This window comes from Sciurus carolinensis, chromosome 4 (assembly GCF_902686445.1).
Source record: "Sciurus carolinensis chromosome 4, mSciCar1.2, whole genome shotgun sequence".
Classification (NCBI taxonomy): Eukaryota; Metazoa; Chordata; class Mammalia; order Rodentia; family Sciuridae; genus Sciurus; species Sciurus carolinensis.
The window spans coordinates 170,785,100-170,849,218 of NC_062216.1; the positions used below are offsets into that span (position 1 = coordinate 170,785,100).

The window sequence follows — 64,119 nt, forward strand, 5'->3', positions numbered from 1 at the left end:
GTCAGCAGGAGGGTCTCAGTCCAAGGTCGAGGCTGACAGAGCTTCCGCGCAGGCCGAGCCGGGTCGGCGTGAACTCCTGGTTGTGCCTGTGGGATGGCACACTGGGATGTTTGGGGTGTCGAGCCTCAGGCTGCCGCTGGACCTCAGCAGGCCCTGGGGTTGGGTGGGGTTCCTCGTACTGTGTGAGACTGTTTGAAGCACAGAAGGTTTTGCGGAGAAGAGCGGGACTCCCAGCCCTCCTGGAACCAGCATGTGATCAATTGTTGGGTCTAATGACACGTTGACAGACTCAGGCCGACTCCTTACTTCCTGGTGAGTGAGCAGGATCAAGGCCTCAAAGGCGGTTTCAATAGTTAATGATGATAAACTGGACCACCGTCAGGGATGGGTTAACAACAGTTCCGCCATCGTGATCAGCTCGGCTTGCCATATAGTCCAGTGGGACTCTGGCCTGCGTGAACCCCCCTGCCTTGCTGACCTTTAAGCTGATTGGCTCTCGCCTAGCTCCCACCCTACATAAAAGCTGTGTGACCTCCTCAATAAACCAGTTCCTGCTGTGACGGGTCTCCCTGACGCGTCTGATTGTCCTCCGCCAGGAGGGCTGGGAGCGGGCGGTCAGTCGACCTTACCTATCCCGGTCTGACCTTGTTGGGGAGTGTCCCCTTCCCTTGTCACTGGTCGAGAAGGGCAAGGGGGCTTAAGACCCCGACAATCAATGACCCGGCAGCTCCCCGAACCCCGTCCTTTTGGGTTGTGTGGAGGTGTTCTGCAAACCCGCCGGAGACAGCGGACATGGGCGTGTCTGGCAGACCGGGATGACCTATGCGGGTCCAGGGGAGAGGGCAGCGGCTCCTTGGCAGCAGAGGGTCTGTGATCCCCAGGCCTGCCCAACGTCCCCCGCCCTCCACCCTGGGCTTGTCTCTGTGGCTTTAAGCTGCTCCCGGGCGAGACAGGCCTGGCTGAGCTGGGCCAGCTTCCCCTACAGGACACGGAAGGCACGGAGGTTGTGTGGTCTATGGGCAAGGGCTGGAGAGGGCTTGCAGGGGACCAAGGGTTTGGGGGTGTCCCAGGGGCTACAAGGGGGCAGGAAAAAAGAACCTGGGCTCAGTCAGGTGCGGTGGTGTACGCCTGAAATTCCAGAATTCAGGAGATTGAGGCAAGAGGGTCACAAGTTTAAGGTCAGCCTCAGCAATGTATCAAAATAAAATTTAAAAACAGGTTGGGGATGTAGCTCAGTGGTAGAGTGCTTGCCTAGTACATGGGAGGCCCTGCGTTCAATTCCCAGTACTGGGCGGAGGGGGGGGAAGAGAGAGAGAAGAAGAAAAGAAAAAGAACATACAATCAAAGGGGTCAAACTTTACCACCTGCCTACTGTGTGACTTTGGGCAAGTCATTTGACCTCTCTGAGCCTTGTTTGCTGAACTGGAAAGATTTATACTTTGACCAAATGTGTTGATTATGGGAGAAACAGCATGTGATTATTTTGGTGGATGCAAAGGAGGTATTTGTATTTAATAAAACTTAACAATCATTCCTAATTTTAAAAAAGACTTCATAAACTAAGAGTAAATTTGGAATTGGGGACATATCTTAGCTATAGAGTGCTTGCCTAACATGCAGAAGATCCTGGGTCCATCCCCAGCAATGGAAAAAAAAAAAAAAAAGTAGCTAAAATAGGAATACATTTTGTTTTAATGTGGTAAAAATATAAACATGAGCCAGGCATGGTGGCACATGCCTATCATCCTAGCAACTCAGGAGGAATCACAAGTTTGAGCCCAGTCTCAGCAACCTAGTGAGAGGCTGTCTCAGAATCAAGAATAAAAAGACTGGGGAGGTATCTCAGAGACAGAGCACGCTGGGTTCGATCCCAGGGCCACAGTATAGACACAGGTGTGTCTATAGACATAGATGGAGAGAGACGTGCGACACCAGAACCCGGCATCACACACCACGGGAGATGCCAGAGGTGTTTGCACCAAATGCAGGACCACGGCAGGACTCCCCCGTCATGGCTGCTGCTGCTGGCTGGGCTGGGGACACCCCATGCCACTAGGCAGGACAGTTAAACCCGAGGGGCAAGTGTTGGACACGCACCCACAAAACTCCACCGTTAGATTATTACCTGGAAAAGTTAAGAGAGATGATTAGAAAAACTTTAAGGAGACTAGGAAAATAATATTCGAAAGTCAGTTGCTTATATGTAGGCATAGATACACAGCAACTGGTTAGAATATGTCTGTGGGGAAGAGGTCTCGGGCTGGCGATAAAGCTCAGCTGGTAGAGTGCTTGCTAAGCACTAAGGCCCTGGGTTCAATCCCCGGCACCGCAAAACAGGCTCGTTCATAATAGCATTTTTTTGGAGGGGGGACCGGGAATTGAACCCAGGGGCACTCGACCACTGAGCCACACCCCCAGCCCTATTTTGTATTTTACTCAGAGACAGGGTCTCACTGAGTTGCCCAGCACCTCACCAATGCTGAGGCTGGCTTTGAACTGGAGATCCTCGGGCCTCAGCCTCCAGAGTCGCCAGGGTTCCAGGCGCACAACACCTCGCCTGGCAATAGCATTCTAAAAAATATTAAATGTCAGGAAATTAGCAAAGCCCACATAAGTTATTTCTTCTTCCTTTTCTTTTTATGCACCGCTGGGGTTGGAACCCAGGGAGGGCCTCGTGCATGCTAGGCAAGCGCTCTGCCTCCGAGTATACCCCAGCCCAGATTGTGAGAATTCTATGTGAAGAATAGGGGCTTAAAGGAAAACGGGAATTTAAAAACAACAACAACAACAACAAAAACGGTTTTCATTCTTATATCAGAAACTCTATATCCTAAAACATTCATTTTTTTCTAAAGTAGGTATGCATTAATAATATCCCAATGGTATATTTAAGGTGAATCATTTAAGGTGAGGACAGTGGGTCTCCCGAGCGGGAGAGTCCCGAGTGCAGGCTGACTCCATCAGCTGGACTTCCCACCCCCGCCGCCACCCGAGGTGGCTGTGCACCTAACGTGCTCCAGGTTCTGTCTGGACTTTATAAGAACCAAGTCACTTGATCTTAAATCAACGCCTGAAGTAGTAGACACCAGCGTCCGAGGGGCTTTCGATACATGCGCCCTTCTCCCCATCCAAGTTCAAAGCCCTAGAGGAGGACAGACCAAAGCGGGAGGTGGGGACCGGTGCGCCTTCCGCATTGCTGATGGAGCTGGGCAGAGGGGAGCCTCTCAAACCGGGCAGACAGTCACAGACTGGAAGAGAACGCTTGTGCAGCACACACCGGGGAAGGACCTGCGTCCACAATATACAAAGAACTCCGAAAACGCAACGAGAAAACAACTCAGTTAAAAAACAGACAAGGGCTGGGGCTGGGGCCCAGTGGGAGAGCACTTGCCTGGCATGTGGGAGGCCCTGGGTTCGATTCTCAGCACGGCATACAAACAAATAAACTAATTAAATAAAGGTCCATTGACAAATAAAAAAAAAAGAAAGAAAGAAAAATGACAAGGCATGGTGGTGTGTGCCTGAAATCCTCGAGAGGCTGAGGCCCGAGGGTCACAAGTTCAAGGCCCGCCTCAGCAACTTAGTGAGGCCCCATCTCAGAAGAAAAAATAAAAAGGGCTAGAGATGTGGCTCAGCGGTTCAGTGCCCCTGGGTTCAATCCCCAGGATCAAAAAAAAAAAAAAAAAAAGCAGCAGCAGCTCTGAAGAGAAACCCCACCAAAGAAGATATGCACATGGCAGAACTTCACACACGAGGGAGCTGCAAAAAACAAGGAACACCCTTATACACCTGTTAAAATGGCTAAAAGGAAAAAGAACTGGCACTATCAAAGCCGCTGAAGATGCGGAGCAGTGGAAGCTCTTATCTGTTGCTGGTCCGGAGGCAAACAGGACGCTTTCTAACAAAGTGAAGCACAGTTGCACCGTATGACCCAGCAACCCCACCCCCAAACTGCACATGTTGATGTTTACAGCAGTTTCTTTAAAAAAATATTTTTTTAGTCGTAGATGGACACAATACCTTTAGTTATTTATTTTTATGTGGTGCTGAGATTCAAACCCAGGGTCTCATGCATGCTAGGTGAGCCCTCTGCCACTGAGCCACAACCCCAGCCCCTACAGCAGTTTTATTAATATAATTGCCCTAAACCAAAAGCCACCAAGATGTCCTTCAATAGGTGAATGGACAATGAAATACCCATTTGTATGATGGGATATTATTCAATGCTAAAAAGAAATGTGCTGTCAAGCTCGGCACACCTGTAATCCTAGCTACGCGGGAGGCTTAGGCAGGGGGCTGGAAAGTTCAAGGCCAGCCTGAGCAACTTAGCCAGACCCTGTCACAAAAAATAAAAATTTAAAAAAGGGCTGGGGATGTAGCTCAGTTGTGGGAACTTGCCTAGAGACCCGGGTGCAATTCCCATACTGCAATTGTGGCGATTTTTTTTTTTTTTTTTTTTTTTTTGGTACTGAGGATTGAACCCAGGGGTGCTTAACCCTGAACCACAACCCCAGCTCCTTTTTATATTTTATTTTTAGAGACAGGGTCTTGCTGAGTTGCTAAGTGCCTCCCTAACTTGCTGAGACTGGCTTTGAACTCGTGATCCTCCGGCCTCAGCCTCCGGAGTTGCTGGGATTATAGGCATGCGCCACTGTGCCCAGCAATACTGCAACTGTAACAACAACAAAAAAGTAACAAACAAACAGGGGCTGGGGACATAGCTCAGCTGGTAGAGTGCTTGCCTCCCATGCCCAAAGCACCACCCAGCACCACCAAAAACAAGACAAAACAAAACAAAAACCAAATCCCTAGAGATGGGCTGGCCTTCCGCATTCTGCCACAAGCAGCCTTCCTGGGAAGGAGTTAGAATACACCATCCTGTCGTACTATTTAAAAAAATTTTTTTGTAGTTGTACAGAATGCCTCTGTTCTACCTATTTACTTATATGTGGTGCTAAGGATCGAATCTGGTGCCTCACATGTGGTAGGCAAGTGCTCTGCCACTGAACTCCAGCTCCAGCCCTGTTGTATTGACTAAGTTAAAGGTGCTTGAAAAACAGCATAAAGTAATAATAATAAATAGCTCAGATCTCCAGGCTGCTTCTTAGAAGCGGAAGCTGAAATTCCCATGTGTTTTAGTCAGCTTTTTCACTGCTATGACTAAAAGACGTGACAAAGAACAATTTTAGGGGGAGGAAAAGTTTATTTGGGGACTCACAGTTTCAGAGGTCTCAATCCATAGACAGCAGGCTCCATTCCCTGGGGCTCGAGGTGAGGCTGGAGATCATGGCAGAAGAGTGTGGCAGAGGGAAGCAGCCCACGTGAGGATCAGGAAGCAGAGAGACTCTACTCCCCAGGTATCACCCCACAGCCGTGCCCCCAGTGCCCACCTCCCCCAGCCCCACCTCCCCACTTCCACTCCCACTCCCATTCACTGACTGGGTCAAGGCGCCATAACCAATCCTTGCTCCTCTAAACCTTGCATTGCCTCACACCTGAGCTGTGAGGACACCTCACATCCAAACCACAACACCATGTGAACAGAATAAACCTTGCTGTCCCCAAAGACAAGAAACCAAGACTGAGAGAAGCCTCTGTGGGCCTTGCTGAGGCAGCCCTCATTGTCCAAGCTCCCGCACCCTCTGGTCGCTTCCTGCTGGCCCCTCTCCTGTCCACCCGGCACACGGCTGTCGCCGCTGCTCCTGCAGGCCCGGAAAAACTTGCATTAAGTGAATGTCTGCCTTTCTCCTGTTCCCGGGCTGACAGCTTCACTCCCTGGCCTAGGGGCGATCCTGCCAGGATGGAGGTAGAGTTCTGCTGCCCCTGCACAAGTCGCCAGCTCCCCAGGTAGCAGTGATAGGTAGGGGACAGGCCCGGGGTCCTGTCTCTCCTTCTGGCTCACCAAAGGGGTGAGATGCTCCCCTCCCTCTGGGGCTCAAGGCCTAAGTGTGGAGGAAAATCCCTTCCAGGAAACAGGAGTGGGAGGAGGGAGGAGGAGCCTCCAAACTGAAAGTCATGGGTGTGGGGGCGAGTTCTGGTGTTAACCCCATGAGTAGAAAATCAGTTCTGTCCAGGGCAGAATGGGCTCCCACAGAATGCCAGATCACAGAAACAGACCAGTGTCATTTCAAATCAGGGAAGGGGGGAGACTAATGACAGCCCCCAAGCCTGTCACTTCACCTGAAAGTCCACCATCAGAGTCATTTGCTTTGGGTCAACCTGTGTCACACAAGTTCACTGTCACCCCCATTCGCACAGCTGTGCTTGTCTACACCATCTTCTGCCACCAGGGCCTGGCAGCTGGAGGCCTGGTTTGGAAGGTGAGCACAAGCTGGGGATCCCAGGGAGCCAGGGATACTACTTAGAAGGACCCAGTGCTGTTGACCTGCGTTGCCAAGGGAAGGGAAGGCCAAGGGCCTGGGGACATGGCACCTTGGGGGCCTACCCACGGGTCTGATGATGAATCAGGTGAGGTGAGCTGAGGAGCAACGCAGGTCCCCACACAGAGAGAGCGCAGCGCCAGGGATACGGAGTGTGCGCGCATGCGCGTCCAAGTTTGCGCGTGTGTGATGGGCGTGTGTGATGGGCGTGTGTCCTGTGCAAGCACCCTGTAGTGCAAATTTGCTCACCGGGTGCGTGTGTCTGCCAGCGGTGGGGAGAGGAGGAGTTTGGGATACACAGCCGCTGTGGGCAGCGATTTGGACACCCTCCGGCTCTCTCCCTTTGTCCCTGGTACTTGGGGTGGAGGCCCACAGTCTTCAGAGACCCCCACTCGGGTCTTCCCAGGCCGCGATGACTCTGGGGAGAGGGTGGAAGGGGACAGAGCAGAGGTGCCCCTGCCTTGGGATCCTGGGAGGCTTCCCAAACCTGGGGTCACTCGGAGGTGTGCGCGAGCACCCGAAGAAAGGCTCTGCCCTCCAGGGGGCGCCCCCGAGCCAGAAAGGGCTCCAGGTGCCTGGACGCGGGTACTGGGGTCGCTCCATCCAAAATCTCCGCGCCCGCCAGCGACCCGCAGCCCTGGGCCGGCGCTGCTGCCCCTCCCGGGCACAGTTCCGCTCCCTTCGCCCCTTCCGCGCGCCCAGCACCTGCCCGCCGTGGTCCCCGCGGGAAGGCGTCTGAGGGCTCAGCCTCCTGGCCACCAGTTCTGCTGCTGCGGGGGACGTTGGCGCCGCGTCCCCAGATGAGCCTTCGGTAGGCCGCGTGCGGGGTGCTGCGCCCTCGGTCCTGGGCTCCGGGCACCCGGGACAGCGGGCACTCGCCGCGGGCGCGGACTGTCGGGGAGACTGCGGGCCGGCGGGCGCCGGAGGACCCATCGCCCCATCCCAACCCACCGCTTTTCCCGGTTTATTTCCTACACGCTGGCGGATGGAGCCCTGGAGAAGGCGGGGCAGGCGCAGCAGGGCAGGGGAGGCCGCGGGCCTGGAGGGCCCGCCCTTGAGCGACCAGGGTGATCATAGTCCCCACCTGCTGGGGTCGATGAGGTCATGGGAGTGAGCGCCTGAGAAGAGGGCCTGGCACAAAGAAGGTGGCACACCCTAGACATTTCTAAGTCCTCCCCACCTCCCGCTTCGCCCCTGGCTGTGCTTCCTGGGTTGGACACCCGGACGACACGCCTCCGCTGGCTTCCCACCTGGCCTTGAGGGCCTCACTGGCTCCGCGGGGGATTTCCTACTTTATGAGAAAGTTCCGGCTCCTTAGCTCGTCACGCCGGGAGGAGCTGCCCGTTTCAGGCACAGTGCCAGGCCCTGCAAGCCGCAGAGAGCCAGTCTGCCCTGGGAGCCGCCAGAGGGGTTGGGCGGGGCCACAGCAGCGCTGACAGGTGTGCCCGGGGGCAGGGTGTTCCTGAGCACAAGCCGGTGGCGCCCACATTTCCCTGAGGACCTCCTGCAGCGCCTGCGCAGGGGAGACCTGAGCCGGTGAGATCCACGCAGACCCTGCCCGAGAAGCACAACTGCTGGCGGTCTGCGTGTTCTCATGCAGACTGCCCTGCACAGCAGGGACCCGGGCCTCTTCTGTCACAGGCCCACTTGTGCCTCTGAAGTACCACCTCAGGAGTGCAGAATTCCCAAGAGGGAGCTGTTACTGAAGGTGGAGTTGGGCCCAGGCCTGGGCTTTGCTTTGATGCTGGTGGCATTGACTTCCAGCGGGTTCCTTAACTCCCCAACCTCAATTTGCTTGTCTGTAAAGTGGGAATAATTGTACCTATTGTGTCCCCAGCAACCTTTTCAATGACTCCATTTTCACATCTGGAGAATGGGATTCATCATACTCTTTTGTCTTCCTTACAATTCGGTAATTAAGTCCCCTCATCCATTCATAGAAGGATAAAGGATGTGAGTGCTTAATATTTGCCTGGCTCCCTGTACATGCCTTACTCATCCATTCTCCTGTCCACTCTGCGGGGTAGAAGTCTGTATTACTCCCATTTCACAGAATGAAAAACAGAGGCCAGTGGACACCCAACTGGACATGATCCAGACCTGGGCATTCTGGTTTTACCAGTTGCCTCTCCATGCCAGAGATGGGTGCATGGTGGTCTTTGACTAAGGGAAGTAAAACCCAGCCAAATGGAGAAAAGCAGAGGGGATCTCTGGGTCAGATCTGCTGACCCGGTCTGGGTGTAGTGGCAGGAGCTAGAGCAGCAACTTTGAACCATGAGATGAAGACTGAATGTCAAGGGACAGAGAAGGGTTGCAGGACCAAGGTGTTGGGATGACTTTGGGCAACAGATCAACCCTCAAGCCCTGCCTTCCTGCCTTCTGGCCTCTTCCTGGAACTATGGTGACTTATGGAGCGTCTCGAGATGGGAGAATGTTAGCCAGTAGACACAGGCTCGCTCCTGGTCCTGAAATTCTGTGGCCGCAGGATGGGGAGAGACTGCGTTGGGCGGAGGGCACCCAGCAGTTTCTGAGCTCCGGGCTGGATGAGATGTTTTCTTTCCTTTCTTTCTTCCTGTGAACGCTTTCCCTCCACTTCGTTTCTGTTCTTCTGGAATCAACCTGGGGCTACATTTAAAACCCAAATGGAAAGAAGCAGTGGCTGTGGATGAATTTTTCTTTCCGTCTCTGGGAAGTTGGGAGAGTTGAGGACGATTTTGCAATGGCCAGACATCTAGTTTGCGAAATACGGTTCTTTTCCTCCTCTGCCAAAATACAATCATTTAGGAGATTTTTTTATTGACTGATTTTTTTTTTTTTTTTTTTTTGTTTTTCCCAGTCACCATGGCTAGGATGCAGCTTTTCCTGGCAAGGAAATATTTAGTTTTCTCTGACTTCTCTCAGGTCTGTCAGGCAGCTGGGGACTTTCCTGGGATAGGGGGTTGTGTGACAGAAAAGCAGAATGGAGGCAGGGTCAGGGCTGGGGGTCAGGGCTGGAGGCCAGGCCCTGGAGAAGCTCAAGCCAAGGCAGAAATGGAGGAGGAGGGCTCCAGGCCGGCACTGGCCCAGCACGGAGGCCTGAGTGCAGGCAAGCTTGCGGCTGGTTCAGGGGCACATCCCCGCGCCTGAGCCTCTCCTGGAGGGGCTTCCTGTCCAGGGGGCCCCGCGTACCTCCACAGAGGAGGCAGATTGCCCAACAGCAAAGAAGTCGACACTGAGGAAGTGAAGCCTCTCCACTTAGAAGGCGCCTGATGACCTTGTAAAATACGCCGGGCACAGTGGCGCAGGCCCGTAATGCCAGCTACTCGGGAGGCTGAGGCAGGAGGATCCCACGTTTGAAGCTAGCCTCAGCAACTCAGGCCCTCAGCAACTTGGTGAGACCCTGTCTCAAAATTTAAAAAATACAAAAGGTCAGGGATGTGGCTCAGTGGTTAAGCGCCCCTGGGTTCAGTCCCTGGTAAGAACAATAGCAAAAAAAGACCTTGTAAAACCGAGTCGGTAGAGGCCCTTCCTCGAGGGGAGCGTGAAGGGCGTGCTCAGTGCCTGGCTGAGCGAGGGCTCGAGAGCTGCCAGTCGGTGCTGCTGCCACCACTGTCCAGGTCACACACCATGCCAGTGTGATCTGTGGCTTGGAAGTCCCCCCGGGTTGGCACGTTGAAACACGATCTGCCGTGCCATCCAAGGGGGGGATCTGGGGAGATGGCGAGTCCCACAGCTCACACCCTCACGAATGGTGTTAGCGCCCTTGTGAGAGGGGCCCAGGGAGCTCATCTGTCCCTCCACCAGTCAGGAGGCGCCATCTGTGAAGGAGACTGAGCCCTCAGCAGGTACCGGATCTGCTGGCGCCTTGACCTTGAGTGTCCCTGCCGCCAGCACTGTGAGCAGGCCCTTCTGTTGTTTATGAGTGACTCAGCCTCAGCACTCAGCCAGACGGACCAAGACATCATCATGCCGTCGTCTCGGCCCTGCCCTGTGGCCACCGGCTTCTCTTGACCAGGAAAGGTTTCGACATGAGAAAGTTTCACGCTGCTGTTATAATAGGGGATTGCTAAACGGGAAGAGAGAAGGCCCTGCAGTTTTCCCCACATTCGAGGAACTCCCAGTCTGGGTTTTCTGTCTTTTAAGCACAGTCAAAGGGACATGCGTCTTTTGGTGAGGCTTGAGCTTAGTCATCGACAGACCCCAACTTCCCGTGACCTCACCTCACACGTCTACAGTTATTCTTTACTAGTGGCAAAATACACATAACCTAAAATGTACCCTCTCTTGACCAGCTTGGACTGTACCCGGGGCCCGCTCGCTGGGCAGATGCCCCAACTGCACCCCAGCCCCCACCATTCAGTAATGTTCACCCCGAGGTGGGACGCGCTCCCTTTTACCTTGAATATGATCTTGCAGGATCATGGAGAGGCGAGGCTGTGTCTCTCTAAGCCTTGCCTGTCACCAATCCCTGTCGCCTCCTCCCCACTCCATGGCATGAGCCTCCTCTTTCCACTTCAGCCTCGCGGGAGATTGCACCCCGGGGCTCCAGACCAGGCTGCAGCTAGATCTGCTCCCCTCCAGCCCCCGAGAACAACTGTGTGGCCATCACAACCCAGTGGGGCTGGGGGTTCCCCAAGGCAAGAGTGGCCTTTAGAAACTCTTGTCTCTAAGATGCCCGCTGACCCGGGAACAGAATGCTGGCAACACCCACTGACCTCAGCTGCGACCCCCTGGGTTCCGGTTTCTGGGGTACAGAGAGGGCCCCGCATGGGAGCTCAGCGTCACCCACAGCAGAACCTTGGCGGGGACTGAGACCCCTCAGCCACCCGCGGACTGCCGTTTCCTGTTCCTGAACCTCGATGTTCTGCGGGCTTGGAGGTGTCAGTCCAAGAGCGGGAGAAAGTTTCTACCAGGGACCAAACATCGGTTCCACTTCGCCAGGGACTGAGACCGCCACTGGCCAGGTGGGGCTCCCTGTCCTTGGCGCCGAGAAAAGGAAACAAAAGAAAGCACGTATGCACTCACGCACACGCGTGTGTGTGTTCTAGATAACCACTTATGGAGACGAACTTCACACGCCAGAACCTCTGCCCTGTGGTTTAGTATATTTGCCACTTCTGCCGCACAGCATGCTGATTTTGTGACTTTATATATATATACATATGTTGTCAATGGATCTTTTATTTCATTTTAATATGCGGTGCTGAGGTTCGAACCCAGGGCCTTGCACTTTCCAGGCCAGTGCTCACCACTGAGCCCCAGCCCTTTATGAGGTTTTTGTCACTCGGGAAAGAAGCCCCGTGCCCACCGGCAGGCACTCCACTCCCTCCCCCGGCCCGCGGGTCTGCTTGCTGCCTCTGTGGTTTTGCCGCTGCAGACTGTTTCCTGTAAATGGAATCACATGGCATATTTGGCCTCTTGCGTTTAGTACAGTTTCCAAGGGTCACTGTGTTGCAGGGCGTGTCAGCACAGGCTTCATTGTTATTGCTCAATAATGGTCAGGCGCAGTGGCATGAGCCTGTAGTTCCAGCTACCCCAGAGGCTGAGGCAGGAGGGTCCCTTGAGCCCAAGAGGTGGAGGTCAGCATGGGTCACATCATGAGTCCCCATATTGCTGAATAAGTCCATCGAGTGGATAAGCCCATTTATATTAGGGTCCCCCAGAGAGGCAGAACAGATAGGGTATGTGTACAGATGTGAGGGGATTAGTTAGGGGAATCGGCTCACGTGATCACAGAGGCCGAGATGTCCCCCGACAGGCTCTGTCAGCTGGGGACTCTGGGATCTTGGCTGTGGAGCTCAGTCCACCTCCAAAGGCCTCAGATGACCTCAGAATGAGGGCAGTCGATGGTTTGATTCTAAGTCTGAAGCCAAAAGTCTGAAAACGCAGGCAATGCTGTTTCAGGTCCCAGAGGCTGGAGGCCACAGAGCCCAGAATTTCAGTGTCCAAGGCAACAGAAAAAGCGTCCATCCTCGCTCTCCGAGGAGGAGACCAGCCACCTTCTGTACTTGTTCCCTCTGGGCCCAGCAGCCCAGAAGGTGCCCGCCACATGAGGACGTCTTCCCGCCTGGTCCTCCCGGACTCACCTGCTCACTCCTCCTCCTTAACACCCTGAAAGACACAACCCCAGTTAGCCACACTGGGGTATTCACCAGGCCGAGTCTCAGGTCAGTTCTGCCCGTGGCCATTACAAAACATACTGCCCAAACACCCACGGACGCGGTTTTGTGTGGATGTGTTTAATTTCTCTGTCTATATACCTAAGGGAGGAAGTACTAGTCATATGGTGACTCTCTTCAACTTTTGGAGGAACTGCCAAAGTGTTTTCCAAAGTAATTACCCCATTTTACCTCTCCCCAGCAATGCACTGAGTTCCAGTTTCTTCATATCCTCGGGGACACTTGTCATTGCCTGGCTTTCTGCTAATAGCCATCCCAGAGTGTGTGGAATGGCACCACACATGGCTTTGAGTCACATCTCCTTATTGATTAATGATGCCAAACATCTTTCCAGCTTGGCTTGGTTGCACATGCCTGTAATCACAACTATTTGGGAGGCTGAGGAAGGAGAATTACAAAGTTGAGGCCAGCCTCAGAAACTTAGCAAGGTGCTAAGCAACTTAGCAAGACCCTGTCTCAAAATATAAAATGAAAAGTTCTGGGGATGTGGCTCAGTGGCTAAGTCCCTCTAGGTTCAATCACCGGTATCAAAAAAAAAAAAAAAAAAAAAAAAACTTTCCACGTACTTGTTACACATTTGCATATCATCTTTGAAGAAAAGCTTTTCAAATCCATTTCCCATTTTTAAATCAGGTCTTATTTATTTATTTATTTAGTTATTGTGCTGGGGGATTGAACCCGGGGGCACTTAACCACTGAGCTACATCCCCAACCCTCTTTATTTTTTAAATTTTGAGACAGGGTCTTGCTAAGTTGCCTAGGCTGGCCTTGAACTTGTGATTCTCCTTCCTCAGCCTCCCGAGTAGCTGGGATTACAGGTATGCGCCACCAAGCCCAGTTTCCATTTTTGCCTCTGATGTCATCACCAAATCCCAAACCGTGAAGATTAAGCCCTGTGTTTTCCTCTAAGACTTTCGTAGTTTTAGTTCTCACATTGAGACCCTTGATCCATTTGGAGTTAATTTGGGGACCTGGTGTGAAGAGGGAGTCCGACTCGTTCCTTGCAGGTGGCTGCAGCTTCCCAGCACCTCTGGTGGAACAAGTCTCTTTCCCCGTCGGATTGTCTTGGCACTTTGTAGAAACTCAGCTGACCATAAGCGGAAGGGCTTCTCTGCGGGGGTGTGTCCTCACTGCCCTGGTCAGTTCTGAAACCAGGAGGTGAGTCCTGCCTCCTGTTCCTCAGTCCTCGAGACCTTTGTCTGTTTTGGGTCCTGCACCTCCACTTAACTTTCAGGTCAATTGTGGGCTTGTCTGGATGGACTTTCTGACCAGCAGTGGCAGTGCCGGTGGCCTGCGAAACACCATCTTGAGGTTGCAGAACCCGGGGGAGGATCCGATCCCCGCTCAGAGACGGGTACGGTGATCGCTGGGACTCTGCTTCTCCTCTTGTGAAGCAGAGCAGGAGAGGGCAGCTGCTGCTGGAGGAAGGGCCACCTGTCCACATGGGGGGCTGCTGGAGAGCTGCCGGGGTGGGCTGTGCTAGTGACCATGCCATTGTCCCCCAGCGCCAAGGCCACCTGCTGGAGCTGGGGGCTCTGCAAACCACATTGCTCCTTTGCCCATGGCAACCTGTCCCGTTCCGCTGATAGCACATTCTAGAAGGGGACTGGGGCTGGAGGAGGGATGGAGGGCTCATCTGCTGGGGTCCTGCCACAGCTATCTAGCGGGCAGTGGCACTTAGTCCGTCTCAAATTCTTCTCCGCCTCGCAGGTGCCAGCTGTGTCGCGTCCCTTCAGAGACCTCTGAGGCCCTTGCTGGCCTGGGTCCTTCCCTGGCTCCAGAGGTCAGCAGCCTGCTCCTCTGTGTAGCTTCCAGCTCTGGGCTGCCCCCTCCAAGCTGCTGCGTCCCAGTCGCTTCCCCTCTTCCCTCTGCCCCAGCTCGGGGGTGGCCAGGGCTCTGGGCCTCAGTCTTCCCTCGCAGGTGGGCTGGACTCACTCCCTGTGCGCCAGGTTCTCTGTGATGAAATGGCCGGGGGCTTGTTCCCCTGACTGGACCCGATTGGTGCCTGGAGATGTGCTTCCCTCCCTCCTTCACTCCCCGTTATTACACTGTCACCAGATTGTCCTCTGGGCCAGGTCCTGGGCAGGGGGTTGCTCCTGAACGGATCAGAGCTCACAGAGTGACAGGGAAGGCACCCAGAGTGAGCAGCAAGCGCAGTGGCCAGGTAAATCCTCTCCCCCTTCCCGCTCCCTGTCCAGCCCTGGGGGACCCAGGAGGGCTCTCCATGTGGTCCACCCTCCACCCCAGAGCAGATGCCCTCTGGGGAGGGGAGGAGTTTCTCTGGGGTCCACTGAGGCCGCCTGCTCCAGCCCGCTTCTGGGATCCGGATGACTGTGCTGCTCCAGTGCCTGCAGGGTCTGGGCTGAGGCCTGAGGAGCCACGGGCTGGCCGCGCGTCGGCCCAGCTGCCAGCAGGGGAAGAGCCAGGGCACCTCCATCCCACTCTTGAGAGTCGGTCTCTCGGCCGGGACACCTTGGCCTGTCTGCTGGGACGGCTGGTGTGTTTGCAGGTGGAGGGACGCTGGCCCTGTGCCCCTGCCTGCCTGCACCCCCAGCCCCACTGGTGAGATGGCCCACCTGGTGAGGGATGGGCAGCAGCACACCTGCCTGGCCTGGCCTCCTAGGGCTGTAACCCCCCAGGACGTGTGTTCTCCTCAGTAGGCGGAGACCCCACTGCCGTGAGCTCTCCTGCAGGCGAGGGCGGGGGAGAGCTTTGTGAAACCCCAAACCAGAGCTGTGGAGGGGGTTATTCTAGAGCCTGGCTTTGTCCTTGGGACTCTTACAGCCTGTGGGGGAGACAGCGCTCTGTGCAGGAAGGACCCTGGGCAGAGACCAGAAAAGGACTGTGGGTCAGGCTGGGAGCAGGGGTGTTTCTGGGCTCCAGAGGGTGCTGACCGGGCAGCAGGAGCAGCAGCACCTGGACGTGGCTGTGTGACTGGGACCCACTGCCCTCTCTGGCCACTCATTTTCTCTTTGGCAGATGACAATCGTGATACCCACCTCAGAGGGTTGGGTGAGTTGGCACAAGGCAGGCCCTTGCCCCTGGACGGTGCTTGCTGCATGGGGACCCCGTGTGGGCCTCTACTGCTTCTGGACTTTGAGCATGTCCAGGACATTTGAGGATGTCCTGTCGTGGAACCCAGGCTGCCTCTGGAACTTTCCTCCCAGGCACTGAAGCATGCTCCCCACAAGGCGGCTGGTCCCACTCAGGTCTCTGAAAAGTTTGTGGCTATGCTGGGCACGTGCCTTGTGTGTGCCTGTAATCCCTGCGGCTTAGGAGGCTGTCGCAAGTTCAAAGCCAGCCTCAGCAACTTAGTGAGACCCTATGTCAAAATAAAACATAAAATGGGCTGCGGATGTAGCTCAGTGATTAACCGCCCCTGGTTTCAATTCCTGGTACCAAAAAAATAAAAAGGTCTGTGTTCACCTTCCAGCACTTGCCCCTGAAGCCTCCAAAGTCACTGAAGAGCCTCGTCCACTTAGGGACCTCAGGGCCAGAGACCGCCTGGTTCCCTGCTCCCCCTTTGTAGATGAAGCAGCTGAGACTCGTATTAGATGTAACTTGTTCAAGTCTCACTGGGAGTTTGTGGCCAGGCCTCTGGGCCCTACAGGACTGTTCTCCTGTGTCACTGCAGGGCCGCCTTCCTGGGGTCTCTCAGGAGTGGGGATTGCTCACACCCAACTAACTCGTGAGTATCTCAGGGAAGTTCTGAGGTGGATTTCCCAGAGGCCCTAAATTGCAAGGTCCACCTGACCCCTCTCGGCACTGTTGTTCTGGATTTCCTGTCCCCCTCCATCAGCCCGTGTTGGGGCAGCACACTGAGGCCTGGGGACAACATTAGACGGTCTTGAGAGGCCCAGAAGGCCTGCGGTTCGTGGGAAAGCAGGGCATGCAGGTCCCTGGGCCCCGGGGACTCGAGCTCATGATTCTCCTCTCGTCAGGCAACCACATCCCATCCGACCGTGGACTGGGCTGGGGCCAAGAGGGGACCCCACCCCAGGCTCTGCAAGGAGCGAAGTTCTGACGGCAGTTCTGATGGGGTCTTCTGTCCCTTGGGGACACTAAGGGAGGAAAAGAGCTCCCTGGCCCCAGAGAGCACAAAGGGCCAGAGCTGCCGCCAGGCCCTGCCCTGCCCACTGCAGGCGGCCCTGTGTCCACCCACGTCTCCTGGGCCCGCCCAGCCTCTGCTCGCCAAGTCTGCAGTCACTGCCGGTGCCCTCTAGGACCCTGCAAGCCCTCCCAGGTCCCTGCCAACCACTTCACCAGCTGCAGCTGTGACCTGTCGCTACTGCCAACCCAGGGCAGGAGTGGCTGGCACCGCAGACCTGGGGCTCTCAGGCTCCGCTTTTGACTCTACCCGAGCCCCTGCCATCGCTCCAGGGCTTCTCCATCCCACCCTGTGGCTTCTAGGCCTGCTGGCTCCCCGACTCTCCGTGCCTGCCGCAGCCCCCTGTCCAGGACCACCTCCCTGGGGCATGAAGCCCCCTAAAAGGGGCCCTCAGCCTGTCTCCTCATCCAACCAGGGCCTCTCTGAGGTATCACCTGACTGCAGTCTGGGCCCTGCCGGCCAAAGCTCCAGGGAGGCCCTGGTATTTAATCTCAGCTGATGTCCCATCTGCCCCTCCTCCCATCCCTCCAGGCCCTTGGTCAGGAGCCAGGCTGCCCCCAGCATCCCCATGTCCAGTCCTGGACCATGGCCCCTGCCTGCCGCCTCCCACCTCCCCACCTGCTTTGTTCCATGTACATTTTGTTTGTTTGTTTGCTATTTTTGCAGTACTGGGGATCGAACCCAGGGGCACTTTACCACTGAGCTACAGTCTTTTTATCTTTTATTTTGAGACAGGGTCTCATGTGGTTGCTGGGGATGGCCTTGAACTTGCCATCCTCCTGCCCCAGCCTCTTGAGTACCTGGAATGACAGGTGTGTGCCTCTGCACCAGCATCATGTACATGTTATTAAATATACAGACCGTGTGTGTGACAGCAGCGAGTTTCCACAGAGAAACACACGCACAGCAGCAGCACTGAAGAGTTATGGGAAATAATATTCCTACAAGACAGCTCCCCAGGAAAAGTGGAGGGACAGTGTGGCTCGGGAGGAGGAAGGGGAAATTAGCCAGACATTAAACCTCCCAGTGCGCCCTTTCCCAATAGCAATGGGCCCCAAGGGAAAAGGCAAGCTTCCATCCCTTCCTGGGCTCATCCCCAGCATCTCCACCAAAAGCAAACCTTCACCCCTCCCCACCCCAGTGGGCCCTGGACTGTCACCCTTCCCCATTCAGGTGGGTCCTGGAAGGAGAGAAGCAAATAGTGAAGCTCTAGGTAACAGTGGGCCCCAGAGGAAGAAGATAAGCAGGGAGCACCGAGCTGTGAGCTTTTCCCAGTGACTGTGAGGTTCAGACTTTTTACAACGGCCTTCCTGAGTTAAGTGCTAACCTGCACAACTAGGTCCCAAACTGTCGGAACGGCACGTCCCAGTCTCCAATGAAACTATAAAACCCAGACTCCTTCGGTAACCTGGGGGCCATCTCCATACCCAGAAAATGGGCCCTCCCATGCCTGATCGATTGACTTCACTGCAGAATAAAGGAAAGTTTGCTGATCCGAGGTTTGCTTCCCGTCACCTGCCTCCGTCATTTGTGGGCCATGAGCTTACAAGCACCAGGCCAAGAAATAACAAGCAGCTGGGTCTGGTGGCCCAGGCCTGTGATCCCAGCTACTAGGGAGGCTGAGGCAGGAGGATCATGAGGCCCTGTCTCAAAAGATAAAAAGGACTGGAGCTGCGGCTCAGGCAGAGTGCTTGCCCAGCATGTGTGAGGCCCTGGGCACCATCCCCAGTACCTGCTGCCAGTAGGAAGTTGGCAGAAGTGACGAGTAAAGCTTTCGGATTATCTTGCTAAAGACGTTTGTCTTGAAGCCAGGCGTAGTGGCCCAGGCCTGTCATCCCAGCTACTCAGAAGGTGGAGGAAGATCGCTCGAGCCCAGGAGTTTGAGAGCAGCCTGGGTACCATCGTGAGTCCATCTCAAAAAAAGACATTTGTCCATTAGCCTTGGACACTCTTCCTTCCTCCCCATTAGCTGGAAAATAGCAGCCACCAGAGCACTTTGCAAACCACATTTGGGGGCAGCTGAGGGCCCAGTGGCTTGGAGCATCACCCTGCGACTGTGTGAGGCAGAAGCCTACGTTATTGAAGCTACTTGATGGGGTCCCTGTGCTACACCTTAATCAACATACGTGGGACAAGGAGTTCCCATGTGATTTCCACCACTCCAAGTTGTTCGCAGCAGCTGGAGTTCTCCTGTCTGATCTTGGTTCTCTCCTGGGAAGCTGGTGGGGGCTGGGAGGGGCTGAACTGGGCAGGTGGGCCTGGACTGTGAGGAAGGATGTCTGGACAGTTTGCCTCTGCTCCACTCCTACCTCCTTGGCTTCCTCCTGCCGTGGCCCCCTCGAGGTGAGCATCATACCCTACCAGCCCCCTGCAGAAGCCCAGGTCACTGTTGAGTCAGGGCCCCAGCCTTGCCCCATCCTGACGTCCAACGTCACAGCAGAACTCCCAACATGCCTTGCATCGGGCTAGCCCAGGTTGGGACAGGCAGAGATTCAAGAACAAGCCAACCATGACACCAGACTTCCAGGGGCAGGGGCCCCGTTACTCACCCATTCTCAGTCCCTCTCAAGCACTCAAAGGGGGAACCTCCCAACTTAATATTTAATCAAGAAGTTGAATATTGATACTCCAGTAGGAGGAAATTATGTCCCCTAGCCTCGTACTGCTGGGAAACCAACTTGTTTGCCTCCCTCGGCTCAGTCAGCGTGGAAGGCTTATTAAATAATTGACGGCCTGCTGCTCGAGCCCTTCCAGGCCACTCAGGGGCCCCCAGTAGAGGGAAGGTCCTCATCTTCCTCCTCAGTCCTGGACAAAACCTCTGTAAACAGTCCCTGGAAACAAGCAGAGAAACCAAGGAGGCTCCAGTTCCATGTCCCCAGGGCTGGTTTCACTGAGCCTGCCCCTCCCTTCTCCTTTCCCAGAACTCAGTTGCAGAGCAAAGGTTCCAGCTCCTTCTCTGGGGGCGGTGCCTGAAGCTGTCAGGGCATCAGGCAACTGGGAGCTGGATGGGGCTGGGGGACGCACGGGGTCTCTCTGGAATCAGGCCCAGGCAGGGGCAGGGGCAGATCCCTGAGGCTGCCGTAGGGGCTCAGGGAGGGCAGCTCTGGGCCGTGGGACTTGGCGCGGGAGGCAGTGAGGAGTTCTACCCCCACCCAGGGCTGGCTCCGCACTCATCCCCCGCCAGCCTCCTTGCTGCCTGGAGCTTAGAAAGTCAAGGCCTGGGTTCGAATCCCAATGCTGCCCCTTAGTTGCTCAGTCTCAGTTTCCCCACCCGGTGGACGGGATGCGATGGGCCAAGCACAGTATGTTCCATGTCCGATGGCTCATTCGATTATCAAGACCCTGTTAGGAGGTGGGCACCACCCAGCTCCTCTGTGCCAAAGAGAAAACAGGCAGAGCCCTGGCCAAGGCTCATAGATCTCTGGGTCCCCGGCCCTCCTCTGGACAGCAGCCCAGATGAAGTGCAAGTATACAGCACCATGACCGCTGGGCGCCTCCCAGCCTCCCAGTGGCTCCCATTCCTCAGCCAGCCTCCTCCCTGCTCCGCTCAGGGCTGTTGTGATTTCTGGTCATCTGGGTCCCACCGGACCATGAGAGCAGCTGCACTGAGAGGCCTGGCAGGGGCAGGCTGGGCAAGCTGGGGCCCCACACCCAGGCTGCTGGATGGACTGGCCTCACCAGAACAGGGACGGAAAGAGCAGCCTCACACCTTCGCCTCCCTCCCCTGCCTCTGTGCTGCCCAGTTTCTCAGAGATGGCTGCCAGGAGCATCTGACAGTTCTCCCTCCCATTCTTGGACGGGGCCCTGCCTGGCAGGATGTGAGGAGGGTCTGGGGCCAAGGCTGCCTCCTGGCTCCTATTTCCTCTGGGCAGGCTGCGCACACTTGGCTGGCCTGCAGTCCTACGGACCAGGTTGTGGCCACCTGCTCTGGTCTGCCCTCTGGGTTAAGGGTCAGGCGGCCAAGGATCTCTTACTGGCACTCTCTGGGTAGAGATGGGCCAGGGCTGGTCTTCAGCTCTGCAGAGCTGGGGTCTTCAGCTCTGCAGAGACACATTGGGGGCCCCCATATAGCTACACAGATACCCTGCCCCCATAGCAGGATCCGGAGCCTAACTCCAGGAATGACCCTGTGAGGGATTTGGCAGACTCTCCCCTGTGGGGACAGGACAAGAATCCAACAATCATGGTCGATGCCTGGGAGCTGCGGGCTAGAGGAGGGGTAGTCAGGGGAGGCTTTCTGGAGGGGGCCTCAACACTACGGGGAGGAACAGGCATTTGTGGTGAAGATGGCTGGGGAGGCGGGCATCACAATGCACATGGCTCAAGCATAGAGTACCACACAATCCATGGGGGGCGGTGGCTAACCGGAATCAAGTTTAGTGTGGCTTGGGAGGGAGGCAGGGCCTGGTCAGGGGGACTTGGATGCCGGGCTCCAGAGATAGGTCTGCTCTGTAGCCAACAGGGAGCCATAGAAAGGCGGTGTAGGACGCTGAGATCATCTCACCTGTCACATGAGTGATTCGTACTATTGAAGTAAAACTGTTCATTCTAAAACGTTATTAAAAGATAGGTGAAATGATATTGTAGCTGGAGAAATTGGCTTAGAATCCATGGTCCTCATAAAATAGACATATACCACCTGCTCTTGAATCCCTGTGGCTCCGGCAGCTCGCCTCCTTACGGGCGGCACACGCTGGGCTGCAGGCGGAGTCCAGAGGCCCGAACCTCCCCCTCCACTGCTCAGGAGCTGCCCGCTGTGCCAGAGCTCCTGGCAGCATCCCTGGGCCTCCTGGGGAGGGCTTCTCCTGCCTGGAGGGGACGCCCAGCACTTAGAGGCCAAGGCCACAATGTGATCCAGCTGGGGCCTGGCCCTGCAGATTTTTCCTCTGGCTCAGACCTAGGGCCACCCAGCAGGACACTACGGGTGCCTCTCTGGATCTTGTCCAGGCCTCCATGGAGAGGCCCATGAGCCCTGCAGACCCTCAGATGTCCCTGGCTAGGCATGGTGGCAGGCTCCCTAGCGTCCTCATTTAGCTCCATTTAGGTTAAAACAGATTCAGGCTTATTATGGGGTGGGAACTGTGTGCCTAGAAAAAGTGAGGGGAAGACGGGCTCTCCCACCCCCTAGGAGGGTGACCACCCATCACCCAGGGAACGCTGTGAGCCAGCCAGTGGTCAGGCCGACCTGGAGGTCCACTGTAGGCGGCTGCATGACCGGCTGAGCTCGTGAAGGCACGTGGACCACCAGGTGCTGGACACGGTGAGTCACGTTTATTATAGTTGCTCTCCTGTGTTTATAAGGGGGGTCTTTAAAATGCTTCCCCTGAACCAAAAGAACTTCCACAGCCCTATGCCCATGGGAGTGGATGGCTGGCACAAGCCACCTGCGCAGCACCGCTGGGCGAGAAAGGGTGGGCTCCCCAGCCCCCTCCCGGCTCAGTCCTCCCAGGGCTGGATCTGCACCTGCACCTGTGCTCTCCACCGCAGCCGCCTCTGCTCTGCCTGGGAGCTCACCCCTCCTTCTTGTCCCTCTGCTCAGGGTTCCCGGAGCTCCCCTCAGGGCTGGGCCGCCCTGTGCCGCCCTCGAAGGTGCTTTGCGGTTCCAGGTTTGAGGCTGGTTCTTCGTGCCTCTCGTCTGGAAGGCCTGACACACTCACCAGGCACACTCCGGATGGTGCTGGACTCACTCGTGGGCCTCTGACTCAAGCCAGGGCACGCGCCTCGGGAGTTTCCGCCAGGCTTACCCTGGCCTGGAGGAGCAGATGCGGGGCCGTGGCGCATGCTCCCTAGCTTGGCCTCCGCCTGCCCCAAACCCGGCTATGGCTGCTCAGACCTCCCTCTCCTGCCCCGCCGCCCAGGAGCAGCAGAAGGGAGGACGTGGGAGGGGAGGCGGCCAGGTCGGCCCCTCACAAGTACATCTTCATGACCTTGTGTGTCGTGGGGCAGTAGCGGGCGTGGAGCTGGGCCAGCAGTGCCCTGGATGTGGCCTCAAAGTGCGTGCCCTGGCTCTTCTTGTTCCACACGTGGACAGCGTAGGTGGCATTGAGCAGCTGGGGCAGCTCCTCAGGCCTGACCTCCTCAAAGTACTTCTTCCAGTTCTGCCAGGCGATGGGGTAGAAGGCCTCGCGGGGCAGGGCGGTCACCCCCCGGCAGGTGTGGCTCTCCTGCAGGCTGCGGATGGAGCACCACTTCTTGAAGACTCGAGTGAGCAGCTGGGGGCCCTGGTGGCCCCATATCCAGCCGTTGTAGTGGGCCACGAAGTCATGCATGCAGAGCGCCAGGAACTCGTGCCGGGGCTCGAAGGCCAGGAAGGCACCGTTGAGGACGTAGCGGGACTGGGTGCCCAGCACGTTGGTCAGGTTCCTCAGGTTCTTGAGGACGATGAAGTCCGTGTCCAGGTAGATGCCCCCGAACTTCCATAGGAGCGCGATCCTGGCGGCGTCGGAGAGCACAGGCAGCAGGTAGGGCTCCCAGCGCCACCGCGAGGCCCTGTACCAGGCTGCCAGCGGCGTGTCCCTGAAGAGCCCCTCCAGGTCCAGCGGGAGCACCTGGACGTTGGGGAAGCAGCTCAAAAGCGAGAGGCCCAGGTGCCGGGGCAGGGGCGCGTGGCCACCGGGAAGCCCCTTCATCAGGACCGCCACCCGGGACTCCGGGTGGGTCCTGGCGGCCGACTCCACAGAGCACATGAACAGGAAGTTGGGGTTGGTCCGGTCTGAGGTCTCCAGGAAGAAGATGTGGCCTGGAGCGGGGGTGCTGGAGGACGGGGCTCGGGGGCCGAGTGGGGGACAGGGGACGTCCACAGGCAGATTATAGAGCTGCCCTCGGTCCTTGGGCTCTCCCACAATGTGCCAGTAGATCATGACGGACAGGAAAAATGTGAACTTGAAGCCGATGATGAAGAGGGTGCAGACCCGCTGCCTGGGCGTGGCCCGGAGCAGCCGCGGCAGGCAGTCGGGGGACTTGGACATGGTCTCCCCGATCACCCAAGGAGCCTCCCGTGGGAACTGGCCGGTCTGCAAGAGATGAGCACCATCACTCAGGCAGGCCACACGCATGCCCACCCACCCCGCTGGAAAACGCTTCCTGTGAACGGCGGCCGAGCACCGCCAGCCTCAAAGCCCAGCATCCCAAGGCCAGATCCCAGCCGGCCAGTTGCTCACCTGTGAAACGGGAGCAGGCGGTCACAGACATTTGCTTTCTGTGACAAACCCGTGAGCCCCGAGGATGGGCCAGGGTCGCCTATGGTGAGCAGCCAGGGTCTAGCCCACGCAAGGACTCTGGGAAGCAATGGCCTTGCTACATGGCGCAAGGAGTCTGCCTGGTGAGGCCCGTCCCCTGGGCCCGTTGGGGTCAGCAGCCTGGCCTTTGAGAGCCGGCTCACGCCTCCCTTGGCTTCATGACCAGGCATGGGGTTGTCCAGGGGCAGGTCGCCCAGGACCTTGAGGATGCTCAGCGTGAAGACGGGAGCTCAGGCTGGAGTCGGCGACCTTGACTAGTACTGCCTTTGGACCCCACTCTCTCCCGGTGACCTTCATATGGCCAGTTGCCAGAACATTCCTGAGTACCCTACAAGAGGCTGGGAGAACAAGACAGGCCTGAGCCCTGTTCCCTAGGGCAGGCCCCTGTGAGCAGCTTGAGCTGGCAGCGAGACCTGGGGCAAGTCAGTCTACCACCTGCAGGACAGGGACACTGAAACCCACCAGAGTCATATCCATTTATCCATTCAGTGAACACGGATTATCCCCTACAGGCCAAGCGATTTCTCCCATGTTCCACATATTAACGTGTAAAATCCTCACGCCACCCTGTGGGGGGCGATGCTCATCTCCGTCTTCCAGATGAGGAAAGCGAGGCACAAGGCTCTCCAAACCTCTCCCAGAGTCCCATGGCCACAAGTGGCGGGGCTGGGGACCACGATCTTACCACTGCACCACTGCCTGGGGAGGGCGTGGGAAGGTGCCCAGCATGTCGGAGGATCGTGGCCGCAGTGACCTGGACCATGTTCACTATTAACAGCACCCCACCTCCTTATTCCACACCGAGTTTGCAACCTGCTGGCCCCTGGCAAATCCCGGGGACACCTGCGTCATTTTTCTTTAGGGGCTAAGAAATGTGGGTGGAGAGAGGGCACAGGCGGGGTGCCACCGGAAGCTGGGAATCAACTCCCTTCCAGGACAACTGGAAACTTCAAGGGGCTGCCCCACCGCTTGAGGGTGGCGCTGGAGCCTAGGGCTTGAGAGATAGCTGGACTCCCTGGGGTTGAGGGCAGGGAACCCGGACATATACCTGGTTGCAACTGACCAGCCTGGGCAGGCCACTGTGGAGAGGTGGGGATCCGTGCGGTCTGCAGGCCTCCTGGAGACATGCCCTGCTCAGCAGCTGGCCTTCTCTGACAATGGGACCACGGCCTTTCCACACGCTCTTGGCGCCCGCAAGTCCATCTGCAAAAGATGGCAAGACGACAGAATGAGGCGGGCGGTGGGCTCTCTGCTCGTTCGCCCAGCACCGTAGGGGACACACTCGGGGTCAGGCCCTGTGCTGTGCCCAGGAGCGGGAAAGAATTAGACACAGGCTCCCCCGCGGGAGCTCTGGGCCTGGTGAGGGACATCTGGAAACAGATGAGGACAATACCATGGAAGACTGCCCAGGGGAAAAGACTCCTGGATGGAGCACCAGGAGGAGGAGGAGGCAGAGGCCGATCCACAGCTTCAAGAGAACCACGGAGCCCAAGGGGAGTGCGTGGCAGCTTCTCTCCCTATGCCCAGCAGGCAACAGCCACAGGGCACATGGGACTGAGTTCACTCTCTCATCTGCTAGCTCGCACCCAGCAGCCAGAGAGACGCTTAGAGATGCCAGTCGGAGCTGGGCGCACGGCTAAGCCAGGAGGATTCTTGAGCGCATGAGTTCAAGACCAGCCTGCGCAACGTGGCCAGAACTCAACTCAGAAAGCCAGGCCAGACCACAGCGTGCCTCCGCCGGACCAAGAGTGACGCGGGAGGCCCACCACCAGGCCCTGCGTGCGCTGCACACCCCTGACCTCAAGTCCCACTTCTCCCTCCACATAGTCCCACCTCTGCTCTAGCCACCTGGCCTCCCGGGTCTCACTCAGAAATCACGCTGCCACCACAGGGCCCTGGTACCTGCCAGTTCCCGGCTTGGAACGACCTCTCCACAGCTGCTCACCCGGCTCCTCTCACTTCCCTCAGAACACCCCCCAAGATCTCCCCACCGAGACGCACCCTAAAGTTCCAAGGCATCGCCTCAGAGCCCCGGGTGGCGGTGACTCTCCTGAGCACTTGTTCTGACCCCAGGCTCACGGCTCTCCCGGGTGTGTTTGGAACGGAATTCCGCGAGGGCAGGTGTGCTTTATGTTTTTGCGTGTTTGCAGCTAGAACTGCGCCTGGCTCTCAAGGTAGAGTCCACAGGTGCCCAGTGAGAAGGCAGGGGCGCAGCTGGGGGGCACAGGCCCTGGTTCCATCGAGGGCGAGTCAACGAACAGGGTGAACCAACTGGTGAGTGAGCAAGGGAGCCGGTGGGAACAGCTGGGGCCAGGGGCCTGGTGAGCCGCTGGGACCCCGCAGGGCCTGCGTGACAGGCCTGGGTGGTAAACCGAGACTTTGAGTCCCTGCCCCCTTCTTGCTCCTGCAGAGAGAGGCTATTTTGGTCCTGGGCATTTTTGATCCAATGTGAACCACACTGATAGATGGACAGACGGACAAGTAAGAAGGATAGCCAGGACACCTCAGAGCGAGTGCCTGGCTGGTTGGGACCCTAGTGCTAGAAGGATCTGACTCCACCGTGGTGGGGTGGGGGCTCGGTCTGCTGTGGGCACAGGATACGCTGCCCAAAGGCACGCCTGACCACAGCTAGGAGTGCCAGGCTCGGATGGCACCGTATATGGTGCTGGAGCCCAAGACCCAGGAATAGAAGCTATGTAAGGGCCAAGTTGGCCCCGGCCCAATACCCGTGTGACCTCAGGCTCAAAGCATGCTCCTGGTCCCCTAAATGGGCTCTGCAGCTGTGGCCCAAGTCCTGGTCCTTGTCAACCGAGCCTGGTATACCCCTGCTACCTCCTCCTGCCTCCAGGCTTCACGGCCTGTTGCCAGAGAGCAAGTCAACTCTCCTCACTCCCGGCTTTAGGCCCTTCCACGTTCCCTGTCCTAAGGACCCCCACCTCCCCTGACCCTTCTCAGGTAAGAGCTCAGGGTGAGCAGAAGCACAGGCTGGTGGACAGAGCTCGCACCCAGCTCTGCAGGACCCGCCTCAGGGAGCGTGGACACCCTTCCTGCCCCTTCAGGCCTCTGCTGGCTCCGTCTCTGCAGTCTTCATATGGCCTTCTCCTGCGTCCCCTCTGCCTTTTTCCACGCTCGCCACCAGACCCACGGCCCAGCTGGGCATGGGGCTGAGACTCAGCTCAGGACCCGAATCGCTCCTCCAAATCACCTTTCTTCCCCCAAGAGGTCACACTCCCGGGCTCTGGGGTCAGGACAGGCTCCCATCCTTTCCGAAGCCTCTGTTGCCCCCCACACTCCGCCAACATGTTTCTCTGCCCTGGAGTCTCAGAACCACCCTGGGAAGGGAGGAGTCTGTCCGCAAGTCACAGTGGAGAAATGGAGGCTTGGGCAGAGAGCGACTTACTCACGGCCACCAAGGGTCAGAAGCACAGTGAGGATTGGAACCCAGGGTCTGATGCTTCGGCCTCGGGGCTGCTGTCCCTCTCCAGGCGCAGATGTCCTGCCGTTGTGGCTTCACGGGTCTCCCTCCCCAAGGGCCTTCCCTGGCCACTTGTCCTGAGTGGCCACCCTCTGCCTCTTTACTCCTGGTCACTTCATGGGGTGGGAAGCAGACTGGGACCAGGAGATCCCTGAGTGTGGACTGCGGTGTGCTCTGGGCACTGTGAGGGCGAGGGCAGTGGGACAGGTCAGGGGGAGACCCTGGGCTGTGAGGGCCCCACAGGAGGACACAGCCCGGCCCTCCCTCGGGAGACAGCCGTGGTGGCCACAGCACTGGAGGCCTTTTCTCTGGCAGGATGACCAGGGTTTCCTTGTGCAGGATCCATCACGGGGCTGGGGAGGGAGGGCCTTCAGGGCAGGCTCACAGGTCAGGACGCACGGCCCTGTGGCCCCCTGCCCCCAAGGCCGGCAGCATGGCTGTGTGTGGCCAGGATGCAGCATGGTGCCTGGCCTGTCCCCCTTCCTCTTTATCATGATCCCCCAACGCTCAAGAGTGGACAGAACACATGGTCCCCACCCCAGGGTCACAGTGGCTTCTAGTGCAGCCTGGTCGGTCCCTCCCACCCACCTTTGCCCTCGCCTCCCAAAGTCCCCAGGCCACACGCTGTACAGCTTCCTTCCGGAGCAGGACTTGGTGTGGGCAGGCCTGGGGTCACCTGGGTTCCCTTCCTGGCCCTGTCAAAGCCAGCAGGAGAGTCACCTCTCTGAGCCTTGAGTTCTCATCTGCGGAATGGGTGCACCAGTGCCCAGGCCGCCGGCTGCTGTGGGGTTAAGTCTGGGGCAGGGTGGGGGCAAGGGAGGCAGAGGCGCCTCAAACCACCTTCTCCACCTCCTTGCTTCTGGGGCCCCACCACCCTTAGGCGCATGTGGCCTCTCACCACTGATGGGGCAGTGCCATGGGGAACACACCAAGGTGGGCTCCCTCCAAGCAGGAGAAAGGCTCACAAGTGACGGGCACCAGGGTGCTCCAGCAGAGACGGGGTGTCCGCCCTTCCCTGTTGACAGCACCCAGCTTCCTTGGGACCCACCCCTGACACTGACCTCACTGTGGGCTTCTAGGACGGGCACGCCATTCAGCTCTGGCTGGTGACTGCATTCCCTTGGCCACAGTGACAAGGTCAGGGAGGGACATAACCCAGGTCAGGCCAGGCAGAGGCACACGCTTTCCCCTGGGGTTACTGAGCTGTGAGCCAGGAGCAGGGAGCCTGCCAGCGTGAAGCTGGCCCCAAGTCAAGCGCTGCCAACAGGTGGAGAGAAAGAGCAGGTGGCTGCACCTTGGCACCTGAATCCCGCTGGACCTGAAGCCAGAACATCCTGGGCTCAGCTACGTCAATCGAAAGTTCTTTTTGGCTTAAGCCAATGTGAACTGTACTTCTTCTCTCACAATCCAGAGTAATTTTACACACACACACACACACACACACACACACACACACAAATAGCAAGGACAGGGTCTACATCGGGGCCACCTTCCGGGAACTGGACGCTTGGGTGGAAAGGGTGGTCAAGAACATGATTTCTTTTCGCCAAGAAGACGTATTTGTTTATTTTTCACAGAAAACAACCAGAACGTTTGAAAACATTATCTGTGAGGCAGCACAGCAGGCCCCAGGCTTGGACCCACCTGGTGTTTGAGTCCCCCAGGGCCAGCGGCCAGCTGACGCCGACGCCACACCTCTGCACCCGCGGACAAGCGCGGTGTCCTTGCAGAGCCAAGAAGGGATTTGTGAGTAGCCTGGTAAACAGCGCCCACTCGAGGTGTCAGTTCCCACGTGAGTCAGGTGACAACGCCAGGCGGCGGCTCCTTCAGAGCTTGGGGAGGGCCACAGCTGCGGGGACACGCAGGTGGCGGGGGAGACCCTGGGTTCATCAGACCCAAGGCAGAAGCTCTTGGGGGCTCGCCATATTTAGGAGCCGAGGCTATACCGAACTAGAAACGACCTGGTCTAACCTACCCCAGGGGTGTGGGGAAGGTGAGGCTGCGGCAGGGCCAGCGATACCCAGACCCCCACAGAGAACCGATGGCGGCAGGACTGGAACTCGGCTCAGGTGGCACTGCATGCCCAGCAGCCAGAGCTGCGCTCACCTGTGTCCAGCCGCCCACAGGACCAGCTCCGGGCGGTGGGGGCTGAACCATGTCTTCCATCTGCACCTGTGCAGGCAGAGGCCAGCACTGCCTGACCACTGTGTCCCCTTTACCTGCTGCCCCAGGGATGGGGATTGGAGGGCTGGGCCAAGGCCTGTGGGAGAGGGGGCCCTGGGTGGGCGAGACTCCGAGAGTGTCCTTCTCTGCATCCCGCCTAGCACACGAGCTCCAGGTATACACATGGGAGCTGGTGGGAGACAGCAGCAGATGGCCCCTCAGAACCTCCCCAACTCCAGGAAGAGGAGGCTCAGAAATAAATGACTGAGCTGGGCATGGTGGTGCTCGCCTGTGATGCCAGTGCCTCGGGAGGCTGAGGCAGGAGGATTGCAAGTTTGAGGTCAGCCTCAGCAACTTAGTGAGGCCCTAAGCAATTGAGTGAGACACTGCTTAAGAATGGCTCCCCGCCATTTTCACTCTTCACTCTCTCCTCCTCGCTTTCATGCTCTCTCCTCCTGGCTTTTCACTCTTGCACTCTCTCTCTCTCTCTCTCTCTTTCTCTCTCTCTCTCTCTCTCTCTCTCTTTCTCTCTCTCTCTCTCACTCTCTCTCTCTCTCTCTCTCTCGCTCTCTCTCTCTCTCTTTTCCTCTCTTACCCTCCAGGGAGACGCTCTGCCTGTTTGCTTAATAAACTCTCTTATTTGAGTTCCCGCTTCCGGAGGGGTTTCTGGGTTCTTACACTCTCTCAAAACAAACAAACAAACAAAAAACACCAAAATACAAAAAACAAAACATAAAAGGCTGGGAATGTGGCTCAATGGTTAAGTACCCCTGGTTTCAATCCCTGGAACAACAACAACAACAAAAAAAACCCAACTGTATACTATGTAATCAAATCTATAGGTTACAACTACAAGAATAAGAATCAGAAGAATATTTTGTATCCAAATACATGTAACAATTAAAACAGAAAGGATAAAGATAAATAAATGAAGTGCGGCCTAACAATTAGGAAAAGAATCACAAAATAAGCAGAATTAACATAGATTAAAGCAGAAATGAGCTGGGCATGGTGGTGCATGCCTATAATTTCAGTGACTCTGGAGGCTGAGTCAAGAGGATCACAAGTTTGAGGTCAGTTTGGGCAGTAAAGCAAGATCCCCATCTTAAAATAAAAAATAAAAAGGGGTGGGAAAACAGCTCAGTGGTGGAGCCCCCTGTGTTAAATCCCCAGTACTTCAACAAATAATAATGATAATAAGTGAAAACAGATAAGCAGTTGAAGAAAGAAAATAAAAAGCTGGCTCATTGGCAAAAATCCAATAAATGTACAAACCACCATCTAATCTAATCTCACGTGGGGAAAAGCATGGGGAGAAAGTCCCTGAAACAAATTAAGAAATGCCTAATGAGGTCTAGGGTTGTAGCTCAGGGGTAGAAGCTTGCCTTGAAAGTTTTTTAGGGGGTTGGGGAGATAGCTCAGTCGGTACAGTGCTTGCCTTGCAAGCACAAGGCCCTGGGTTCGATCCCCAGCACCAAAAAAAAAAAAAAAAAGTTTTTAAAAAAATAAATAAATAAAATAAAGATATTATGCTCATCTACAACTAAAAATATTTTTTAAAAAAAGAAATGCCAAATGAGAAAATAACCAAAGAGCAGAGAAATTTTTTTTAAAAAGTACTTTTTTTTTTTTTTTTTGCAGTGCTAGGGATCGAACCCAGGGCTTTGTGTTTGCAAGGCAAGCACTCTACCAGCTGAGCTATCTCCCCAGCCCCAGTACTTTCAAAATAGAATGTAAAATCTGAATAAAATAATTTATGGGCAAATAAAATGAATACATCAAAACTGACCTCCAAAGAAAGTCTACATAGGCTGAGTGCTATTTAAGAAATAAAATTGTTAAGTGAAAAAAAAAAAAAAAAAAAAGAATTGTGTAAGAGCCACCATTACTAAAGAAAAGCACCAGGAAGAAATACTTTTTAAAATTAACAAATTAATTTGTTTATTTTGGTACTGGGGATTGAACACAGGGGTGCTTAACTACTGAGCCACATCCCCAGGCCTTTTTATTTTTTATTTGAGACAGAGTCATGCTAAGTTGCTGAGGCAAGCCTCAAACTTGCAATCCTCCTACCTCAGCCTCCTGAGTCTTTAGGATTATAGGTGTGTACCATCATGCCAGCTGAGCAAAACATCTCTTAGAGGGAATTCTAGCAGACTCTTATATAAAAGATAAATTTTAAACTGCTTAAAGCAAAATATAGGAAGGAAATTTTTTTTAAAAAATTTTAAGTATAGTATAGATATCAAAATCTGACAAAGACTGACCAAAATACTCTATTTTTCAATTTTATTTATTAATATTATAAAAATCCTAAATAAAATATAAACAAATTGGGCTGGGGATGCAGTTCAGGAGTAGTATTTGCTAGCATGCACGAGACCCTTGGGTTCAATCCCCAGCACTGCAAATAAAGCAAAACAAACAAAAACAAAAATGAAGCAGGTAGAATTCAGCAGCACCTTAGAAGACTAAAACATCCAATCCAAGTGGGGTTTATTCCAGGATGGTTTGTTATTAGAAACTCATTAACATAATTCATCAAATTAATAGATCTAAGTAGAGAAATCATTGGGCCAGTCCCAGTAACACTAAAAATATTTTTAATAAAATTGACAACACTCATTTTTGTTAACTTAAAAATTAATGAACATTTTCTTAACAAAGTTACACAGATAACACAAAAATCAGAAGCCAGATTCACACTTGGGGGTAAGATCCAGGTTCATCCTTGGGATACTGCAGAAGGGCTAGGGTCAGGGAGAAGCTGGATTCTACCACCATCCCTGCCACTGACCACTGACTTGAATGCACTCACCAAAGCCACTTGACAACAGGAAAAAATCAGAGGCAAATGCTGAAAGAGAAATAATAAGTTACTGCTGTTCTTGCAGGGGGCACAACGGTACATGCCTGTAATCTCAGAGACCTGGGAGGCTGAGGCAAGAGGATCCCAAGTTCGAAGTTAGCCTCAGCAACTTAGTGAGGCCCTGTCTCAAAATAAAAAATTAAAAGGGCTGGGATGTGGCTTAGTGGTTAAGCACCCCTGGGTTCAATCCCTGGTACCAAAATAATAAAAAAAATAAAAATAAATCAATGAAAGGTGTTTGAAATCTATGTGAGAAAGTTCTTAAGTATCTAAGGAATACAGAAGTGAACTTGAACAAGGGAAAGACAAACTGCACTTCTGGACAGAAGGTTCCAGCTCTGAGCCAACTTATAAATCCTATGTGATTGTGGAGTTACACAATTGAGTGTGAAGTCGATAGAGAGAGATAAACAGGTAGGAATCCGCAGAGAAACTGAGGAGGAGGAGCCGGCCAGGAGTATGAAAACACCCTCTCAAGTTTCAATCACCAGGGACGCAGCCTTGGCCTGTGGTCAGAAACCAGACCAACGAAGCAGAAGAAATCACAGGAGTGCCGCAGAGCGCCCAGGTACAAGGCAGGCGGCCTCTCAAACCAAAGGATGAAGGGGCCCTGGAACAGGTCTTGGGCGACTGGGGTGGCCAGTGCTCCCACCTCAGAACCGGCCTCAGGATAAACTCCGCATGTAAACAGAAAACCCATAAAAGGGTAAAACAAACCTTTGCAAACTCGTTTATAACTTTGGGGTTGGGACAGTTTTCTTAATTTTGTCGGAAATCCAGAAGCCATAAAAAAAAGGTGAATGAACTTGACCACTCTCTACACGCCTCAGCCGCCAAACTGCAGTTAGGAGTGAGTGAAAGAGCAAGGCAGGTCTGGGGACAGGTGCACCTATGTCACAAGGCCTAACTTCCCTCCTGGACAGAGAGCTCCCAGAAACCACAGCAGGAAAGGCCAGGGAGGAAGCACACACCCAGAATGTGACCCCCACACAAGCCAGCAAGACTCCGGTCTCAGGTCAGAGCGACGCAAACGGCAAGGCTGAGGCGGCATCTCTCACCCGTCGGTTGGGCAAACTCCCGGGCGTTTGCCAACACATTCTCTGGCCAGGCCGGTGGGCGTGCCCAACGGTGGCGCTCAGCAGAGGGCAGCTGACCCTCCTCCAAAACCACACAGGCATTTCCCCAGCAGTGTGCTCTCCCAGCGGGAACTTACCCTACCCAACGGTGACATTTGTACAAGGTCACAAATTTGTTTACAATTGCATAAGATTAGAAAACTCTTGAGAAGCTGAGTCAATAAACAATGAGAGGCTGATAGTGGGGCCCCAGGGCTGCTCTGACTCGCTGTTCTGTCCCTGCCCACCCCCACCTGCCCCAGCGCCCAGTGTGTGCTCGAGACACAGTCTTCCAACAAATGAGCAAGTGATCCTTATCCTGTCCACAAAACCAGGGTCAAAGGCGATAACTAATTCAGAGGAATGCTGTTTGCAAACTGTGAATCATGTCCAAATGCAAATTGTAACTGTTCGAAAATGTAATTAATATATCCTGGCTCACAATCTGAGAGTACAAAATAAGGTCACATGCCTTTAACTGTCCACCTTGAAGGACCTGGTCTTCACTCCCAAGAGCACCTTTCTTGTTTCCTTGAGGCCATCCACCCTTCCAGGGTCACTCTAGGCTCAGTATGGGAGGCTGGACTTAAGATCAGGCTTAGCAACTCAGCGAGACCCTGTCTCTAAATAAAATACAAAATAGGGCTCGGGATGTGGCTCAGTGGTTAAGAGCCCCTGAGATCAATCCCTGGTACTCCACCCCGCTCCAATTAAAAGATCAGGTTTAGGCAGTGAGGGGGAGCCCACCTGTAATCCCAGCTACTAGGGAGGCTGAGGCAGGAGGATTGCAACTTCAAGGTCAGCCTGGGCAACACAGCAAGCCCCTGTCTCAAAATAAAAAATATATTTTAAAAAAGGGTCTGGGGATGTATCTCAGAGGTAGAGGGCTCCTGGGTTCAGTCTCTAGTACCACCAAAGAAGAAAAAAGAAAAAAAAAAAAAGACCAGGCTGCTGTGGTTGGTTTCCCAGGGGAGAGATGAAGTCGCTCTCACTGACTTTTATGCTCAGTTAAGGGAGAAATAAGTCACCATGAATCTGGGCTCCTATCCATTCCCTCCGGACCCAGACACTTGCCCAGGTGCACGATGCAGTGCCACGGTGGCTGGTATGGATGAGTCTTCTGTCTCCATCACTTACTCTACACAAAGTTGCAAGCAGCAGGCAAAGATCTTCGTCAGACAAAAGCACACCTGGCAGAAGAAAGGCCATGCGAAGGCATCTAGAAATTTCAGCCTGAGTTGGGAGAGTCCTGAGTTTGCTCTACTTGAAAAAAAGTTCCTGTGTTCCTTCACTTTCTCTTTTTCTTACTGTATTAAAGATTAAAAATAGGTGTGAGGTCAGTTGCCACAGCACATGCCTGTAATCCCAGTAGCTCAGGAGGCTGAGGCAGGAGGATGGCAAATTCAAAGCCAGCCTGAGCAACTTAGGGAGACCCTACTCAAAATAAAAAATATAAAGGGCTGGGATGTGGCTCAGTGGTTAAGCGCCCCTGAGGTCAATCCCTGGTACCAAAACAAATAATAAAAATAAAATAACAGGGAGCAAAAGAGACTGCCCACCCGCACCCAGCATCATCACCATGGCTCCGCTCATTCTTGACAATCTTCGCTAACTGGCAGTTGCCTGAGCCAGAGTCCTGGTCTGCAGCAACACGGTGGAACTGGAGGACATTACCTGAAGGGAAGTAAGCCAGGCTTAGAAAGACAAGTACTCCAAGCCTCACTCATCAGTCCATCTCATACAAGAGGGTGGAACAGGGGCCGCCAAAGCTAGGAGGGGACAGAGGAGGGGATAGAAGTTAGATAACAAGTACCAAAATACAGTTAGAGTGGAGGGATTCCTTCTGGTATTTATAGCACAGTAATGTAGCCCCGGTCTAGAACAATTTAGGACACATTTCACAATTACTGGAGGAGTCCAAAGATTCCCAACACATAGAAAGGATGAATGTATGAAGCGATACACATGCTAATTGCTCTGATTTGATCACTACATGCCATATACAGGTATTGAACAATCTCACTGTTCTCCATCAATACATGCAAATCTTATGTGCCTTCTAGACTTTTTTCCCCCCCAGTATTGGGGAATGAAGCTAAAGGCACTATACCACTGAGTCACATCCTCAGTCCTTTTTATTTTTGTTTCAGGGTCTCACTAAGTTCCCCAGGCTGTCCTTGAGCTTGCAATCCTTCTGCCTCAGCCTCTCCAGTAGCTAGGACTGCAGGCGTGTGCCACCATGCCAGGCTCAATTAAAAATTTAAAAAATTAAATAAATAAATAAAAAGAGCTGAGGAAGCTGAGGAACAGTTGGGAAGTGGCAGAGCTGGGGTCAAAAACCCTTTGCCAGGTGGAAGGGGTCCACCCAGCTTGGTTCTCAGGGGAACAGGGCTCAATGTCATTGCAATAAAGAGTCAAGTGTCCATTTCCTCCTGTAAGTGGAAGTTAGTGTTTACTGGCACCATGGAGGTCAACAGTGTCTGGCCCTCAGTAGGGCTCAGTTGGTTCATGGATGCCCCCAACTGGAGGGCAACCCTAGAGATCTGTGGGAAACAGTAAATAAAGGCTTTGCACACAGGGAGGGGCGCATGCCTATCTGGGCTCTGTCCCTGCGTCTGCACCCTGTCACTTGAGCCTGGAGAACCCAAGACAGACCTTTATCCTGTTGCTTTCTCACCTGTCCATCCTCCCCTCTGAGTTCTTGCCCACCAGCTTAGGCTGTGCCTAGGTGTGACCCCGGGGGCTGGGATGCTCCTGCTGGCACGGGCTGGAGGCAAGCACGGGCAGAGGGGAGGGCGTGCGGGCATTGGCGTGGAAAGGGAAGGTGCTCCCCCAGTCCTGGGCCAACCCCAGGCACTAGAAGCTCCTGGACCCACGGGTATCTGCCCAGAGGGAGATGAAGGAGGCAGAGAAGAGACGAAGGGATGCTCACCACTTCCCTGGAACCCACTAGACATGGAGGCTCGCGGAGGGACCCAAGGGCCGAGAGCACATGGCTTGAGGTCAGCAGGAGAAGCAACTTTGGACCGAGCACTGCCACTCATCAGTCCACTGACATGGGGCAGAGCACCTCCCATCCCTCTGGAGCCTGTCAGTGGGGTGCTAACACCTGCTGCCTCCCAAAGAAGAGGACTCAAGGGGCTGAGGCTCACGGAAGGCCCCGTCAGCGCTGGCAGCTGGCCCCCGAGGGAGCTGGAGACTGCACTGAGACCTCCTCTCAGGAGACCAAGGCCTGCTCCTGAAGCGCCCTCTCAGCTCCTCTCCGGCCTCCTCTCCTTAGGTCCCTCTGGAGCAGCACACATCCCTCCCACCTCTTGTGTTCCCTGGGAACTCCATTTATAGACCTGCCCGTCTTTTCCAGGGCCCCTGCTCTCTCTGACCTTCCCATCAGCTACTAATGCGGCCAAGTCCCTCTCACAAAAGCACACACACAGATAAAGCAAAATAATTACCCCCACACACATACACACACTGGGAGAAGACCTGGGCCACAAGGCGACCAGACAGGGGCAAAACCCTCACTCATGAGCTCGAACAAATCAATAAGCAGCACACAAAGATCCCAGATGCTCAGACTTTGACCCACTAATGACATTTCTAGGAAATGGTGAGCATGCTCACCCGCAGCCTGAGGAAGCACGAACTGGCACAGTTCGTCTGTGGAGCTAGCTGGCTGGAGGTGTAGCCATTCTAGAAGTTCAGATACCCGAACCAGCAGGTGAATTCCTTTCTATGAAAAGTTTATGCATAAATTAATGAAATATTAAAAGAGCCAAATCTTTATTAAAAAACCTAAATATCAAAAGCGATCCATTAAATAGATATGATGTAACAAGATGTAAGAATTGAAAAATATAAAAATGACAAGTGAGGAATGCTCACGAAATGATGCTACTAAAACAACTGTACAGGCAAGATATTCAAATATGAAAAAAAATTTTTTAAAATTCTGGTAAAAAAAAAAAAAGGAGTGCATTTTAACAGTAGCTAGCTCCAAAGGATGCAAATGTGAACCCCCCATTCCCACTTTGTTCAGTTACTTTATTCAAGCAGCATTTAGAGAGTACCTAGTAGGTGCCAGCCTGGGCACTGGACACCAAGATTTGGACAAGGTCCCTTCCCTCCAGGAGCTTCCTCCCTCCTTGGAGGGGAGGACCAAGGTGAGAGGAACAAAATGCAGGGTAATCAACAGGAGTGGTTGACACCTAGTGAAGGGTTATGGAAAATAATATTCCTAAAATGGAGGGACAGTGTGGCTCCGGAGAAGGAAGGGGAAATTGGCCAAACATTAAACCTCTCCCGAAGCACCCTAATAACAATGGGCCCTAAACTTATACCTTCCTCCATGGCAAATTAGCCCTAAAAGGAGGCACAGCACATATTGAAACTCTGGGAAACAATGGATCTCAGAGTAAGAACAATGAGTTTCAACCTTTTTACAACCACCACCTTCCTAACTTAAAGTGTTAACCTGTACAACTAGCCCCTGAGGGTCAAAACTGCAGGTGCATGGCTTCCAAATATTACGTCATTGTACCAAATCCCCTCTGTAACTGGGGTCATTTTCCCATCCGGAAAATGGGTCCCAACGAAGGAATAAAGGCTTCCCTGAATCCGGCCAGGTCTGCCTCCCATCCTAGGAGGTACCTGAGAAGGAGGCAGGTGGGGAAACTGGGAAGAAGTGTGTTCCAGAGCTTGGTAGGTGCGCCAAAGGTGAAATCATGAAATCATCCACCTTGGGTGTCCTGCATCTCCTGATGCTGGGACCTGGGAGGTCTGAATCTGAAAGCCCATGACCAGGGGGTTTAGGAGTTGCTAGCTGGGCCGACCAGGGGTCGTAGCCTCCTGATGTTCCACACCAGCCACCTCCAGTGATTCTGTGAACCCTGTCAACACCGGCCCTGACCCAACACACAGGGGAAAACCCTTATTAGCCTAGACAGCTACAGAGCGCAATTGGTGCAAGGAAACAGAACACATTTTTTAAAGAAGAATCTGCACTTCAGAGTTTGTTTTCTAAAGCTGAGCTGTCCTGGCAGACGTGCAGAGACACACCTGAGGCATAAGAAAAACATTTGGGAGAAAAACAGAATGCCATTGCACTGAGCTCTCCCTTTCTTTCCCTTGTATTTCCTTTGTCTTTTGATTTGAGGACTTCCCTTTGGGGATTTCAGCTGTGGAGGCACAGGGTGTAGTCAGATGTAGGGACCCCCAACAGATTTGAAGAACTGGGGGTGGGCCACGGAGAAGGGGGGCAGCAGGGTGGGTGGAAGTCCTGGCCCACTCTCGGCCCTGCCCCGTGCCCTGGGCAGGGTGGCTTCCTCGCTCTTTGGAAGGTGACAAGGTAGACGCCTTCAAGTAGCGGGAGGAGACAACAGGAAGGCGGGAGCGTGGCGTGATACCCGCCAGGTGCTGGGGTATTTGATGAATGGCAGGATAAATGGTTCTCAGTGACCCTAAAGGGAGGGCAGGGAACAGTGAATCACTCGGTGTTGGGGGGAGGCGAGGACAGCAGCCGAAGGGGTGGACTTGCGAGAGCTCTTCACCTCTCAGAGCCAAGGACGCAGCTGAATCCGCCGAGGAGGGGGCACTTCTACCCTGAGTGACAGTTGGGGAAGCCAGGGCACCAGCCCAGCGGTGAAGCGGGGTGGACCCTGGGACGGTCTTCCAGCCGCAGCTTGTTCCAGCACATCAGGGCTCCACTAGGACCTCAGTGTTTCCCAGCTGGAGACCAGGAGGGGCGAGCAGCCCGCCGGGAGGCACAGGCGTCTGCGACGCTCCGCGGCTTGCCCGGGTCCCCAGCCCTCACCGGGCGCTTCCCTCCACCTGGAGGGCGCTCCCAGCGCGCGTCCCAAGCCTCCGCATCCTCAAGGCCGGGCGCCGCCGCCGTCCCCCGCAGCTGTCCCTCCGACCGGCCGCTCCCTCGCCCTCCCGCGGTCGCACCCCGCTGCGGCCTCCCGAGACCACTCGCCACCCAGGGACCCAGCGCGAGACCCACCCAAGGTCGCCGCGCAGGGCGGGGCGAGCGCGCTGGACTGGGATCCGCGCCCCGGGTGCCCCCATCCCACGGCGGACTTGGCCCGGCGAGGACTGCCCGGGGGCTGCTGGCGGTCGCCTCCCCTCGCCGCCGGGGCTCGGGGTCCGGTCGCTGCGCTCAACTTCGGGCGCAGTTGGGCGGAGGAGGTGGCCCGGGACCTCCGTGCGGGGTTGCGGCGCGCAGAAATGTCGCCTCTGGAACAGGTGGCCAGGGCGGCGGCCCAGCCCTCCCGCGCCTCGCAGCCGCCCCCGGCCCGGACCAAGCCCGGGACCCCGCCCGCCGGCCCCCCGTACCTCGGGCTCCCGCGGAGGCAGGCAGCGCACACTGGCCTCGGCGGCGGCCGGAGGGTAGTGCCGGGAGCCCCGCGGGCGCCAGCGCCGCCCCTCCGGCCCTGGGCGGGGTCAGCGCCGCCCCGCCCCGCCCGGCCCCGCCCGGCGGGTCCGGTGCCCGCTGCAGGGTCGGGTTCCAGCCCGCTGCCCGCTGCCGGCTGCCCGCTGCCCGCTCCCCGGGCCGGGCCCACGCCGTCACTTGCCCGCGCCCAACAGGTATGGAGCCAACCTCAGGGTTGGTAACTCCTTTCCCATTTAACGGATGGGAAACCTGAGGCTCAGCGCTTCAGCAACTTGAATGCCCTGCAGTCGCCGGGCGAACCCGGCTCCCAGCGCCCAGAGTCCATTACCCCCGCCCCAGGCGAAGCCGCGCCCACTGCGGGGCCGCAGCATGGTGTCCGGCCCAACGCCAGGCATTTTCTCGAACGCTCCTCTCCTCACTTGCTTCCTCAGGGGTCGGATGAGCTTCCCGGGTTCCCTTCTCTCCTCCCGGCTCAGCCTCCCGCTGGGCAGGCAACCCGGGGGCCCAGGCGACTGAGAAAACACCCGACCCCAGCCCTGAGAGGAGCCTGGCCCATAGTAAGTGCCCCATAAATACGCTTGGACCAGGGAATCGGTGGAACGTTCCCACCAGCTCCCACCCCCGCCTTCCAGTGGCACCCGCTCACCCGCCCTCCTGGTCCTGATGGCGCTGGACTGTTAGGCCATCCTCAGGCCAACATCCATCCAGCAATTCTGCCTCTGTCCCCTTCCCTGGACTAATCCGTTAAGGCACTGTGGTTAAAACTCAAAACAGGAAAACTAATCTCCTCTGTGACCCTCCCCGACCCAGGTGCCTCCCTTTTCTCCTTCCCACGGAGCCGAAGTCCACAAAGGGCCGGTGTGGTGGTTCATGCCTGTAGTCCCGGCGACTAGGAAGGCCGAGTGGGGAGACTCTCCAGTTGGAGGCCAGCATCTGTAATTTAGCGAGGCCATAAAAACTTATCAAGACCTTGTCTCAAAATAGAAAATAAAGGGGGTCGGCCGGGATGTGGCCCAGTGGTTGAGCACCCTTGGGTTCAATCCCTGGTACCAAAAAAAAAAAAAAAAAAAAAAAAAATCCTCAAAAAGTTGACCACACCGCTTCCAGCCTCTCTCCTCCCTCCCGTTCCCTTAAAACTCTTTTCTTTCTTATCCCCCCCCCCTCCTTTTTTTTCTTTTGCTGTGCTGGAGATTGAACCCAGGGTCTTGGGCTTTTGAGGGAAGCACGCTACCAACTAAGTTACATCCCCAGCCCCAAAACTCTTTTCTCACTGGACCATCCCGAAGTCTGTCACAGCCTCCTCCCTCTTTTTAAGGCACCTTCCTCTCTTGGCTTCCTGGACACCTCACCTGGCTGGTTCTTCTTCACCCTTCCTGACACTTCCCCTTCTTTATTGTTGGCTCCCTTCCCCAACCTCTAAAGGCTGTGATGGTCCATGCTCTGCTCTCGGTTTTCTGTCCCTATAAAACTCTACCCTGATGGTGTTACCAGTCCTGTGGCTTTGAAGACTATCTGCTCTAGTCTGAGTGACTGTCCCCTACCACCACCCACACACCCACCAAATTCATCCGCTGAAGTCCTAACCCCTGAGGTGGTAGTACTAGGAGGTGGTTAGGGCCTGGGAACCCTGATGGATGGGATTAGAGCCCTTATAAAAGAGGTCTGCGGCCGTTGTGGTGGCACACTCCTATAAACCCAGAGACTGGATTCGGAAGGTTGAGGCAGGAGGCTCACAAGTTCAAAGCCAGTCTGGGCAACTTAGTGAGACCTTGTACAAAATAAAAAATTTAAAAGGACTGGGGCTGTAGAGATAGAGCGTCCCTGGTACTTAAAAAAAATAAATAAATTAAAAAAAAAAATTCTGAGATCCTTTCCTCCTCCACCCTGTGAGGACACAGCTGGACAATGCCATCGGTGAGAGAGCAGGTCCTCCCCAGACTGCTGATGTGCTGTCTTAGACTCCCAAGTCTCCAGAACCGTGAAGAAGAAATCTCTGTTATTTCTGAGCCACCCGATCTATGTTATCTTGTGACGGTAGCTGGAGAGAACAAAGACATCATCTACCTGCTGACCGTCTCCACCTGTGTCCCTGCTGCAAGCTGGACATGATTTTCACATCACATATGCATTCCTTGTACTGCCAGTCCCCTGCCCGGGGACAGGAATTGCTAGGGCAGAGGGTGCCATTGTCTTGTTCGACTGTTCCCCTTCCTGGAACAGTGTGAAGCCAGGGTAGTTAACTCGGCAAACAGAATGAGTGAACTTGGACCCTTTTATCTCTTGTAGAGTCCTCTCGCCCCCCCTCTGGGGATGGGACCCAAGCCCTCACTCATGCTAGGCATGAGCTCCACCACTGGGCTAGGCCCCCCAGTCACATGTAAAATTCTTGATGATTTTTCTTTCCTTCATATATATTGCCTTTTAGTTGTAGATGGACACAGTACCTTTATTTTGTTTATTTATTTTCATATGGTGCTGAGGATTGAGGATCAAACCCAGTGTCTCACACGTGCAAGGCATGTGCTCTACCACTGAACCACCACCCTAGCCCCTAAATGATTTTTCTTTACATTGACTTTTCATTCCAATAAATGTATTTCCAATGGAAACTGTATTTTATTACCCTAAAATGAACCCCATTATCACTAGTGGAGAAGAAACAGCCACAGTGAAAGCGAAACCCTGGTACAAAGCTCCCGGCCTCCATCTGTCAGGGCGGAGGCCTCCTCCCCTCCTGGGGTTCAAAAGGTCTGGAGAGCCAGGCAAGCCAGCAGCCCAGCTAAGACTTGCCCTGGGCGTAAGCAGCCAGCAGGATGGAAGAACTCCTGATGGGCGGGCCTCTGGAGCCTCCTGAGCCCTCAGGCCACAGCTCCTCCGATCTGACCTCCGCAGCTGTCCTTCCCACAGCCCTCTGAAGGCACGCCCACTTTATGGCACAGACAACCGAGGCCGGAGGGGAATTTCCCAGTCACCAAGCATGTGAGAGGTGAGCAGAGAGCAGAACTGGAGTTTGACCTCAAGGCCCCAGCAGCCTGGGGCCAAAGCCCTCCCAGCTGGGGGAGCCTGGTGAGGGGCACGAAGGAAGAAGGAGGGATCCATCCGAAGAGCCCGGCCGCCTCGCTTCGTCTTCCTTGCCCATCTGTAAACCGTTGTCCAGCACACGGCCTGCCCCAGGCCGCCCTGCACTCTCCTCACAGCCTGAGCACCCTTTCTGCCCACTGCCCCAGTGCGCCCCATCAGCTGCCTTCCAGGTGCCGTGCAGGTCCCCTTGGTCCCAAGGATGACTTTGAGAGGAAGGGAGGGTGTTCCTTGGGCCTGGGTCTCAGAGTGGGCCTGAGATCACTGTCACAGGAGTGTCTGCATGGTCCCCTGCCGGCCTCAGGGCTTACTAGCCAGGTGGGTGTGCAGGTGCTTAAATTCTCCAAGCCCCTGTGCTTCCGCCTCCTTGGTAAGCTGGAGCTGGTGGAGCACAGGGCTGCGCTCGGTCTACCTGCAGTGAAGGACGGAGGAAGCGCTGGCCGTGTCCCGGATGGGGCAAGCTTTCACGCTTACCACGCCCTCCCCAGGGACTCCTCCTACCCAGGAGCACCCTGAGGCTGGGGAGGTGGGCATGGCCTCCCCCGAAGGCCCTCAGCTAATACGTCTCACACTCACAACACTCGTATCTGTGGGGCTGTCCTGCGGGGAGGCACATTCTCTGCAGCCCCACAGGGGCCGAGTTCTAAAAGTACATTTCAGAATCACGTAAGAAAGAAACTTATGAGTTTGCATGGTTCAAAAGTAACCTCCTAGGGCTGGCGCGCAGCTCAGTGGCAGAGCACTTGACTCACATGTATAGGCCCTGGGTTCATGCCCAGCACTGGGGGAAGTCTTTCCATCGAATTCAGTGTGTTGCCACTGGGCATCTCCTTGGCATCTCCTGGGCCCTTGAGAAGGGGTCTCAGAAGGAAGGCAAGTTGCAGCAGCCTTACCACAGCCTGCAAGGCTGGGGCATTAATCAATCCTGTGAATTACCCTGGAAGGTGGTCACTGTAGAGGGAACCAGAAGGGACAGCAGTTGGAGGCACGGGCCCCTCCCTTTTCCACCACCTCCCTCTATGCATCCTCTCACCAGCTTTGCCCTCTCTAGCCTCTGTCTTCAATTCCCTGGTGGACAGGGACCCTTCCTTTCCCCAAAGGATATTTTATTTTATTTTTCTTATTTTGAGACGGTCTCAATTTGCTGAGGGTCTTGTTAAGTTGCTGAGGCTGGGCTTGAACTTGTAATCCTCCTGCCTTAGCCTCCTGAGTCACTAGATTACAGGCATGTGCCACCATACCCAGTCATAATAAACATTTAAAGGCCAGGACTTTTGTTTAAAACAGTGAATCAGGGGGCTGGTGAGGTAACTCAGTGGTAGAGCACTTGCCTAGCATGGGGGAGGTTCTGGGTTTGATCCCCAACACTGCAAAAAAAAAAGATTAATTTAATTCTTTTCCATTTGAACGAATTAACTCTATGAAAGGCTGTATCTATAATAATAGAAAGAGGGAAATTAATGTGAATCATTAAAAATATTGTAATATAAAAAAGATAAACATTTGAATTTTTATTGAGCTTAACGTATTGGGACATGTTGGTCTGTGAGTTCTTTTTTATTACTGTGAGCAAAGAGATGTGTCGCTTTATCTGTGTAAACTAAAAAGAATAAACCGAGCTCTTGGCTGGAATTCTGGTCAGAAACTGGACCAAAGGAAAGCAGTATAGGTTCCCAGGCACTGGTGGCCACATGGAATGACGAGATGGAAGAGGCTCCTCTGAGCTCAGCCCTGTCACCCCCAATTGTGAAGAGCAAGAATTCAAGAGAAGTTTAAAAAAAAAAAAATGAGTAACTAGCCACGTGTTACCCCAGAAGGGGACCAGCCCTGTGTCCAGCCATGGACCAAAGGTCAAACATCTGACCAGAGACCTCAGGTCATCTTGTAAGACAGCCGCAAACACAGGAGGACATCAAAATCATGCTGCCAAAGCTGAACAAGTGCAGCGAAGTCCATAAGAAGGTAAAGGCAAGAAGGGGACAAGGAAGTGAACGCCCGGCCTTGACACTTTGGAAGAGTTCTCAGCGTTAATACAGGACGGTGTTACAGGAACCACCCTTGTGAATTCTGTAATGGCATCCATCAGGTTTGTCATCGAGGTTGGAATATTCTAGAAAAACTGGACTTCAGAGTTTTACTTTTGGATAGTTTTACTTTTAACCTGTGGAACATGGAGTGAGGTCCACTTTGCTGTGGCTGTCCCCTCCGGCCAGTGAGACCTCTTGAGTAAAAACTCCATCAACAAATGCAGAGGTGGTTTCCAGCTTGTCTCTCTTCCTAGTGGCATCTGACAGTTGATCTGAACTCTCTGCCCTTGGCCTCCTGCCCTCTGACTGGTCATCCACTAGTGGGCTCCTCTGGACACACCCACACTGGAGTTCCTGGCCCTTTGCCAGCCCCCTCACTCTGCCTTGTATGTTGCTCAGGTGGTCTCATGCACTCATGTGAGGACCCCAAGCTAAGTCCTGACCCAGTTCACGAAGGAGGTGCAGGGGTGCAGAGCCAGTACCTGCTCCACCTCTGAGATGCCAGCTTCCACCCTCTCAGGCTCTCGCCTCCACCACCCCGCCCCTGTCGGTCCACCCCATCAAGTGCCATCTTGCCAGTTTTCTCTGGTCACTCTCCCAAATGCGTCTTCCCCTTTCTATCCCCTAGAGCAGTCCTCGGTCAGCTGCCAACCCATCAACCCACTGCCCGGTCCTTTTCAAGGATTCTCAATGTTTGTGATGCTGGGAATCCAAGATGGACAAAGGCCTGCCCCCCAGAGCCCATGCCAGCCTTTCTCTTGCTTGGCTGTGCACAGGGTTCTCGAGGAACTGGTTGAAATGCAGATTCCTTGCTGCAGGCTCCTGCCATTCTGCTGCTGTGCTGCTGCTGGTCTCAGAAGCAGCAAAGCCCTGGACTGCGAAACGGCTTTCGCCTTGGCTCAGGAGGATGGCTGCTGAACCAGGGAGCAGCTAGGAAGTCGGGACTTTTGATCCAACTGAAGCCAACTCTTTCTCCTGGGCAAATGCAAGAGATTTCTTTCATCAAATCCCTTATCTCTTCCGTGTTCTCAGCTGGATGAGAGAGTTTCCCACCATGCTTTGCGAGCCTCTTGCCTCTGAGCTTTGTAACCAAGATGCCGAAGGCTGCCGCTCTGAGCGGGGAGGCAACACCCTCCGTGCACAAGAGGGATTAATGCTGCAGCCCCGGCGGAGCCTGAAAGCCCCCGGGGGAGTCGCTGCTGAGTCCACACTGCAGGGCTGAAGAAGCCCCGAAGTCCAGAAGACCAAGGCCGCAGCGGAGACCCTGCGGCTCAAGGACCCAGCCCGCTTGTGCTGGTGGCTGCCCCTCCTCCTGGCCTTTGTTCCTCTGACCGCCCCCCCCCCCACACCTATTGCACCTGCCCACATTCAGGGTAGGTCTCCCCACCCAGCTGACTGTCCCACATATCAAAGTTCCCTGGAAACACCCTCACAGACACACCCAGGTGTGCCTTACCAGTTTCTTGGGTGTCTCCATTCAATCAATTGACAACCAAGATTCACTATCAAACCTGACAGAGGTGAACAGAGGCGCGGAGACAGGCCGAGCCCAGGAGGCTGGGCCCAGGAGGCTGGAGAGCGAGTCGCACGCCTTCATGACTCATACACAGTAACAGCGTGTTAGTGGCCTGAAACTGGCGGAGGTGGGAATATCTACACCCCAGGGGTTGGCGAATGCTTCTTCTGGGGAGCAAATGGGGCATTTACTAGCACCGCTGCATCTCGCCGGGCCTGGGAGACCAGGAGTGGCCCTGGGAGGATGGAGCTAAGCTGAGCTTGGAAGCTGGGCGATGCGGATAGGCAGGCCGGCCCGCTCTCCCCTGGCGTGGTCCTCTGGCCTGCTTGAGCCCCACACAGGCGTGAGCAAGAGCTAGAGAACAGCTCAGGAGAGAGAGAGGGTACAGAGGCCGCCTGGCCTTGGCTGTCACCCAGCAGCCACGGTCTGGAGCTGATTCTGTGCTCTCCCGGGGACAGGTGGAGGTCTGCATGCAGGTGAAGACATGAACCAGGGCATTTGGAGATCTTCCTGGTAGAAGCAGGTCCCTGAGGGTGGCTGGGAGGAACGTGTGAGGGAGGAAGCTCTAAGACGGTGGCCTTAGGGTGAACTCTCAGCTCCAGGCTCCAAAACCCGGGTGGGGCCGTGCTACAGGCAAGGAGAGGGAGCTCTAGACTGCGGCCTGGTGCTCCGATGCTGGCACTGGGGACAAGAGCCCAGGTGCTGGTTGAGAGTTGGATGAAGGGGACATGATATGGTAGGGTGGACACTTGGGTGTGTTGAGGCACCTGAGGGACACGCAAGTGGAGGTCAAAAGCAGGGGACACGGGAGCTAGATTTCTGAGGTCAGACCTGGCTGGAGTCACGCTGCTGGAGGTCATTGGTAGGGGACACAGGGACAGAACCTGGGGCCTCAGGGCAGTTGTCAGGTTCGAACCTGGTGCAGGGGTGGGGGTGCTCTTGAAAACTGGGGAGCACTTCAGGAGCTGGGGAGTTGCCACCCTTCTCCCGACGAGGAAGAAGCTGAATAAACTGAAAACGAGTCTTCTTAGCCCTTCAGAGAACTGAGGCAGCTGGAGGAAACCTGGTCAAGAGTGGACAGAGAGGAAGCAGCCAGGCCAGGAGGGGCGCTTGAGCGGCGGCTGCAGATGCTGAAGGCCGGAGCAGAGCTGGGAGTTCCAGACCCACAGCCGGGGCTCCCACAAGCTTGACCTCAGCAGCCCCACCAGGTTCTCACTGTGAAGAAGGCCTTTGAGCTTTGGACAGGGGGAAGGAAAAGCCAGCGATTTGAAATGTTTGGAGTATTCTGTCCTCCTTAACAAAGGGCAGTCCTTGAGGGAACCACTTCACAAAACCTTGTCTGGCCTGGGGAGGGGAAGCAGCCAGCTCCAGCCCCCTCCAGCCTTCCGCTCCCACAGAGGGGGAGGGGGAAAGGGCAGAAACGCAGAAGGTCACAGCCCAGGGACTCTGGGTCACAAAAGCAGCACAGATCAAGATTATAGGACACATTTCCCCAGTGATTTCCAGGACAGAAAGCACCAGGCCCAGATGGACTCACAGGTGAATTCCACCCAATGCTGTGTGTGTGTGTGTGTGTGTGTGAATTATCACTTAACCACTGAGCCACAGTCCCATCACCCCCCCCTTTTCTTGGGGGGAGGTACCCGGGATTGAACTCAGGAGCACTCAACCCCTGAGCCACATCCTGAGCCCTATTTTGTATTTTATTTAGAGACAGGGTCTCACTGAGTTGCTTAGTGCCTCGCCATTGCTGAGGCTGACTTTGAACTCAAGATCCTCCTGCCTCAGCCGCCTGAGCTGCTGGGATAACAGGCCTGTACTACTGTGCCTGGCTCCCAGCCCCTTTTTAATTTTTACTTTGAGACAGGGTCTCCTTAAGTTGCTTAGGACCTCACTAAGTTGAGTTACTGGCTGGCCTCCAATTTGTGATCCTCCTGCCTTAGCCTCCTGAGTTGCTGGGATTACAAATGTCCACTATACAGGATTTTTTTTAACAGAGCTGGGGATTGAACCCAGAGCCCCACACATGCTATGCAAGTGCTCTACTACCAAGCTACACCCCCAGCCTCTATTCCACTTTCTTTCCCCTGGTACTGGGGGGTTGAACCCAGGGTGCCTTACCCCTGAGCTACATCCCCAGACCTTTTTTTATTTTTTTATTTCGACAGTCTTGCTAGTTGCTGAGGCTGGCCTTGAACTTGGGATTCTCCCGTCCGTCTCCCCAGTCACTGGGATTACAGGCGTACACCACCGCAACCGGCCCTGTTTTACTCTCTCCTCTGGTCTCAATTGTGTCCTTCCAAAAATTCCTTATGTTGAAGATGTAACCCCCAGTTGCTCAGCATGGGACTGAATTTGCCTTTAAAGAGTAACAAGGGTGAGAGATTCAGTGTGTGAGTGTCCCTCCTGTGACGAAGCAAACTGGCTCGCGGGGAGAGGGAATGGCCAGAACTTCTAGAAACTGCAGGCCTCAATCCCACTACTTCAAAGAGCAGAGTTTCCAGTAATCAGTGAGCTTGGAGGAGGGTCCCAAGCAAACAGTTGACATCATGATTTCAGCCTCGTGGGACCCGGACAGAGGATCCATGTCCGGACTTGTAACCTACAGAAATTGAAATCATAAACGAGGAGTGGGTGTCCTGGTTTTCTGGTGGGGGGTGGTGGGCTCAGCCTACTCCCCTCCCCTCAGCTGAGCTAGAGAAAAGGGCTGGGTTGCAGCCCAGCGGTAAAGCAGCCCTGGGTCGAATCCCTCGTACCAAAAATATAAATAAACGAATGAAACTCTGGGGCCCTGCTTTCTCTCCCTGAGGACCGTGTAAGCCCAGTCCAAGTCTGAATGCTGCTGTGGAAGATTCTTTTACACACACACACACACACACACACACACACACACGGATCTTTTTGAAATGTATTTACATGTGGTGCCTCACACATGCTAGGCATGCGCTCAAACACTGAGCCACAGCTCCAGCCCTGGAAGATTGTCCTATGGGTGTTATGGGTGACATATCATTTACCTGGATGTTTGAATACTTTTTTTTTTTTGGTCCTGGGGATTGAACCCTGCACTCTACCAACTGAGTTATGTCCCCAGCACTCAAATAATTTTTTTTAAAAAAGGTTCAGTACTTAGGGCTGGGGCTGTAGCTCAGTGGTGGAACACTAGCCCAGCATCTGCGAGGTACTGGATTCGTTTCTCGGCACCACGTATAAATAAATAAGATAAATGTCCACTGGCAACTAAAAAATAGAAATTTAAAAAAAGTTCAGTACATTTATTAAGAGGCTCATGTCCCACTAATTTTTCCTGGGACATAATGTACCTGTTCTTTTATGAAATTTAATTTTAATTCTTATCTAAGTCAAACATGGACATTGTTTAAAGTCAATCAGTCCTACGTGGCATAATTTAAAACACCAGTCCTCTGCAGTTGGGACCTTCTTGCTTATTGCTCCCCAGGGGCCTATACTCCCAGCTGTTCAGTTTTATATTTATCCAATGTGGTGGATACTGTTGATCAGCTTGCTCAACACCCATTTCTAATTCTCTCTTCTCTCACAGTACTCCAGCTGGGGTGGTCAAGCAACCACAGGGAGAAGTCTGCTATGAGGCTTCTAGGAAGATTATTTTCCCAGCACAAATCCTGTCTCTTCCCCTTCATCCTGCAGGGATATTGATGTGACGGCTGAACTGGGCTGCCATTTTGTAACCATGAGGTATCAGGCATTCAGAAAGGCAAAGAGAATTCACGTCATTGGCTCTCATAGCACTGTGCCTCTGAACTAACCCTAACGGCTGCCCACTTCCAGACTTATTGTTATATGAGGCAAAGAAAGAGAAAATGAGAAAGTTTAAGCCTCTGAGATTGGGGTTTGTGATTTTGTTGTCGTTGTTTTAGTAGGCAATGGCTACGACTCCCATAGTTTTAAATTTAAGTGTATGCTGTATTATTATTATTATTATTATTATTATTATTAGGTACTGGGGATTGAACCCAGGGACACTTTACCACTGAGCTACATCTCCAGTCCTTTTTATTTTTATTTTGAGATAGGGTCTTGCTAAATCGCTGAGGGTCTTACTCAGGTTGCTCAGGCTGGCCTTGAATTTGCAGTCCTCCTGCCTCAGCCTCCTGCCAGAGTTGCTGGGCTAGAGGTGGCCACCACCACACCCAGCAGGAAGCTGAGGACCCAGGTCTCTTCCTCCCTTCTCCCCATCACCCAGTTTCCAAATCTCCACTCTGCTTGTCAGAGGCCCTGCCTGGTTTCCTTGGCTTTGATCCCCTGTGGCTTCAGAATTCCGAAAACATGGGGGTGCGCTCACGGGACTGGACGGGGCAATGACGGGAAGGGAGGGATGGGCATGGGAAAGACCGTGGAGTGAGCCGGCCATGGCTCTCCTGCGTTCGCATGAGCACACGCCGGTATGACCCCACAAGAAAGGGAAGTTGCCTCCCCGCACGTATGAAGGTCAGACCACACTCTGCTGCCACGCATACCTGAAAAGAGCGAATGAAAGGATAAAACTTATTTGGAAAGCAAAAATGAAATAAAGGCATTAAAAATATCCCGCAAACATTTGCAGGCATCAGGGACAGCTCAGTTCTTGGTCCTTCCCTTCCTTTTTATTAATGCATAGTTTTTTTTTTTAAGAATTTAACCTTTATCTTATTTCTTTGTTTTTACGTGGCGCTGAGGATGGGACCCAGTGCCTCACCCTGAGCCCCAGCCCGTCCTCCTGCCAGGACGTGGCTCTTGCGTCTCACGGTGGGGGCGACCAGCCTCTCCAGAGTGTCAAAGGCTTTGCTGGCTTCTCTTTGTCCCTGTGCCTGGTTTCTTCCCTGGTTCCAAGACAGCAGATGGCCTGAGGGACGATCTGCTCTCGGGGTGTGTCCCCTCGGTTGGGTACCTGGGCGGCAGCCTGGGGTGGCCCGGCGGCTCCGGCTTCGGTTTGCCTGCCGTGCGCTGGCGTGGAGCCTGGCCTTGCCAGCTGTGCTCCAGCTGTGGGGTCTTGGCGCCCCGCCAACGTCTCCATCTGGGTCTCACTGCGTTTGCACCACCTCTCAGAGGCGGCTGGGCTTCGCTCGCGCAGGCTTCGCTTCCTCTTGCCTGGATCCGCTTGGGGAGCTTCCTCCTGCGTTGCCGCCCAGCTTCCAAAGGGTCTTCATCTCCTTTCCGATCGATCGTCTCTCTCCTTCAGGGCTGGTGCCTTGCAGAGCATCCCTTCCTTTTATGACTTTGGTCAGAGTTTAGGGAAAAGAGGAGGCTGCTCAATATAGTTGCCACCTCACCACCCGCTGCGTGGGAGGGACTGTGGTCCTAATTTACAGAAGAAGCTGAACTCAGAGAGGTTGCTGACTTACCAAGGTCAGCACAGCAGACATGGGACTCGTCCCCAAGTCCACCTGCCTGCCCCTTCCCTCAGCAGATCTTGGTTATGACTCAGTAGTTGACAACCCAGCAAAACCTCAAGCGGCCTGGGAGAAGCCTGGACAGCCTGGGAGATGCCGGAGGGCTGGAAGGCGCAGAGACGGTAAGGGCGGGTCTGGGAAGGGATTGGCAAGCCCTGGGGGGCTGGTGGGGCGGCGGGGTTCTGGCTGCAGAGTCTTTGCTCAGATCCCAGGCTGGGGCGCGCGCCCTGTTTGCTTTTTTAGTTGTAGATGGACACAATATCTTTATTTATTTTTACATGGTGCTCAGGATGGAACCTAGTGCCTCACATGTGCCTGGCAAGCGCTCACCACTGAACCACAGCCCTGATCCCACCCTGGGGTCCCACAGGCGCAGCCCTGGCAGGCACCTGCTTCTGTCCCATCTTCCCGAATGATCCTCGCATTCTGGGCTGGGGGCTTTGGACTCCAGAGGGCCTGCTCTGTGGGGAACCTGACGGCTGGGTCCCCCAAGAGCATCTGTTCGTTAGATCTGGGGCCTCAGACCCTGTGTTTCCAAAGGGCCCCGGGGGATGCCCACCCTGCTGGTCTGGGCCCCACTGGGAGAGCCCCTGGGAAGGGCTTTCTGGTTTGGGCCGGGGCCAGCAGCTGGCCTTGGGCACAATTGGGCTTCAACCTCATAACCACGCCTCAGTTCCCGAGGACCATGTTTCCATCCTGGAAAATTAGAGCAGAGGCAGGGCCCATTTCTGGCCTCTGTTGGCTCATGCTGAAGCGGCGCATCCGCCGGGGGCTCCAGTCTCTATGCTCACCGAAGGTTGTGGAAAGTGATATTCCTCCAAGACAGCACCCCAAGAAAAATAGAGGGACGGCGAGGCCCAGGAGGAGGGAGGGGAAAAGCGGTCTAGTGCATTCTTTCCCGACAACATTGGGCCCTGGGGAAGGGGCGGATACTGAACGCTGGGCACTAACCTTCCCCGCGGCAAATGAGTCCTAAGCAGAGGCACAGCGAATCCCAGGGGGCAGGAGTGGCGCGCTCATCCTCGGGTCTGGATTCTTATCTCCCCAGACGACACTGAGTTTCAGTTTACACCCACCCTCCTGAGTTAAGTTTTAACCTGGTCAACCAGCCCCGGCGGTCAAAGCTGCAGGAACACAGCTCCCAATGTACCCTAGAAAACCAAGACCCCTCTGTAGCTGACGGCCATTTTCCATCTGGAAAGTGGACCCGACGGCGCCTGAGTCCGCGGAGGGATCAAGGCTTACCGAATCGCCGAGGCTGCCTCCCGTGCTCTGCGCTTACACTCAACCCATCCTGGCTGCTGCCTGGCGGAGGGTCCCCCTCAAGAATGGAGACCCCAGGCCTGGCTCCTGTTCTGTCCTAGGCCCGAGGGCTCCAGGCTCCTGAGCCTCCTCAGCCAAGAGCACTTATGTCCCCAAAAGGTAGGCAGGAGCCAGAAGCTGCTCCAGGGGACCCTGCTCAGGGGAGCGCTGGACTAGGGGGCTGCAACTTGGGTTTGTTCTGGCTCAGCCCCACCCGTTGGGGCAGCGCGTGGGCTCCACCTCTGCCCTGCCTCTCCCTCCCGGCCGCCAGCACAACCTGGTCACATGACCCAGGCCTGGCCAGCTTTGTCCTCTCTGGCTCCAGTGTCTGCACAGTTCAGTGGCTCCAGTTCAAGCCCAGGGCCCGGAAGATTGAGTTCCTCCGCGTTGGATGAACCGTGTGCGTGAACCAATGGATGGAGCAACACGTCCCGCGAGGGCCTCGGAGGTGCCTGTCCCGTCTCAGAGGAACCTACCTGTGCCTCTGTGTGACGGGACGAAGGCCTTGTCACTGGGGCTTCGGGTCAACGCTGGGGCGTAGTGAGCTGGGGAACAGCCTCCACCGCACAGATGGAGACACCGGCACTGGGGGCGACCTGTCCAACGCAGGTGGGCCTGGTTCCCAGCCGCGCCCTCCCATCCCGCCTCCCCTCGGGGCTGAAATCTGATCAGGTACCGGGAGGGTGTGGCGGCTCACCACGGAAGGTGTTTGGCCTGTGGCTGGGGTGGACGCACACCTGGCAGACGGGAGGCCTGAGTTTGGTTGGAAGGTGTGGTGCTGGGGGCCTGGAGGGCGGTGGGAGGCTGGACCCGTGGCCAGGACGGGGTGGACAGGACTGCCCTGGGAGGGAAGAGGGCAGAGGCGGCGTCAGACGCTGCACAGGTGCAGGAAGATGGGCAGAGACTTCCACAACTCCAGAGGCTGAGGCAGGAGGTCGCAAGCTCCAGCAAGGCCCTAAGCGACTTAGTGAGACCCTGTCTCAAAATAGAAAACACGCTCCGCAGTCAGTTTGACCATTTAGATGTAATTTTTTGACTTAAATTTATTTTTTACTGATACACAAAAACATCAAAATTGTACATATTAGGGGCTGCGGATGTGACTCCGTGGAAGGGCATCTGCCCAGCAAGTGCGAGGCCCCAGGTACCCCCCCAGCAGAGCAAAAAAAGATTCAAGGGTACCTTGTGATGTTTCAAAACGTGTGTATGTTGTATAATGTTTGATTAAATACTTATCTATGTATATTTATGTATCCTCAACAGTGGATGGGGGCTGGGGATGTGGCTCGGTGTTAAAGCACCCCTGGGCTCCATCCCCATCACCCACCCCCCAAAAAACAATGAGGTCTGAGCCATGGCCCTCAAGCTGGGGGGCACGCTGCTCTTTGGGTGTCTTGGAGGGGGCAGTTTCAGTGGGCAGCAGAGAGAGAGCCAGCGAGGAATGGGGGACAGCAGACCGAGGCCACACTCCCGAGAAGTTAGCATGGGGAGAGAGGGGAGCGATGGGCCAGGAGGGGAGGCTGCCTAGTGTTGTTTAAGTCTTTTTTTGGCCTAGGGATTAAACCCAGGGGTGCTTTCTACTGAGCCGATCTTTTTACTTTTTAGTTTGAAAACAGAGTCTTGCTAAGTTGCTTAGGGCCTCACTAAGTTGCTGAGGCTGGCCTTGAACTTGCCATCCTCCTGGGATTACAGGCGTGCACTACATGCCTATCTTAAGTCTTTTTTTTTTTTTTTCTTAAATGACCCATGCTGATCCTCTCTGTACTGGTCCAGTTTTAGTAAATGTTCTCTGGGAGCAGCACGAAGTGCCCTTGGGCACTGAATTGGTTGCAAACCTCAGAAATCCAATTTGCATCCTCGCAGATTGTTTTGCAGAATCTGGAAGTTTCCAAACCAAGTCCTGGGGCAGGTGGTACACTTCAAACCTGGGCCTCTAATATCCCCACGCTTTCTGCCCAATCTCTTCATCTTCTTGCAAGGGAATCACTCTGGCTGGAGACTGGCTTCCTCCACTTGGCAGGAAAAGGCGGCAACAGGCTTCCATGTCTCACCTGTGACAACTCCCACAGCTGGGGAAGAGGAAATTCTCTTCACAGGCTAGAGCTTGCAAAACCTGGGCCTCTGATTGTCCTCCTGGGTCAGATTCTAAGCCAATCACCTGTGGCACAGGGTAACAAGAATCCCAGGACCTGGGCTCTGATTGGTCCCCTGGGTCAGGTGACTGTTCCAAACCAATCACCTGTGGCACAGGGTAACAAGAATCCCAGGACCTGGGCTCTGATTGGTCCCCTGGGTTAGGTGGCCTGTACAGGCAGGAAACCTGACACCGGAACTTGAAGCCATTTCCCTAGTTGTGCCTTCGGCCAGTGCACCAGTGACTTAGGCACTTCTGGTGGTGAGAAGCTCCTCTCCCAGCGTCCTGGCAGGACCCTGCAGGCCCAGCAGTGGCCATGTGGCATGGCAGGAGATGGAAAACCTGTGAGGTTCTGGGGTCAGGGACACTCAGACTGCACTGGGAACCTTCTGTCCTGGGCTTCCCTGCTGACCTCTCAGAGGAGGGACACCCTATTCTTCAATTTTATCAGTATCTTTGGGGGCTCCAGTCCTATCCCTCCCACCTCCCCCTGGGGACTTTCAGGGGACCAGAAGGGGCATCTGGAGTCCCCAAATGAGATACCCCTTAGAGCCTGGGGCAGGAAGCCTGGATGTGGGAGGGGAGCAGGCATTTGGAGGCAGGCCAGGCTGAGGCTGAGTCTCTTGGGGTCTCTACTGTTTCCACTCTTTGGCCTGTGTTTGCCCCCAATTTCCTAGGAAATTTTCTTTGAGGAAAATTCCAGAGTCTAGCATTCACTCAGCCTCCCAGGCTGGGGCTGGGTCATCCCTGGAGACTGGGTGGGGCCCAGGCACATCTGGAGACAAAGAGGGAGGAGGGCAGGGGGCAAGAGCGAGGAGGAACAAACACACAGACTAGAAAGGCCCAGGAAGCAGGTGGGAGGGGGAAGCCTGGAAAGGGTGGAGAGCAGAAGGGAGAGCAGGCCCCGGGAGGGACAGGGGCCCGGACACGCTCCTGCCCATCCCAGGCATCCATGGTCAGCGTCAGCCCAGGCGGGTTGGGGCCTTCCGCTGGAGCAGAAGCTGAAGAGTCCTGGGCGCCCCATTTGGTCCCCAGAGCCCAGAGAAAAGGGAGCAGAGCTGCAGCACAGAACTGGATCGATCTGGGAACCATGTCCCCAAGGGTCACCACTAATGGAGCACATGAGCTCTAAGTGTCCTTGGAGTGAACCAGGCCACACGGCACCATCCCTGGGCCACAGACCAGGCATGCATCCAGGTCACTGTCACCAGCAGACCCAGTCGCTCATCCCACCCTCACAGGGCCACCCTGGGAACTGGCCGCACTGCTCAGCCACACCAGAGGCCCAGGGTGCAGTGAGGCGACAGGGCAGCACAGTGTGTCCAGGGGCTCAGGAGCCCAGAGGGGGCTCTGACCCAGCGGGTGTAAGGCAGGGAGTGAGGGGAACAAGACTGCAGCCATTTCTCCCCTGACTCTGCCCCCCACGCACCATTTTACAGTCTATATCGTTAACTTCCTCGTCAGTCATTGGTCCGGTTAACCCACGGGCTTCCACTACTTAGGGGTAGTTCCCCTGCCATTTGCCTCCCCCCCCCACCTCTCCCTCTCCCTCTCCCCCCCCCGCCACCTCCCCCCCCGCCACCTCCCCCCCCCGCCACCTCTCCCCCCCCCCGCCCCCTCTCCCCCCCTCCCCCCCCCCGCCACCTCTACCTCTCCCTCTCCCTCTCCCTCTCCCTCTCCCTCTCTCTCATTTTCTCTCTCTCTATCTCACCCTGAAGGGCAGACTCTGTTCGTCTGCTTACTAAAGTCTCTTGTGTGAGTTCCCTCATCTGGGGTGGTTTCTGGGTGCTTTAATTGGTGCTATGACCCCCACGAGCTCTTCTACCGCCACTTAGGCGGGTGGAATTCTATCTGCCACCCCAGACCCCAGTCGCTGGCCTCACCTTCCATTCACCCGGACGCTCTCCTCCACCTCCAGACCCCGGCTTCAGATTGGTGAGTTTCCCCCAGGTCCACTTAAACCCTCCTCTGCTGACCTGAGACGTGACCATAGATCGTCTGGTGCCCTCGAGGTGGTTGAGGAGTGGGGGTTCCCCCAGCCACGACTTTTACAGCGACTGGCCCCCTTCGTTGGCCCTGTCTGACGGGTGGGTCCCCGATCTCTATGGTGGAGAGTCCCTCTCCGGGTTGAGGCTCCTCTTCGTTTTTCCTCTCTTAAGTCCTCGTGCCAGGTCCTCAACCCTCTTGGCTTCTGCCTAGCACTCACTGACGGGGTGACGACTCCCCTCATTGTATTGCCTCCTCGTCTCCAGCCAACTAGTCTGTGACCTTGGGACGACTTGGACACTGACTCGGCGGTATCAGTCTGCACCATGGGATCTGGGTCCTCCATTCTGGCAGATTCACCCCTGGGGTGTCTACTAGACAATCTTAAACTCCTTCACCTGTCCCCTGACCTAGAACCACCAAAACTTATTTGCTTGTGTAATAATATTTGGCCACAGTATCATTTAGATAATCAATCCAAATGGCCGCTTAATGGCACCCTGGACCCCAGCGTTTTATAGGACTTATACAACTTCTGTGAGCGAGCGGGCAAAGGGAAAGAGATTTCTCTACATTTAAGCTTCTCTTTCTTGCGCACTAAACCTGATCTTTCCTTTTCCTGCAAACCCGAGCACCTCCCCGCTTCTTCTCCCCTCCCTAATCCCTCCTCCCACTCGACCCGGCCAATGAACCACCTCCATACCGCGCGTATGTTAGCGGCTTGCCCTGCTGGCTCTGCCGGACCGGATGCAGGGGGTGGTGGAGAACATCTTCGGCATTGGGCTAAGCAGCCTGGTTGCTTTCCTGGGCCGCCTGTTGCTGAAGGGCTTCTTCACTGACATCTGGGTCTCCCAGTTCTGCCTGGTCATCGCCTCCTGTCAGTGTCCCTGCTCAGGAGCCTGCAGCCCGATGCAGCATCTCCCATGCTCGGCCACAACTGGGTGATCGCATACAGCGGCCCGTCTGCCTCTGCATCTGCCGTCTGCTCATCTGGTGCTGGGTGCCCTGGGCTCAGCACGGCCCTTTCCACCTGTCCCCTCCATGGTCTCACACTCTTCTCTGCTTCTTTTTCTTTCCCCAAGATGTGGCCACCTGTTCACCTTATGCTTCCCTCTTGTCTTCCTCCTGGGCCTCCTGCCCCAGGTCAACGCCTGCCTCACGTACCTGCTGGAGCAGGTAGATAGCGGGGGACTGCCCCTTACATTCCTCCAGCTTCCACTCAGCTGACCTTCCTGAGGCAACAGGAGACCTGAACCTGCTACAGCCAGGCCTGTGGTTCTTCAGGGTGTGCACGTGCGCCAGGTGCCGCTTGACCTGCTGTACCAGGACTCCCTGCGCGAATCCCAGGAGCAGACACGGATGGAGAGGCCACACTCGTGCCCAGCACAGGTAATCAGTTCTACGTCCATGCCCAGCAGGAAGTAGTCACTGAGGATGGATCTTGGCCCACACGCCCGAAAGGGATCTTCTTATAAAAACAAAAATGGGGGAATGAAGGGAACAAGGCTGCAGCCATTTCTCCCCTGATTCTGCCCCCTACACACTCACCATTTTACAATCTATTGTTAAATATTCCTCGTCAGTCACTGGTCTGGTTAGCCCACGGGCTTCCACTACTTCAGGGTAGTTCCCCTGCCATTTGTTCTCTCTCTCTCTCTCTCTCTCACCCACTCACTCTCGCTCTCACCCTCCTTAAGGGCAGACACTTTGTTCGTCTGCTTATTAAAGTCTCTTGTGTGAGGTCCCACATCTGGAGTGGTTTTCTGGGTACTTTCAAGAAGAATTGGGGGGAAAGGGGACTCCGGGCAGAGGAAGCAGCCTGAGCAAGAGCTCAGCATAGAAACAAGGTGCGTGGTCGGACCTGCAAGCCAGACCAGGGCCCAGGGCAGGCAGAGGAGCACAGGGCGCAGCCATAGAGGCACGCGAAGGCCTTCCAGAATGTTCACTAAGGGAAAAGGGGAAGGACAGCCAGGTGAAACCAGAGCTGGCTGCAGAATAAAGGGGAAGGGGCTCAGATGTTAAGGCCACCTCCCTGCCAAGGAACCTAAGCTGGGCCGGGCTGGATGGAAGGAAGAAGGAACCCATTAGGCTCACAGTAAGCCAGGGTCTCCAAAGGGCACCAGCACAGTCCCTGGTTAGCAGTGACCCAGGCTCCTGGCTCTTTGGAAAAGTGTCCTGTCCCCAGGGTAGGCACATCTGGAAGGTCCTAGAATCCACAGGAGGTTTGACAACATAGGATTTTATAAAATGCACACAACAAGAAAATAAGCCCTCGTGAGGGTCAGCTGAAAACACAAGAAGTGTGGGCAGAGATCTCCTGCCACCACCAGGACTACAGATGGGAGACGCAGCATGACGTTGAGAAGTTTCAGATGCTTAGAAACGTATAAGATATGATAACTGAGCAGGTCAGGTGAGTGTGGTGTAGCTCACTGCAATCCCAGCAATGTGGGAGGCTGAGGCAGGAGGATCCCAAGTTCAAGGGCAGCTGAGGCCATTTAGCAAGACCCTGTCTTAAAATAAAATATTTTTGAAAGGGCTGGGGCTAGAGCCCTGGGGCTAGAGTGGTAGAGTGCTTGCCCGGCATGCATGAGGCCCCGGGTTCAACCCCCAGACTGCAACAAATAAATAAATGAAAATAAAAAGAAGAAGAGCAAAAACCCTGGAAAACACTAGTGTAGAGCTTGGTGTCAGCAAGAGCTATTTGAAATTAAGCATTTTAAGGACTAAAGATACTGGGGAAGGATTACGGTATGATATACTTTAGACCTCAGTAAAACTCATAGTAAAATTCCATAGTAAGATTAGTAAGATTACCATTGAAATCATAGAGAACCTTACAGAGTTGTCTTTCATAAGCCCTGGGGATTGGTTCTAGGGCCCCTGTAGTTACCCAGATCCACAAGCACTCAAATCTCTTACTGAAAAGGTACCGTATTTGCATAGAACCTCTGCACATCCTCTTGCGTATTTTTTCAAACCCAGGACCTTTGCTCATGCTGGGCAAGTGCTTGACCACTGAGGTGCGTCCCCAGCCTTCTCTCATACACTTTAAATCATCTCTAGATTACTTAAGGTACTTAATGCACTGTTAATGCCATGTATTACTGGGTCTAGCGGCACATGCCAGTGATCACAGGTACTCTGGATGCTGAGGCAAGAGGACTGTGAGTTGGAGACCAGCCTCAGCAACTCAGTGAAACTGTCTCAAAATTAAAAATAAAAGAGGCTGGGGATCTAGCTCAGTGGTAGAGCGCCCCTGGGTTCCATCCCTAGTACCAAGCCAAACAACAACAAAAAAGCAATGTAAATAACTGTTCCCCTGTGTTGTTTATGGAGTGACAAGACTGGACAGGGGTGGCGGCAGGGTGCCAGGGCTGGGGGAGGGAGGAGATCTGATCTCGGACCCTCCCTGCCCTGCCTGCCTTTCGGGGACAGGGCAGACGATTGGCCCATGGCTCTGCCTCCCGCCTTACACCCTCGGGACTCCCAGCAGGACTGCCAGCCCAGAATCGTCCCCATGACTGGTGGGTGAACCCAGCAGAGTTGCAGAGCAGGCTGGTTCTCAGGGTGCCGGGGCCCTGGCTGGCTTCAGTGCCCAGGCTCAGGGCGGCCGGGCTGTCTCTGCTTCCGCGTGGCTTGTGCTTCACGGTGCTCCTAAGGCGGAATGGGAGCGCCAACGGCTCAGGAGTGCCCGGCACCCACTGCGATTGTCATCTCGGGTCCCTGTGGATTTGGCACCCTGGCAGCACTGATGGGGTCCCCCCGGGCACTGTCCTTCCTGCCTGCCAGCGTCCAGCCCTCTCTGGGGAGACAAGTGGGTCCTGTGCATCTTGTCTCACTGGGGCTGACCCTCCAGGTGCCCGATGGCCTCTGTCAGGGACATGGGCCGGCCAGGCCTATAGAGGGTTTAGGCCCACGTGATGACCGATAGCCTCAACCTGGTGCCCGGAGGGCCTGTCTGTGGTCACGTGCACCGGAACCCTCCTGCTCTTCCGTCAGGGAGAGCTCCGGCTCCTGCCGTTTGTTTATGGCCCTGGGCCACTGGGCACCCTCGCGGGCTGCTCCCCTTCAGAGCCTCTGTGCAGGCTGCAGTGCACACCAGAGACTCCAGGAAGTGACACCCGGAAGGTGACCAGCATGATGACCAGGTGGCTTCGCCCCTGCTGCTGCTCCCTGAGGTGGCTGTCTCCATTTGCAGAGTTGGAACGGAGGCCCGGGCGCACATCCCAGAGGGCACGGGGCTGTGCAAGATTGTGGGGGACAGGGTGGGGCTTTGGGGCAGGGCACCAGGATCCCAGGGCTCTGCGAGGCAGACAAGGGCTGGGATGTCCTTAACCTGGGCCGGTGCAGCTGGACCCAGACCCCGTGAGACCCCAGGAGGGGCCACACCTGACTTCAGGAAGCTCCCAAGCTTGGCTCCCCCACCAAGTCCAGCCCCACAGGCCAGCCAGGTGGACAGCCGAGTCTGACCCAGCAGTCCCTCCCTGCCCAAGCCCAGCCATGGTCCCACTCACCTAGCTGGGAGCTGGCCAGTCTGGGGGAACCTCCACTGGGCCGGCCACCCAGCAGGGCCATCACCGTGTCCATGTCCAACCGGAGCTAGCTGCCTCCGTCACGTCCATCTCTCTCTGATTCCCTGGCCCAAGTGACCTGCAGGCATGATTTGAAGTAAAAAAAAAAAAAAAAAACATCAGGAGAAAAACACCGTGTCCCCTAATTGATTCAAAAATGGTTTTCTAGGAAAGTGGGACAAAGGACAGGGCTGTCCGGGGTGGGGCCAGTGTTTTGGGAACTGAGAGAGGAATCTGTCCCTTGAACCGCAGACGCGCACCAGGCGTCCGCAGCTCCCAGGCAGCACGGAGGGCAGGATCCTGGCTGTGTCCATCCCTCAGTGCCCCTGGGGAGAGCGGGGAAGGGGCAGAAACCCCAGGGCGGCTCAGCCGCAGGCAGGGAGGGACGGAGGCCCAGCGGCTTCTCACCACCACCCTGTGGTCCTCCTCATGCCCCACCGCCCTGCCCATCCCCCACCAGCCTGCTCCTTGGGCTTCAGCAAGTCCCCAGGAAGTGACCTGGTCAGATGCCTTCCAGGGAAGCTTGGGAGAGGATCCCAAGGCTGGCTCTGAACACTGAGTCTTCCTGGCACTGCAAGGGACGGTGGGAAGAGAGACGGGAGGGGCAGCCACGACCTGCTCGGCCCGCCTGTGCAGTCTCAGAGGGGCGGCCACGACCTGCTGGGCCCACCTGTGCCGTCTCAGAGGGGCAGCGAGGGGGTCTGGATGCGGACGTGCTGGCTTTAGCATCTTTCAGCTGCTCATTCTCCGTAAGACTGGGTGCCATTCAGACTTCTGTTTCCTCCTCTGCAAACTAGAAAGAATAGTCCTCCTTGTCTCAGGCTTGGGGCGACATGATGCTCACCTGGGGGCCTATCCAGGGATGGGTCCTCCCGACCTCTGCTTCAGCCCTGAGGTTTGTGTTCAAGAGCCTGTGGCCTCCCTCCCAGGACCCGGCCGGGTCAGGCTGTCCGTGTCTGCTCAGCTTCAGCCTTAACCAAATTATCTGGGCATCTGGCTCCTGTTCTGGCAGTGTCCCTTGCTGTTCCGCCCTTCCCCAAATGGACAAGGCAGATTGAATACCCATTACATCCCTGTGATGCATGGCTGGATTCACCTCGCCTGACATGGGATTTTTCCAAGAGAGAGCAGAAGAGGCGAGCCCTGCCATTTCATGTGCTTTGGTGCTCTGGGGAGTTCTAGGAAGACAGTCTACCCCACAGTCCTGCAGGCCGCCTGCTCTGGGGAGGCCCAGAAATGTCTCCATTTCCACCATCCTGGAATAAATTGCCTAAAGCAGCCCTCGCTTCTTTGGGTGGGTCTGACTCTCCTTTTGGATCTGAACTACCATCCTCTGACCCCAAGAAGTGAGGGACCACGGGCAGGAGTCCTAAGCCCTTCTCTGGATGCAGAAGTGCTCCGAGAGCTTTAACGTGCTCAGGATCGTCACCTCCACCATCACTACCATGATCACCCGCCATCACTACCACGACCAACAGGTACCACCACCACCATCACCATCACCATCACCACCACCTACCACCACCACATCACCACTATCACCACCACCAACCACCACCACATCACCAACAACAACAACCACCACCACATCACCACCATCACCACCAACAACCACCACCACATCACCACCACCACCAACAACCACTACCACATCACCACCATCACCACCAACCACCATCACATCACCACCATCACCATCATAACCATCACTTCTACCACCACCACCACCACCGTTATCATCATCACCACCATCATTATCACCACCACCATCGTTGTATTAGTCAGCTTTTTGTTGTGACAAAATACCTAAGAAAAGCAAAGAAGGAAAGGTTTATTTTGGCTCATGGTCTCAGGTTTTGGCCTATTGTCAGCTGGCCCCATTGTTAGGGGCCTGTGGTGAGGACACACACCTTGGTGGAGGGGTGTGGCAGAGCAGGGCTGCTCAACTCCGGGTGACCAGGAAGGAGAAAGAGAGAAGGGGGAGGGGAGGAGGGCTGGATGAGACCGGTCCTTCTGGTACACGCCCAGCAACTCACTTCCTCCAATAACATGCCACCTCCTAAACTTCTTCCGCCTCCCAATAGTGCCATCAGATTATGAATCCATCACTGGGTTAATCCATTAGTGAGATCAGAGCCCTCACTCTCCAAAAGCCCACCTCCGAACATTCCTGAATTGGGGACCAAGCCTTCAACAC

General features: G+C 55.1%; 1 protein-coding gene across 8 annotated transcripts; it reads right to left on the reverse strand.

Annotated features, from left to right (window-relative positions):
- Window positions 1–17,398: 17,398 nt before the first annotated feature.
- On the reverse strand, window positions 17,399–39,885 carry A4galt (alpha 1,4-galactosyltransferase (P blood group)). Of its 8 annotated transcripts, XM_047550221.1 has the most exons (5): window positions 39,837–39,871; window positions 35,085–35,180; window positions 24,933–25,087; window positions 23,807–24,222; window positions 17,399–23,659 (listed from the first exon to the last, which is right to left on the reverse strand). In XM_047550221.1, the coding sequence occupies exon 5, from the start codon at window positions 23,612–23,614 to the stop codon at window positions 22,553–22,555; it is 1,062 nt and encodes a 353-aa protein (XP_047406177.1). In that variant the 5' UTR covers window positions 23,615–23,659; window positions 23,807–24,222; window positions 24,933–25,087; window positions 35,085–35,180; window positions 39,837–39,871; the 3' UTR covers window positions 17,399–22,552. The 8 variants fall into 8 exon arrangements, with proteins under 8 accessions (XP_047406177.1, XP_047406176.1, XP_047406180.1 ...); XM_047550220.1 differs by lacking the exon at window positions 35,085–35,180 and having other exon boundaries at window positions 39,837–39,885; XM_047550224.1 differs by lacking the exon at window positions 23,807–24,222.
- Window positions 39,886–64,119: the final 24,234 nt, after the last annotated feature.

What these genes read in the sequence shown, in the direction of transcription:
- A4galt (XM_047550218.1), bottom strand. An exon ending in GGCTGGTCAGTTGCAACCAG is followed by an intron (nt 23,660 to 24,932) that starts GTATATGTCCGG and finishes CATCTCTTGCAG; the next exon opens with ACCGGCCAGTTCCCACGGGA.